Raw genomic sequence first — 72,089 nt, 5'->3', positions numbered from 1 at the left:
TAACACGTATGATTGTTTTGAAGGTGGAACGAATTCGGACATGGCCTCATCTTTTCATCTGCCGAGAAGCACCAGCACTAGAGACACGTTAGAAAACACGAGCAGCGAGTCTTCTGACAATGAAACTGCAGGTAAAGGACACATCACATTTCCATATTCATCCATACATTAAACCTAAACACGCTTCAAATATAAGCAAGCTTAAGCTTATTTGAATACAAATGTTTGCTTTTCGGGATCAACCGTTTTGTTTTTAATACACAGATGTAACGTACTGAAAAACTGATTTCTTGCGGCTTCATTTTACTAGAGAAATCTTGCCGTGCTTGTGACATATTCGCCCGCTCGCTGCTTTGCGTTGGTAAACCATTCTGACATCACGTTCAGTTACTACAATTGTTGACAATCGCCTTCTTATGTCTGTTGATATCTGTTTCCGGATAAATCTGTGTATTAAATTGTGCGTTGTCGCTTTGATCACAGAGACGTTACCTCAATGTCTTAATAACCGTTAAAAATATGAACTCCCATTCTGTAAATATTATTATTATTATTAAATGAGCAACTGCATGTTTTGTTAGCTTAGGAAAGTGTGCTGTAAAATATTTTTCTGACTATCTGTTGATCAATCTGACCACCTGAAGAGTCGGGCCTGCATGAGCGATTATTCTTTTCACTGGCTATAAAATGTGCAATATAACAGCCGTAAGTATGATGTGCAAAAACGGTCTCGTTTGAAAGAAACCACTTCAGTAAAATATATTTGCACAATAGTGGACTGCATGGGCTATCGTTCAGTCCGTGCGAACGAGCCATCAAACGATTCACTTTTGTCTTCCTACAACCGACTCCTGCTTTAAAAAAAAAAAAAAAAAAAAAAAGTAAATTAAATAAAAAATGGAACTGGAAAAAGAGCGCGACAGAGCACTGAGCCCACATATCAAGTCTGATCTCATCTCCGCAGAAAAGGAGCGATCTGTCGAGCAGAGAAGTGACGATGGAAACGCGGATGACTCCAAGAAGAAGAAACAGAGGCGGCAGAGGACTCACTTCACCAGCCAGCAGCTGCAGGAGCTGGAAGCCACTTTCCAGAGGAACCGATACCCGGACATGAGCACCAGAGAGGAGATCGCCGTGTGGACCCACCTCACAGAGGCCCGAGTCCGGGTAAGCGAACCTTCTCGAACTAATGTATCTGACAATGCAGGTTTTCGGACCATTTGCAAAGGCACTTTTTTCTGTTCAAGCAAGCACGACCTTCACAGGTTTCAAGCCAAGATTGAAATAAATAAGAAAGATAATCACCAATGAAGTAATTACATAATAATGATTTGCAAATTCAACATACATTAGGCTCTAATTCGAGGAATATTATTCAAACTGATAAATAAGTCGCTTTCACGTTTATCAATTTTACAATATAACATGTCATGTTTTGTGCATTATTCGCTTGTAAATTCTGCAATTTTACGCCTGTTATGAATTTGAAAATATTTCTACTACAAAATTTTGGAAACAATTTTACATAATTCTTAAATAATTAAAATAAATATATTAAAATAAATAAAGAATGAAATCAAAATAAATGTTTTTTTGTATCTTTTAAACAAGGTTCATCCCACAGTATTCTAGAACCATTCTGAACCATGATTATCGGAATGTAAATGAAAAACAGTTTATGACTCTTTCATATTCCATTCGTGCAACTTTTGAGCGTTTTGATGTGCATACTTCGAAATTCGAAGTAGGCTATCCACATACCAAATGAAAAATAAAATAAAAATAAGAAAGTTAAAGAACGCAGGCGCATGAATCTTGCTCTACAGTACCCAAATTACCAGGAAATAAATAAATATGCACGAAATTCCTGATTACGGTTCATTGATTTAATTTTAGATAGAGTTGAATATACTGTAATAGTATAGTAATAGTAATAATTAGTTTTGGCTCCTTGACTCGAACAAATTGTGAGTCAAATATAGAATACCCTACACTGAGCAAAAATGTTAACCTAAGATATGCGTAACTGGTCAAAAATATTATTATTTTTCTAAATCAACCGGACTACATTAGGCTACAACAACAAAACTAGCCCCTTAGCAATTGCAGGGTAGCACTCTTTTTTATGTGCATTTTATCGTGTTGTAGTGTTTATTACACTGCGCGTTTCTAGCATATGAAAATTTATACAATACAAAGTGGACGTCTACACCCTGTACAAAGCACTAACCTGCAGTTCTTTTCTTAAGGTTCTATTTCTGCTTCATCTTAAAATGCGTTTTATTGGGATACCCTAATGTATTCAGGTTGATTTAGTGATGTTTAATATCTAATAAATATTTTAATAAAATCAGTTCATTTACATGTTACCTAATGAACCAAATTTTTTTGTAAATTTATTTTTAAGTTATTTTTTCTTCTTCTTCTTCTTCTTCTTCTTGTTTTCTGTGTATCACTAGCGGAATGAAGTTCTTCGCAAAATTCTTCACAGAATTGAAAACATGAAACAATGCGCTTCATGTGATAACACGGAAATGAATCCGTTTTTATTTTTCAAAAATATGATTTAACATCACTGAATCAACCTAAATATATTAGGTTACACAAACACAACTAATGTCCTCTCTCTGTGTGTCGAATAGCGTCTTGTATGCTGAATAACGCGTTATTCGTCATCTTTTCAGGTCTGGTTCAAAAACCGAAGGGCGAAATGGAGAAAGAGGGAGCGTAATCAGCAGATGGATTTGTGTAAGAACAGTTATCTGCCCCAGTTCAGCGGCTTAATGCAGCCTTACGACGACGTCTATCCGGCGTACACCTACAACAACTGGACCAACAAAGGACTGACTCCAACCCCACTGTCCACCAAGAACTTTACCTTCTTCAATTCCATGAGTCCTCTCACGTCCCAGTCTATGTTCTCAGCCCCAAACTCCATCTCGTCTATGAGCATGGCGTCCGGGATGGGACACTCTGCCGTGCCCGGCATGCCCGCGACGGGCCTGAATAACATCGGCAATCTCAACGGCATCGGCAGCGCCACGATCAGTTCCGCCATGAGTTCGTCCACATGCCCCTACGGGCCTCCGGGCTCGCCGTACAGTGTGTACAGAGACACTTGTAACTCCAGCCTTGCGACGTTAAGACTGAAATCCAAGCAGCATCCGTCCTTTGGATATAGCGGCTTGCAGAGTCCCGGCTCTAGTCTGAACGCGTGCCAGTATAATAGCTGACGAATTAAACAACCGTACTGGATTAGGTGCAATCGGCATTTTCACACGAATTATGCGGATTGTCTGTGTTTACCTGAACTTGCACAACAATTTAAATGTCCATTTTTGAGGATTTCAGCGTTATGAAGACAGATACATTCACACATTGTACATATGTTATAAGGTGGAACGATGGAACAACATTTGAAAACGATTCAGTGCTCTAAATGAGAACAATTGGAACCTGACATTAGGCCTCGAGCGCATGCTATAGTCTTAAATCGTGTTTGTGAGTGATGTTCTCTTGTATTTCGTGTCATGCAGAGGTCGTGTTGTCCTCGTGGACTCTCATTCACAATCTGGATTCTTTCCTCGTAGTTGTTTCATTGTCTCGATAGATTTACCGCATGCTTATTCCGAGTGAAAAAGTGTTTTGTATGAAATTATATGAATGTGTAGAACTTTTTATTGTACTCATGTTGATTGAAATTGTGCTTATATGTTATGGTAATGTTTTGAATAAACTTTAAAAATAGAAGAATTTCTAAATGAGTCGTCAAGAGAATTATGTCATCTTATGCCAGCTTGATTATTTCAAACAAATTTGACATGAACGTTAAATCTGAAAAATCATTCAACTGCTTTCACTATGACATTAGCCGAACAATGTTATTAAACAGTTATAATAACAAGCCATGCGTAGGCTATATGTTCAAAACAGAGTCCGTATTCTGCGCATCTAACATTCCCCCATTCTCATGATTTAGTGGCGGGAGCAAAAGACTATTTTCTCCTGTGTTTTGGTTATATTGTTGTTCGTGGGCAGGACTCAAATGTCTTTACAGGCTCCAGTGGCATGCCGCAGTCTTCACGGAGTCAAACTTTTGCTTTTTCACCGCCCACATGTTGTAATGTCGTGTGTGACATTGTCATTGATATTTGATATGGCTTGTTTTAATGCTCAAGCACATAACTGTAGGCAGGAGAAAAAGGCAAACGTGAAAATCAATTCGGGGATTCCTTATCGTGCCGTTTTAATCGGCTCTGTGAACTCAAATGATGCTTCGTTGAAGGAGAAAGGCTGTCGTAACGGATTGTTTCTTTAATACGCCTAATCCTTTCCACTGATAATAAAGTCTTTCATTCCCCAAAAGGTCGACTTCGAGAGGACAATGATAATGGTCACTTCCTTTAGTTTGGGCTGTTATTCGAACAGAATCAATTCCAGCACACTCTTTTCAAGGTTAAAGCCGCATTCCCCAGTTCAAACAAGAGTCACACCGAACACAATCGGTCAAACGGTGTAGCCTAAATACAAAACACAAAATACAAACGGGTGTTGGCTTGTGTGTGTCGCCACTTATATTCTTCTTACAGCGACTCTAATCGAGCAGAATGAACATTTATGACTTCGAGAAGGATTGTAACTACGTTCTGACAGATCATGATTGAAGCATTTTTATTTCTGTTAATTTCTGAAATTGCCTGAAAATCAAGTTTTATTGAAATTGCACTTCCATAAAAAATGCCATTTATAAATGTCGAATACAGAATAGAAAAATAGAAAATTATTCTGAAACACCTAAAATGTCAATTGGTTATAGTAATAACTTTCAAATGTACCTAAATAGTAGCCTGTGTTATTTTATTTGTATTGCCCTATCCATGACATCCCGGTATTGTCCGCAAATTGAGAACGTCTTCTCAACGGGTTAATCAATCACTGATATGCGGTGAAACCACAGTGTGTACTATTCGAATAGCTTATGATAAGGAAACAATGCATGTCATTTCAACATGTTTAATTACTCCTTCAGGATCAATCTTCTTCAGTCTTAAACGTCTCTTTCAAATGAGCCAGTCCAATAATGATCATATGGTATCGATTAGGCCTATAATAGCGGGTTCTTATTGTTTTTCGTTTGCGTTTAGTGAGCTTTTAAAGAGTTCCTTTATGATCACACTCACACTGATAGACGTCGATATTTAATAATAATTAAAAAAAACAACAACACTTAACAATACATGGAACATTTCTGTTAGGACATTTAACATATTAGTATTACAAAACTTTTTTAAAAAATTTTTTTTAACATAAACCACTTATATATATATATATATATATATATATATATATATATATATATATATATATATATATATATATATATATATATTTTTTTAATGTGTGGAAATTTGTAAAAAATAAATAAATAAATAAATAAAAAATAATAATAATCCTTTCAGTTTTCTTATTGCTGTCTGTTCTTTTTCTGTGCCTAATCAGTCCGTCTGTCTTCTAATTCCTCTCTTAGTATTTGCATCATGTCTGTGCAATGCTGCAGCAACCTGTTGTGACGATAAAAGACAATATTGTGCCTCACAATTAACATTTAAATTATGTGTATTTTTAATCATAATTCACTGGTGTAAACATCAAAAGGGAATGTATATGTTATAAAGTACAATCATTGCTGTACTTTGTAATGTGATATATTATTGTGTAACAGTGTAATAATTCTGTCACAAAAAAAAAAAAACACACAAAGGTTGTTTGGCAAAAGAAGATAATGTGGGCCTGTGACTCTCCATATGAAGACAGTGGCATAGCCATAACACTGATTTAAAAGACAAATATAAACAAAAGAAATGTGGAAAACCTAATTTATAAGAAACCGTAATGATAAAAGCAAATAACAGATAACTAACAGATAATATCAAGTGTTCTGAAAACACATTTACCCCAAGCAAGGGACAATTTTCTGAAAAACAAAACGAACTAATTCACATGTAAAAGACAATGCTAAAAGGAATCAAAGCATTATTATTTTATCCAGTACAAATCATTAAAACGTAAAATGGGGCAGTAAATTCTAACATTACCATCATCTCTGATAGTAAGAAAAAATACATAATAAACCAATAGTACTTTTGATGACTGAAGAAATGTTTACGATCAGCCCAAAAACATAAAACAGGAAATGACAAAGATGCACAGTTTCAAATACTTGCATATGTCACTAATCCTGAAGCGAACCTGCACTGCCATCAAGGCTTTTTTATAGACTCACAAAATTGTCTGTTATCCTGTCTAAAGGGAATGATTAACCAGGTTTAACTAGCTCTGTTTAGTGATAGCAATGTTAAGAGTTACTCACTTCTTTGTGGTGTTATCCTGTTCTTCCACTTTCTGGAGATACTCCTTTATGAAGAATAATCTTCGGTCATCACAGGTCTGTAATGAAAATGTTACGCTAAATGAAAATATTGGTAAAGTTTTCGCTAAATATATATTACATGTATTTCTAAAACAATTGCATCTGAAAGTGATGAGGAAACACAGGGAATTTGAGATGTTTAGTGTAAAACCTGTAACAGAAATATGAGAGTGAACATGATGTCACAGTGTAAATACTGTGAGTAATGAGTAATACTAATGAATAACATTTAATATGTAATTGTTTTGTAATATTGTGTGTCATTACGCATTTAATTTGTATTGTTATTATAATGTATTATATGAACATGTCATGTGGACACTAAAACGTACACTTCATTATCCGGGTTATTGTAGTTCATTTCCGAGAAATGAAGAACATGGACTTAATTATTTAGCTGGTTTTAAATAATTGCTTCTCAACTAGTTTTGCTTCAGGACACAGAATTACACTGGACATCAAATGGCGACCCAACACGGTACCAAAATTGTTATGTCACACAAAAAAATAAAAAAATAAATAAAACATTTATCATTTTTTTATAACAAGAAGTTGCATAAACTAAACATACAAAATTATTAACACCGCACAGGCTGTGAACATGATTAAAAAAAATAAAAAATCTACCAAATGTTTTTTTTACCAAGTGATAACGAAGAGTTTGATTGGATGCACAGCTTTTAATGCCAAAAATCTAAAGATATGGGAAGCATTTTCTCCTCCTTTTAAAAACTTGATGTTGTCAGAGAGCGAGACAAAGAGACCCAAGAGCAGAGGAACAGTTCAAAAGGATTTATTAACAATAAATGATAACTTTAACTGTGCTGGCGAAGACTGGAGATCCCGGCACACGTTGAATTTGAGGGAATGAATTTTGGGGATGAGTGCGCGCCATAGCCGCACAATGGGCAGATCCCTGAAGAGTGTGTTCAGATGAGTGTGTGCGTTGTGGAAGTCAGGAGCAGATTCGTATGAATCCTCCGTAGAAGCGTAGTGAGGTGCAGAGAACGCCCAGCAGACTGGAAGGCAATCACTTTCCCCACAGGCAGGCAGATACGAGGAATCCGTCCTTGAAGATTCGTGAGCAGAGAACAAGCATACAGCAAGCTGGAAGGTAACCACACTCTGGACGTGGGCAGAGATGGGCAACCAAACAGATAAACGAGACAATACCAACTAGGCAGAGAGAGTGAGGTAAGTTACTTCACATCAAACAACAATCTAGCAAGGATACTGAGAACAGGAAGGGTTTAAGTAGGGAGTGAATTAAAGGAGAACCAAGTGTTGCTAGCATGCTAATTAGTGGCATGATCAGCAATGTTCCCATGGAAACACTGATCATGCATGCTAGCTTTGCCTGCGAGATATGAGGGAGAGAAAATAACAAAAACACAGAATAAACAGAGAAACTCACCGGAGCCATGACAGTACCTCGGGTTGGCCAATCGGAGACAGCTCTGACCTTAGCAGGGTCTATGCACACTCCCTCAGACGAAACGATGAACCCCAGGAACGGAACAGACTGTGCATGAAAAGCGCACTTCTCCGCCTTGATGAAAAGCTGATTCTCTAGTAGTCACTGAAGCACCTGTCTGATGTGCTGAATATAGTCCTGGATATTCTGGGAGAAGATTGTGTTATCATTAAGACAGACAAACACAAAACGATCAACCATGTCTCTAAACACATCATTTACAAGCCCCTGGAAGACAGCGGGGGCATTGACCAATCCGAAAGGCATTAACAAATATGGGTGTTAAAAGCCATCTTCCACTCAACCCCCTTCTTAATTCGGACAAGGTGATAAGCATTACATAGGTCCAACTTTGTAAAGACAGACGCTCCTTGCAAGAGTTCGAAAGCTTTGGACATCAATGGCAAAGGATAGCGATTCTTCACCATGATGTCATTCAGCCCCCGAGAATCTATACAGAGCCATCTTCTCCATGAAGAACCCCGCCCCCTGCCAGCGACGAGGAAGGGCGGATGACACCGGCTGCCAGAGAATCATTGATATACCTGTTCATGGCCTCCCTCTCGGGAGCTGAGAGCGAATGCAGCCATTCCTGAGAAGGCAAGGTGCCAGTAAGCAATTCAATCGCACAGTTGTATGAGCGATGAGGAGGAAGGGTCGCGGCGTTTGACCAGCTGAACACCGACCCCAAGTCATGGTCTGTCAACGGCACTCCGGATAAATCTGCCTGTTCATCCTGCATCAAAACACAAGATTGGGCAGGGGAGACAGCAGAATTAAGACAGTGTGACAAACAGTAAGGTCTCCAAGCAAGAGCAGTGTTGGCTGACCAGTCTGTGTGGGTTGTGTGTTACCAACCAAGGATGCCCCAATACTACCGGTGCCGATGGAGATTGGATCAGGTAAAAGGACAACTGCTCCATATGATTACCGGAGACGAAAGTGACTGGCTTGGTGGACTGGGTGATGATGGACAGGGGCGTGCCACTGAGGGTGTGGGCCATGATAGGTTCATCCAACTGGACCATGGGAAGCCGCCATTTGGAATCCAAGTCGATGTCCAAAAAGTTCCCTTCGACTCCGAATCCACTAGGGCTGAGACCATGTGACAAGTAGATCCATACTGCAGCCGGGCCGGGAGAAGTGTACGAAGTCCGGAGGCTTTGTCCAAAGGGGTTGCGCTCGCCAGTATCCCCCTTCCTACTGACGAGCGGTGTCTTTTACTGGACAGGAAGCAGAGAGGTGGCCAGACTGGGCACAATGAAAGCATAGACCATTAACGAGGCATCGCTGTTTCTCCTTATGTGAGTTCTCCCGACTTGCATGGGCTCAGTGTCAGGGCATGATTCTGGTGACCTGGCCAAAGTAGTGGAACGTAGGGAATGGCCAGCCGCCCGAGGAGGTGGAGAGTGGCGTCGCCAACAGAGACTCATCGATCTCCTTGAGACAGTCCAGATAAGACCCTCACCACCTCCCGACCTTGAGCCGAGTGATCAAAAACTTGGCAAAGTACCGTTGAGAAAGCGTGAAAAGAGGCGCAACAAGGATGTCTGTTGTCCCACATGGCAGTCCCCCATTCACCGGCCCTTCCACTGAGGAGTGTGATCACACACGCCACCTTCATAGTCTCCAACAGGAAAGCAGAGGGCTGTAATGGAAGAACAGGGAACATTGTCAAAGGAATGCGCTACAGGATCCCGCCTCACCTGAATACGGGTTTGGAGGAGGGATACGCGCCTCTTCCACACATTTCTGTGCGTTCATCGCCGGAGCCGGTGAGGGTGCTTCCTGAGAGGGACCAGCATCGGGAGGAAGCGGAGTTGTTGAATAACAGAGGTGAGCTCAGCGAGCTGCGAAGCCATCATCTCCAGAGCCCGGATAGATGCGGAGATTTAATCCTGCTGACATCCCAGTAAGGCTCCCTGCTGAAAGAGGCCAGAGCGAAGAGTAGATTCCTCTGCTGGGTCCATACTTGGCTAGATTGTTCTGTCAGAGAGTGAGAGCAAGACAAAGAGACCTAAGAGCAGAGGAACAGTTAAAAGTATTTATTAAAAATAAATGATAACTTTATCCCGGCACAGGCTGCAGTTGAGGGAAGGAGTTTTGGGGATGAGTGCGCGCCGTAACAGCACAATGGGCAGATAAGTGAAGAGTGTGTTCATAGACGTGTGTGTGCGTTGTGGAAGTGAGGAGCAGATTCGTAGGAATCCTCCATAGAAGCGTAGTAAGGTGCAGAGAACAACGCCCAGCAGATTGGAAGGCAATCACTTTCCCCACACACGGGCAGAGACGAGGAATCCGTCGGTGAAGATTTGTGAGTGCAGAGAACAAGTGTACAGCAAGCTGGAAGGTAACCACACTCCCGACACGTGGGTAGAGATGGGCAACCAAACAGATACATGAGACAGGACCAACTAGGCAGAGAGAGTGAGGTAAGTTTCTTCACATCAAACAACAATCTAGCAAGGATACTGAGAACACGAAGGGTTTAAGTAGGAAGTGAATTAGAGGAGAACCAGGTGTTGCTAGCACACTAATTAGTGGCATGATCAGTGTTCCCCTGGGAACAATCAATGTTCCCACGGAAACACTGATCATGCATGCTGGCTTCGCCTGCGAGACATGAGGGAGAGAATATAACAAAACACACAGAATAAACCGACAAACTCACAGGAGCCGTGACAGATGTATCGATTTAATTTACTATCATAACTATGATTATGTGGTTAGTTGCATTTTATTATTCACATTTAGCATTGTTGTTTTTTCCCAGCTGTCTCTATTAGAAAAGACTTGTGAGCCAATTCAGGGTCATGACCCACCAGTTGAGAAACATTGTTTTAGATCCATTAGTAACAAGTGATCAACTCAGATCATCAACAAAGATGTGAAGAAGACATTTTTTCTACATTGTTCCACTTTGTCCAAATTTTGGACTTTTCTTTGTGCTTTTAGAGGGTAATGGTAAAGATTTACAGCTGAATGTAAATCTCTCTTACTATGATCAAACATAATCATATCTTTGTGTGTATGGCAGAGTATGAGAACACTTTCTGGGCCAGACTGAGAATGTTTATCAATCGATGAATCCCAATCAGATGGGATCTTGTGGCACGGCATAATAACAACCCGGATTTTTAATTTGTATATACTGTATATTCAAGCAAAGTGAATGTTTATGCCAGTAGACAGTGTGAGAAATGTAAATAGCTGTTTGGTATAGCAGTTTTGAAGAGTGGTTGATAAAGGACTACAAACTGGTTTTATATTGATTCTTGAAAATGTATTTTGTGTGTTTTTTATTTTTTATTATTGCATTTCTTTTGTTATTTCCATAATTTCATTTAATAGAAACGACAATGTAGATGACAAAAAAAAAACATGCATTGGCAATGTTAGTGTAAATGTGTTACACATTTCCAGCAGTATATTGATAAAGAGTCAGTGAAATCTGCCTGAAAGCAAACCTGATTCCTTACATTCACTCTGAATGTCCTTCTGAATCCGCTTAGCTTCATTCTGTTTGACATCAGTAAAGAAATCATGAAAAAATTATTGACGCAAAAACAATTCCTTAAAACTTGTTTACATTTATAAACTACTTTCATTTCCAATATGACGGCTGTTCATGCATTTGTTTAAAGATTCACATTATTGCACATTAGTGCCAAGATTGGTGGAAAACAGATTCTAATTCAGAAGGACCTGATGTGGGAGTGCGGTGACCCTGTTATCTTCATTCACAGAATGGATTGCCCTGATAATCCCAAACACGCAGTTAGGAAAGAATATGTTACTTCAGGTGGCTCAGAAGAATGATCAGAGTATCTAGACCTTCATTTCAGACATTTTACAGCTCTATCCACCTTTTTTCTGAACACCAAAGTTTTCCATGATTCATAGTTTTTCGTTTTCCAGTCTCCAGTGTTTAGTGTATAAAATTTAGAAGTTTTTGCAAAATGACATTACGTGGTTCATTACACGTATTGTGTCAGTTCCGATGTGAAATGTCCACTGTGTTGCGCTAAAAGCCAGTGAAATGTTCTCTCAAACAGAGGTTTTTAAGGTTATTGCTCTACTGAGTTTTACATCAATAAAACCGATCTCCCTACCCTAAACCTTAAACCTAAACCTAACCATGAGTGTCCGAAAAAGTGAATGTCAGATGAAAAACACAACCACATCATTTTGTGGTGCTTCTATGACACTTTGGGCTCACTTGTGGACTTGCGTGCTCTTTAGGACTTGTACCCCACTCCTTTACATCACAAGTGCAACACTCTATCAGTTGAGCACAATTTGATCACACTTGAACAAGCTTGTTAATGTAGTTGATTATGTAATGCAAATGTTCTTTTTTTATATATTAACAATTTTTATTGATTCCATTCAACAAATTAAATAAACATCACAGAAAATGCAGAATCAAATTATGTACAATTAAACCCTTCCCCCTGAACACCCCCACCCGACACAAACACTCACCCCAGTGGTCATAAATATAAAAAAAAAAAAAAAAAAAAACAAAAACACAAAACACAAAACACGCACACACAAAAAATACATGAATAAATAAATAAATAAATAAATAAAAAGCATATTTTCAAAAAAACAATCAAATTGCACACACATATTTAAAACTAGAGATCCCTCTCCACTACCCCTCCCCGAAAGCCAGATATCTGCCCCATTTCCTATCAAATAACCCCAGATTTCCCAGCCTTCTATACATCCCTTCCTCAAAGGCCGCCACCCTCCCCATCTCCGAGCACCACTCATGAAATGAGGGCCCTCCAACCGACCTCCAACCCCTTAAAATAACCTGTCTGGTGATCATGATGCTCATTAGGACCCAACTCTTTATATGTCGATTCTTAACATCGATGACCACCCCATCGCCCAAAATACAGAGTCTGGGGCAGAGTGAAAGCCGAGTGCCCAATACATCACATATAAGACTCTGAACTTTCAACCAGAACTCCTGGATCTCAACACACCCCCAAAAGACATGAGTTATGTCTCTAACCTCTGATTGACATCGCCAGCAGATGGGTGTGCTGTAATGCAAATGTTAAAATGAGTCATGTGCTATAGTAAAAGTGTTTAGATGTCATAAGATAACATTGTGTGAGGAACAGGGTGAAAAGTAAGTGTTTATGAACTGATAATCTGCCATTTTACTCGTGATTTGTGTGAAAGTAAATAAAAGTCATAATATTGTTGTAGCGCATCTAGTGTTCATTTCACCAGGAAACTAACATGATACGTACAAGGAGCCACATAAAAATTATTTTACAAATGTAGGTATTTGTATTACAGCCATCTCCGTGATGACCACCCCAATGATCATGCTGAGGAATTCGAAGGAGCTAATAAGGATGAAGGTGATGGTGAAGATACAGCTGTAGTCCATGGCCAGGTCATCAAGTCTGTGCTGGAAGTCTGTCCAATCATCCAACTATTGGCAAAAACATGTCAATGTCAAGAGCTCTCACCCTGCAGACCTGTTGATCCTACTAATGAAAGGCTGGCCTAAAGTTTGAGAAGGTGACATGTATCTAATGAATTTCAGAAGATTTAAGAAGATCATATCTTACTGTTGTCATGCTGAAAAGAGTGAAAAGAGCTCTACTGATGTCTCCCCAGTTGTCAGGATCTCCCATGTCAGGGTCTCCGAAAAACAAATGTCCAACCACAGCATAAATCATCATCACCACAAACATCAGTCCAGTCAGATATACTGCAGTCTTCATTGCCCTCAAGAAGACTGCAATAAAAGCCTACAATAAACACACACACACACACACCTGAGCTGCTGCTGACTGCACTAAGTGAGTATATCAGACGGAGTTTGAATGAATGTATGCCAGCATGTGATGACCTGATAAGCTTGTGTGTAAGTGTCAGGCAGCATCTTCAGCAGTCGGATGATCATAAGGACACGCAGGACGATGACAGATCCAAGACCCACCACACACACGAGACGAACACAATGAGTGCAGACAGGACGGCAGAAGTGCGTGGATCATCACACACCTTCAGCACACACTCCAGCAGATACACGGACAGAAACAACCTGTCGGCAATCTGTAAAATCAGCATGTAACTCAGTACATATCTACTCAAGACATATTGAATGGGGTATCTGCTCTGACAATGTCTTACATAAAAGAACACAGGAAAATGCGTCCAAGTGGGGTCGATCACATGCACTATGAATATGTTGTCCAGTATCAGCGGCTTTGAATGATGGCCGATCTGTATGTGCAGAAATCACACTCTCTCCTGCAAGAAGACAACGTGTTATTTGTCGTTCATTGGAGTCGAGGGCATAGATTTGGCTTGAACATTGGGGAACAGTATTAAGAACTGACATGTTTCCATTGATCATGGTATAAATATTAGGGGGTTGCACTTGCTTGTTTTTATTATTGGGGGGTGGGGGGGTTAATCTATGCCCCTGATTGGAGTGTTATGAGAGCTTCTCACAGAAATATACCTTTACAAATCAATGTTTCTTCACTTCACTTGAGGTGTGTTGTGTTTGGAATCACATAGATTATTTTCTTCGTTTGGCTCCACCTTCCGAGATCTGTTCTAATGGACTCAATGGGCTGGTTGTTTAATGAAGCATGTATCTAGGGGACTGTCATGGTTACATCCCGGCCAATCAATCCCCAGAATATTCATGAGTGCAGTGGGACAATTCCAGCCAAGTAAATATCAATTAAATATATTGTAACTATTTTATAGCAGGGACTAAAAATTCTTCAGTGAACAAAGACGAACTGAATTTTTTTGCAGAAAGTAATTGAAAACGGGAACGAAATCCCTTTTAATTGTTCCGGAGTGAAAATGTTATTTTTAAATACTGGTAACCAGTTAATAACTGGTTAAATTTGTTCCAATAATGTTTTCATGAAATCAAAGATGAAAAAGTTTATCAAATTACGTTTTCAAAATTACACCACCTCTTTTTGCCTGAAAAAATTAGGCTTCTCTATTTTTAGTAGAAGATAAGCATCTGCTTTGAAAGGAAAGCGCTAGTTTTATATATATATATATATATATATATATATATATATATATATATATATATATATATATATATATATATATATATATATATATATATTTGGGCAGCAAAAGGTGATGTTTAGTCCAAATGTACCCACGCAATGTGTGCACATGCAGGTGAGAGAGATTTAGGCTATTAATTGATTTTAGATGGACAGATTTTCTTTTACACTACTGTTCAAAAGTTCTGAAACACTTGACTGAAATGTTTCTCATGATCTTAAAAATCGTTTGATCTGAAGGCGTATGCTTAAATGTTTGAAATTAGTTTTGTAGACAAAAATATAATTGTGCCACCATATTAATTTATTTCATTATAAATCTAAAATTTAATAAAAAAAAAAAAAAAAGTTTTTGAAATTGATGACTTGGACCAAATAATAAAGAAAAGCAGCCAATAAGTGCCCAACATAGATGGGAACTCCTTCAATACTGTTTAAAAAGCATCCCAGGGTAATACCTCAAGAAGTTGGTTGAGAAAATGTCAAGAGTACATGTCTGCAAATTCTAGGCAAAGGGTGACTACTTTGAAGATGCTAAAATATAACACAGTTTTGATTTATTTTGGATTTTTAGTCACAACATAATTCCCATAGTTCCATTTATGTTATTCCACAGTTTTAATGACTTTACTATTATTCTAAAATGTGGGTGGGGGGGGGGGGGGGAATATAATAAAGAATGAGTAAGTGTTTCAAAACTTTTGACCAGTAGTGTATATATTTGAAATATGTTTGGGGATATATTTAATATTAAGAATACATTTATTGAAAATACGTTACTTTATATAGACTGCTGTATACTATGCTTGTTATGATTTTTATCCTGAAAATTCCCCCACATGGGAAACAATTTAATCACTTATTTTTGATTATTTTGGGTGAGGCAAGTCCCTTATTTTGTATTTGTTTATCCAAAACAGGTGTCTTGTTTCTCTTGTGAGATCTGGAAACACTGCAACTGTTATATCACCCACCCTTATCACAGAGTACTGTCATTTTTAAAAGAACATTATTAACCATTCTTTGATTTCATTTTAACCGGTAACCAGTAACCAGTTGGAAAAGAAGATGTGGAATGCCAGAACGGGAACGAAAAATAACCATTTCTGCTCAGAAGAACCGGAATGAAAAACATTTCATTTTTAGTCCCTGTTTTAAAGTACCTCAAATCATTGATAAAAACAGCTTGATCTATTTAAAAAAGTAATCTAAATAATCTGTTAACCCATTATTTGTGTTACTCAGTTAGGTTAGCGCAACATGATCTCATAAAAATTTGTATGTATTGTTACGTAAAGTTTGGTTCAAGCAAATGTACATTGTCTTACACAGAAACATACAATATTGATGTATTGACAGCATCTAAACATCATAATTTTACATATTAACACCTATCGAAACATACAAATGTTTACGTGTACTGTTCGAATTGATTAATATCAAATAGTTCATTAGAATGAATCAGTTAATTACATTTAATTTATAATCAATGAGATTAGTTAAATGCCATCACATTTATTTAATGCAGTTGACATTTTAATATGAAACTGTAATGGTTTCATTCAGTTCTGCATGATTTCTGCTGCCCTATACAATGTTTTAAAGGATTAAATCACTTTAACCAAGACTAAACTTTAAAATGTTAAAATGAATAAAAACTCTGAAATCGTTTAATAATTTATTAAGTATTTAATTTAATTTTTGTTTGCCATGGGACACAAAAGGAGTTTTCAGAACATGCCAAAAAACAAATTAAACCACAAAAAGCACCATAAAACAATAATAAAATTAATACATAAATTTGTTATATTTTATTTGCTATAATCCAAATCTTCATACTGCTTTCTGTGAAGAACAGACCCAAATTCAAGCCTTTTCTTCAGCGATCTCCATCTCTATCTGCCGTCACGCAGGGTTCACACATCCTCCGTGAGCGGGGCGCGTTGGACATTCACATTGGCGCTAAGTGCGTAGCGGTGCGGAGATCTTTGAACATGTCTGGATCGTAGCCTTGCTCGTCCATTTGTTTGAGGAGCTTATCTTGGAAAACTTGGAGCACCGCCATCGCATGGAGTGCTGAACCTGCTTGGCCCACCGCTGAGTATGCTTTTCCAGCCAGTGCGGACGTCAGTCGACACGGCTTGGAATGATGAACGGGCATGATTTCCACGGCCTGCTACTAGCCGGAAATGTGCCGCTACCACCTCTTCCACAGGGGGTAGTTTGGCATAAACTTTGTCTTCCCCGTGGTCCACTTTAGTGAGGAGAATGGAATCGCTGTGCGAGCGAGCTAAATAGGGTGCACGGCAGGATTTTGTCAGTTCGTTATGACAAGGGAAGAGCAGGGCAGATCTGCGGAACACGGTTGCTTGGCAGTGTTTGGACTGCAAGAACCATTCATCAAGGTGAGATTTTTCAGGTTCCTCTGGAGGAGACCACTCAAGACTGAGCCCTTCGACCACCCTTGAAAGGACGCAAAGCATCTCCTTATCAGTGGTGCATGCACATTCCTCGCCCTTGCTGGGGGACAGGGCGGCAACGTCCTCCATTGACCACTCACCAGATGCAGCGAGAGACATAACATCATCATCTCCAGCATCTGAACCGCCGGACTTGATGAGTTTATGCGCTCTTGCAGAGGGCCAAAGCTCATCACGCACATACTGTATCGGCATATACGCAGTACATGGAGATTGAGGGCTCGCGGGGCATGTGCCGGCATGAGGTCCACCACAAATTCATCCTGCTCGAACTCGCGGCCCCGCCATCCCTCCTCGTGTGATCCCTCGGGAGTCACAGAAGTGGCTGGTGGGAGGGCGCGGGAGGCTGAATCGTCCCTCAGAACGAGGGCGATTCACGAGGGAAGCGTCTTGAGACTCATGCCCTCACAGTGAGGGCAGTCTGTCTCTATGAGAGCTGTCTCTGCATGAGTGCGGCCCAGGTAGTGAATGCAGCTCTCATGCTGATTTGATGGCGGGATGTGTCCCTCGCATAAGGAACACTTACTGAACAACATCTTTAAAAAGACGCAAACATGTTAGCAGCTCTTTTAGTTATATACTGTATATATATATATATATATATATATATATATATATATATATATATATATATATATATATATATAATCAGGATGCTGAAGTGGCCTGTTCACCAGTCAAGCATCAAGCGGCAAGGCGGAGTAAATGTTCGCCGAAGCACTGCAGGGGAGCGGAGAGTCTTCTCGTTGCCAAGAAGATCCCACCCGCTGACTCGTGTATGTCAATGGCGAAGTAGTAGAAGGCTTCTAGACGAGAGATGAATCATTTTCTTGAAAGAAGAAAATTAAAAGGGCGGGGCTTAAACACCATAGCCAATACTGCCGTTATTGTAGAAAGGTTTCAACTAGGTCGTATAGGACACTCCCCATAGCGTCAGCTTAGTGACTCAATGTCAAGAGTACTGAATCATAAGGGAATCAAAAATTGCTGCCTCAAAAAGCATTATGACCAGTGGTTTTATGGCAGTAATGTTGAATGCTCATTGGCTCTCAAGTGTCTCATGACCGTTTGCGACATGCCGTATTCTGCAATGTATATGTTTGAATGAGAAATGATTGGGCCGTTATGGAGTGCATCAGGAGAAGATTTACAGTGATTAATAACTTAAATTCCTCTCTCTGCCTTACACAATGCCATCAGGGAGCACATCGGATGTAGCGCATCGCCCTTTGGATTACTTTCATACTGAATTTTGCCATTTTTCGGAATAAATTATTTTGATTACATTTATCTGCCTGTTACGTGTTTTATAAGCCATTAATAAATGGTTATGGTTAGGTTTAGGAGTAGGTGTGGGATTAGCGGCTGTAAAATATATATAAATTAATATATTGTAACAAAAATTATTGCTACTGTACATGAATCAACTTGTTACATAAAATGTGGTTATGTTTAGAGGTTGGGGTAGGGTTAAGGGATCTAAAATATCAATAAAACAGTAAAAATTTACAAATATATTTATAATCATTTCCTGTATTCAAATATATTTGTAATGGATTTGTCAATATTTTACGTTTCTAAAGCTGTAAATACTTAAAAATGTTTACGTTTTAGATGCTTTCAAACGTCCATATTGTACGTTTTAGTGTCTATCCAAACATAGAAACATGTACGTTTAAATGTTACAAATATTAACGTACAATAAGCTACATATTTTAAAGGAATAGTTCACCCAAAAATGAAAATTCACATGCCATCCCAGATGTGTATGATTGTCTTTCTTCAGCAGAACACAAATGGAGATTTTTAGAAGAAGACAGAGCTCTTTCAGGTCCTTATCATGCAAGTACACAGGTGCCAGCACTTTGATGGTCCAAAAGTCACATTTAGGCAGCATAAAAGTAATCCACATGACTCCAGTCGATCAATGAATGTCATCTGAAGCGAATCGATAGGTTTATTAAGAAACAAGTTGATAATTAAAACATTTTTAACTTCAAATCTGCACTTCCATCCAGGGCTTTGATGCTGTCGCATGACGTTCCTCCTTCTGATGATTAGCACTGCTTCCGAATTCTCGCGTGAACTCGCCGATGTGCTTACGTCATGCGACAGCTACGTGATGTATCAACTGCTGGCAGGAAGCACTTTTTAAAAGTGAATAACTTTTAATTAACGATTCATTTTTTTACACAATCGATTCACTTCAGGAGACATTCACTGATCGACTGGAGTCGTGTGGATTACTTTTATGCTGCCTAAATATGACCTTTGGACCATCAAAGTGCTGGCACCCGTTCACTTGCATTATAAGGGCCTGAAAGAGCTCTGTCTTCTTCTATAAATCTTCATTTGTGTTCTGCTGAAGAAAGACAGTCAAACACATCTGGGATGGCATCAGGATAAGTGAATAATGAGAGAATTTATATTTGTGGGTGAACTATTGCTTTAATTAGATCAGGCTGATTAGCATAATGTCAAATCTATGGACTCACAGACTATAATGACAAGTTTCCACCTTATTTAGCAGCGTAAATCTAGCAAGCTTTTTTATATTTTAAATTTTTACATTGCTTTGTGTAAATGTAGAACATTGCACTTTGTGTTATATTACCCTGGAATTATTATTATAATTTTTTTAAAAACAGGTTTCTTCTTCGCCTACATCTGCTGAGGGAGTGACAGTGAATTTGCCATCTACTCTCTTTTGACTGATGTAATCCATGGCACTCTATAATTCGACCATTTCGTGGAAAGTTGTGGAAACGTAATAGGGCAGTTTCTCTTTTGTTGTTGGAGTAAATGAAAATGCAAAACAGTCTTGGCTTTTACCGCCAATTCACCACTATAGGAGTTTACTATTAAGTAGTTTACTTCCGTTTCCAAACCCAAACATGGTCCATTGTCATCAATTGTGAATTGAGTCTGTCTTGAGTTTCATGAGGAGCGCTGCGCTGTTTGTGTGGTGTTTCAAATCAGTCGCTTTACTCCATTTTGCTTTGGATGCTGCCTATGTAGACAGCAAGGCAGTTCACGAGGGTTTGAAACAGATCATCAGTGTTAATTCAAAACTGCTCTTGAATCTTCTCACACAGTATTGCAAGTGTCCTTGCTTCCAGAATTCACCCAAACACTCCTATGGTTTCAGCCAAGCCAATGACAATTATATATTGTGCATTTGTTTTAATACATTTTTTGTGTTTCGATTAAAACAATGTGCTTTAGAAAGACTTTATCCTTCAGTACATTATGTGTATTATAACAATCATGTATTTGATTGAAGTGTACACTTCATATGACAGAAACACAGACAGAATGACTGTAACCATGCATCTAAATAATAATTTACGAATCAGATATTTAATGAATATTGAATGAATCACACATGTCATTCCATCGCTTGCATGTCAGATTATGAAAAGTGATTAAAAAAAGCAACTCTAAGAATGAACAAGCTTACCTATTTTTATTAAGCAATATGATGCAAAAAATACAAAACTTTTTTTTTCATGCTGAAAATAAGCAAAACTTCCACCAAGATGGCATTTCACTCAAATGTCATTCTTAGTTTTTAATGTATTATGTTGTGGCCTTTAGACATTTTTTGTTAAGAAGCTGCTACAGGGACAGTACAACTTTACCAATGAATTTGGCCAGTCGAATGTCCTTCTTTGACAGTCCTCCACAGTAATGTGTAGTCAAAGTGATCTGGACCTGAAAGACATTTAGAGAGAAATGTAGTCACCATTAATCTCTGTTATACAAGAAATGGCGATGACTGCAGCGGAGTGGAGCTTGTCCTGTCCTGCCGCCACTTTCATAAAGACACAATTCACGTTCAAATTCCTTAAGAGCAGTCGCCTAACGCTCACTAACACACAGTCCCGTGTCATCTGCACTATGGCTTATTTCACCAAGAAAACGTTCACCAGCATTTCTTCCTGTGCTCCCCACTTTTCACATTGGACCTGACATGAAATGCAGGCTAGTGCACTACGCAGTGTGATTGTTTGCCGTGTAAATGCAACACTTTCAAAGGCACGTTGTGTGGGGCCTCTTGGGCACTTTCAACACAGCATATTCATTTTAAACATTTGCAAAGACATTATAAACTGCTGCTCAGGGTGAGGGGTAGGTGGCTCAGTGGAAGTTATTACCTTGTTATAAACATTGAACCACTCTGGATGATGGTTCATCTTCTCAGCTTGCAGAGCCACTCAAGACATGAAGCCAAAAGCCTAAGTAAAAGAAAACAGACTGAGAACTGGAAGGTCTCATTTTTTATTATTAATGCAGGCCAACTTCAAATAGTGCTTACAATGCTGACAAGTGTATTAACTCAGTTAGAAAGGAAAGTTGTAGTAAATGCACAAGGCTTATTTATGGTGAAAAATCACCAGTTAATTTTTGATAGGAATACAGGACAACTTCTTTATGTTCAAATGGAATAACAAGATAATGATAGCAATTGTTCCAGGCCACGAACCGACACGGGACTAAAACAATGAGCAGATTATAAGAGGTTTTATGTGAATTTCAAATAATGGCAAGGCTGACATGAGTGCATTGTGTGTGTTTACAAAGTTATTGAGTGAAGGGTCTGGATCATCATATTTCTTTGGCATTTGTGTCCTCCAATCAAAACCCATCCACAGTTATTCCAACCAACTACAAAGAGGGGCAAGTTAAACCCACAGCACTGGCTATTTCAGAGCAATTTCCCAACGCAATCTCAATTAAGCCTTTAAATACTTCCTTAGCTAATTAAGTCAACTGAAGCACCATTGTACACAAGCTATCTTTGCACACAAAACTGTGGGCTCGGCCAAAACTCTCATAATCAAACAGAGGTACTAAACAAAAAAATAAGAGGAAATTACGCCGAGTTTAGTGTATTGTAAGCAATTTGGGGAACTCATTCTCCAACACATGACGTAACACAATCGGCTATTTTATCAAATTAACGATCAAGGAAACCGTCCTGTTATCCATTTAAAGTGATTGACAGAATCCTGGAACTCGACTCCACCACCAATTTAAGCACCGAGTCTGTTTTTGCTCAACGTTCATTAAGAATATTGGCAGGGCATTTGTTTGAAACATTTCCTTTTTACAGAGCTGACCTGACAGGCAAAAAACAAGAAATAGGAATATGTGGAATCAAAACAAGCTTTGAATCTTCTTTAAACTCACTGTGAATTGTCACTTTTCAAGGAAGTTTTCTGAAAAAGACTGAATCAAAGACATACTGTATGGCAACGAGTTTTCTTTCATGAAGATAAAAGAGGGTGAAATCTTGTGTTATGTGCACATTATAGACACCTTTGCGACTCTTATGGAACAGTACGTCGGTCTGGGCTCGTTGCTCCTGACAGCCACTCACAAAAGGTCAAGGACCACCGTTCTCTGGCTCTTTTGTTTACTTTGTGTCGTGCTGAGCCAACGCCTCGGCACACAGCCAGTAATTTGACTTGACATGTAACAGGCCCTCATCTCAAATAATCAGAACCACCACCGCGCATGTTTCTCTACACGCCACTTTAGGGGCATTTTGTGCTATTACGCTGTGATTGTCATAAAAAGCTGATGAGACCGTTCTGACGTTGGAGTGGCATATTCGCTGAAATATGGCCGTAGTTTCAAACACATGTGCCTGCTATTTGCAGATCGGTTTTCTGTAGCGCAATATAGGGCTTACGGCCAACCGCTCCGCCAGCCGGGGCTAAATGCAGACAGATTGCAGTACGAGGAGACTTTCCAATCCCTCCACAGGTCTCCCACACAGCACGATCATCATGGAGCATCACTGAAAACTTGATGCAGTGTCAGATCAGCTTCATACCTTCAGAGTAAATGAGCAAGATTACTGGATGCATTATTGCAAGGGGAAGCAAACTGTCTTTGTATTATTTTCTCCAAATCTAATGGTGTTCTCTCCAGGCTGGATTTATTGCTGATGCAAACAGATGTATGTTGATGTGTGTACCGTTTAACTCTTTGATTTGAATCATTTCATTTCTCTTATCACAGAAAGGTTGGCTCCATTATTACTCTATTTTTACTTTTGAATTGACATTATCTAAACAGGCCCACATGGAATCGGCTCAGGTCAACAAATTTTCAACAAACCATCTTTAAACGCCTCAAAACAAGCACAGACAATGCACACACCATGTCTGCAGATTTCATCTGTACCAATGCCCTAAGAGCAAGAGAGAAAATTATTTATAACCTTTACTACCTAAAGACACACTGTTGAACTGAAGCTGCACAGAACATAATTAAAGAAACTCATCGCCTTCCATTCAAACAGCTTCAGAGCTTGATGTCTTCAGCAGCTTCTGCTTTAGTTGTACAGCAGGTCCAATAAAAGAGAGAGATCTGAGAATGTTTTGTTAAGAAGAGTCCCATGTGGAAATCAAGTAAATCTCTGAAAATGGAAGTTTGGGATCATGGCGCTGTGCACATTTACTCAAGGTTTTGAAATGGTAGATTCAGTCCTGAAGCACAAGAACAACTGTGCAGCTTGATTCATTGAAGCATCAAAGATAATTATGCATCAACAGTCATTCTGCTATATTTCTGTATTGTTTAAAATATCATAATCCATTTACCATAGAGTAATGTCAGCAGATTTATCTTGCTTGCATATTAAGAAAGAAAATTAAACGAGTTTGTGCTTTTTGTCTCAGATGAAACACTTATATAGTTCATCAGAAATTATCATTTTCTCATTATTTAATCATTCAACATTATGCTGTTTCAAACTCTTTCTGTGACTTTCTTCTGCGGAACACAAAGATATTTTAATGTAGATATGATGTCTGTTTGTCCATACAATGCAAGTGAATGGTGACCAAAATGTATATGCTCCAAAAATGACATTAAGGCAACATTAAGGTAATCCATAAGACTCCAGCTGATTAATCCATGTCTTCTGAAGTGATCCAATCGATTTTAGGTGAGTACAGACCAAAGTATCATTCATTTGTTATCACTCATCTGCAGACTCCTTGGTGTGTTCATGATTTGAAGCGCGATTACATTTCCTAGTGCTTGACGAATACACAGAACACTGAACATGCTTCTGAAGACATGGATTTAACCACTGGAGTATTATGGGTTACCTTTTTGCTGCTTCCTTTCTTGAGCTTGAAAGTGTTGGACCCCATCGACTTACACTTAATTTTTTCACAGTAAATCTACACTTTCTCTTTCTTCTTCTTTTGTTTTTGATGATTCACATTCTTCATAGTTCATTCAAATCACCCCTTACTGGGAAGGGAGGAGAATATATAGTAAAAAAAAAAGGGACTTAAATATTGTTCTGTTTCTCACCCACGCCTATCATATCACATCTGAAGACATAGATTAAACCACTGGAGTCATATTAATTACTTTTATGCTGCCTTTATATGCTTTTTGGACCTTCAGAGTTCTGGTCACCATTCACTTTCATTGTATGGACCTACAGAGCTGAAATATTTTTCTAGAAATCTTCATTTGTGCTCAGCAGAAGAAAGAAAGTCATACACATCTGGGATGGCATGAGGGTGAGTAAACGATACGAGAATTTTCATTTTTGGGTGAACTATGCCTTTAACTATACTGTCAGATCTTTTTAGAGATTAATGTTATTAATACATATGATTAATCATTGAATCTATTATTATATTGCTGTTGTTGGCATTTTATAAAAGCAATCAGCCACAAGAGGGCAGTACTGTAACTGCTGCCGAGGGACTGTGGTTGAAATTTAGCTTCTGGCTAATACTGTTACAATATATTTATTGTGAATTGTCCCTAAACAAACAAACAAACTCTGTTCTGCATCATGCCTTAAAGATTATGGTCCCACTTTATATCAGGTATATAAATATATAAGTATATAAATATTTATAACTACTTTGCACTTACAATAAAAAAGAGGCATTTGATACAATGCACTTAGTGTGTACATACTAGGGCTGTCATCAGAGCAATTCAAAACTTGATGTTGTTGCAAATCTGGGGAAGTCAGTGCAGCATCAGCTTCGGGCTGTACAGGCAATGCTCCTCGTCAAACCAATGAGAGCAACAGCAGTACAGCCTCCCACAGATGACAAGACGACAGCTGGACCGACCACAACTGAACCAGGCAGGGATCTCAAGGAGCGTTTGGCAAAGTGTGAAACTACATTTAACTTGACACAGCGTCCTAAACGTAGCATTTAGAGTGCAAGATGCTGTAAACCAGCGAGACATGATTTAGTCAAAGTAAGATGCTCCAAATGCGTTCATCTGACACAGACAGAACACGTCCTGTGAGCGACTGATGAACTCAACTGCAAACCTGAGAGCTATCTAGAATAGGCCAATAATACCCTTATGTTCAATGATATGAAAATAAAACAAACAATAAATTTACTTCTAAAGCCACTTTGTGTATTGTCTAATAAATGTTGTACTTGTGTGCTTCCGTAATAATGTAATGTATTTGAATTATTATATTTATGATATGTCTGTAATTTTTACAATTATTATATACTAAATTATGTTTATTTGGGGGCTTTTTCTGTAATTATTGATACATATTGATGCGATTAATTTATTAATATTGTACTGTTATTTTGGAGAGAAAACTCAGCATTTAAGTTGACATTGTATTTTGTTAAAAATCTAATGTCTCTAGATAATTAGCATCCATGGAAATCATTGTACATGTCAGTCTCCATCTATATGTGCTATCTAAAGTGCATAAAAAGGCAGCACATCAGGAACTACATGCAGGAGAAACAATGAAAATGGCTGATATATGTGCAAATGGAAAAATGTGAGGTCACTATTACAAGGAGAGGCAAACAAAGTGAAGAACAGAGCAACATACAGACGGACGGGACAGTTAGTGGATTGAAAGAAGCAGATGAAACATTTTAACCAATTTGATTGTTTGTAAAAGAAATCACTTTGACCAAAACTTCAATTGCTGCCAAGAGCAGCTCTGCTCTCACTCACAGTAATACAGACTGACATGAGAGAGCAAGTTTAAGGGGGATGGGAGTTTCAAAAGAGAAAATGGGCCGGTGAAGTGAGGCCGAGCACGTTAAACAAAAATAATAGAGGACACTGCTAACTAAACCAACTAATATCAAGATCATGCACTCAGGGATTCTGGTGAAATTCATGTACAAACGAGTAATCTCAACAACACACAAATAATTGGATCGGTTTGTATATTCTGAAGTCTGTTCTGGATACGCAGTGCAGAGAAAAGCACGCTTCTTAACAAGAGTTTGAAAAATGGAGTTTCACCTGCAACTAATAAAGTCAGGAAAACGTGAATTTGGGCATTTCTGATGGCAACAGATCCAGCTGTGTCACGCTGTAAAAGACATTTTGAACACATTGACCCTAAAAACTGAATAAACTCAAGGCCTATGTGAAAAACCTTGAACAAGTTGAAAGCAGAAAGAGTTCTGCTGATTACATACAAGAGTTTAGAAGAAAGGGAGGGTGACAGATCTAGTCACACATTGAAGGTTTTGAAGTGCAGCTCCTTGTAGAGAGCGTCCAGGTGTTGTATCGAATTGTGTTCCCCATCGGAATCTGTTTCCCCCTAACCCCGATAGGGTATGGGGTTATGGTTATGGTTAGGGTAGGTAGGGTACTGCAGGTTAGGGTTAAGGTCGGTAGGGTACTGTAGGATAGGATTAGTGTAGGTAGGGTACTGTAGGTTAGGGTTAGGATCGGTAGGGTACTGCAGGTTAGGGTTAGGGTCGGTAGGGTACTGTAGGTTAGGGTTAGGGTTGGAAGGGTACTGTAGGTTAGAGTTAGGGTCGGTAGGATAGTGTAGGGAAGGGTTAGGCTTAGGTTTGTGCATGGGGGAACGCATTCTGACAGCGGAGAATGTTACCGTCAGATACTGTTCCCCCCATACAGATCTGCTGCAGGGAAACAGAGTTCGACACAACACCGGTCGTCCACTTCCACCCATCCCGTGGCCTTGAGCTCCATGAGGATCCTGCTCTCTCTTGACCGGAGCGAGCCATTCTGCAGCCTGAACACATCCACAACTCCTGGACGTTACTTTCACATGCATGACACCACTCCAATCTTTCATCTAAAACTATCATTGAAGTCACTGTCAAACTTAAACCTAATAAAGTGAGAGAAATGTACTGAACTGAGTCAAAGTAAATAGTCTCTTGTGTCTTATAAGCAATATTGTGTAAAAGGTACTCTCATAAAAGGCAGAATTTGAGACTCACACTCAGCAGAGATGTTCTCTGAAAGATATCTATATGGACGTCAGAATATTACCTAAAAAATGATTGTCAACCTCAGGAGGTATATATTATATGTAGTATTTTTAAATTCATTTGATATGAGATTCGCCATTTTTTGCAACCCTGTTACCAGAAATTTTGTAAATGTCTACAGTTCAAACCCTGATTTGTGCGATTTTTGTATTTACTAGCAGCAGCAATAATAATAATAAAAATTACATTTACCCATTCTGGCATTGTGTTTTTTATTCATTTATATATATATATATATATATATATATATATATATATATATATATATATATATCTTTTTAGTCACACAAATGTTACCCTAAAATGAACTGACCTGAAGCGATCACTCAGTAAAGGATAATTTAGGACACAAACACACAAATCTAACTGACTGCACTTTTAAAGTAAATCTAACTGGCAGAGCACCATTTTAACACTGCAGCATGTTTTTAAATCTATTTTTTAACTTATCACAGACTAGACTACAGTCTCTTTGCGCCATCTGTTGGATTTCACTGCAAAATAACCAGTGGTCCATTACTTCCTCTAGCTGCTAGCAGAAGGATGGCGATTAAAGAATTTGCTTGATAAAATAACATTTTAAAGACAATTTGTGTCCTTGAAACACCCTGAAATCAAAATGAGTTATGTTTAGCCCATATCTACTAGCTTTATGGTCATCTATATGCTAGTGTGCTTCTAAACGTTGACAACATTCACTTGTAAGAATGCCTGTATGTATACATGTAGATGTATGAATTTCTCTCTGCGGGAATAGTCAGCCAGAAAAATTACTTTCAAATGCTCTGTAGAACAAGAATGTATGTCTGTTTTTCAAATGGCATAAATAATGCCTTTGCAGGTCACTTTGAAGGGAGGACTTTCATGGTAGCCATACAATTGGCTTCTATATTGTTACTGCACTAAAGACAGAAGAAATTATAACATATTATCTAGAAAATATTTCTTCAGTATTAAGTAGACAGATATAATATTAGATATATGAACCTGAAGCTAAACATTTTCAATTAAAATGTATTTGTACAATGCATTACACTCTACAATCACAAAACAAGTACAATGTATTCTTGAAAGTATGTACACTGCAAGGAGGGTGAGATAAACACTTAAATAAGAAACAGTTTTTGCACAAAACAAATAAAAAAAAGTGGATTTGTTTTCATTTGTTACTGTTAAAATCTATGGCTGTCAATAATCAACCACATGATTTTCGAGCAGTGTTTAGAAAGCAGAATGAAACAGTAATAATGTCAAATGTTTTTTTCGCAGACCCCCTAGCACCAGACATTGCTTTAAAATGGAACTGAGAAAGTTTCATGTAAAGATGTGGTTTCAAAACAACATGTATTTTAGCTCTGGGTGTTGACTGCTCAGAAAAACATTACTTTCTATACTTCTTTATTCCATTCAAATCACATGACACAACCGGCAGATATTGACAACAGTCAGGTGTAAAAATGCAGCAGCACACTTTATTCCTGATGTTCATGGTCTTGTCCTGGTATGAGCCAGCGAATGCTGTCCGTACACAGGATGGCATAGAGCGTAAAGCCCGAGATAAAAAGAACAGAAAACACAAAGAGCCAATCAATGCTTTTCATGGGAACTGCCAGCAGAGGGCCCAAACGGTCTTCATCCTGCACAGCCTGATCTGGACTTGCTTCGAAACCTGGAGAATGGTGGGAAAACGGTGACTAAACAGTGACTGGAGAGTACATACAGTATACTCACTCTCACTCACACACTCACTCACACACACACACACACACACACACACACACACACACACACACACACACACACACACATACACATACACATACACATACACATACACATACACACACTCTCTCTCGCTATATATATATATATTTAAGAATAAGAAAAATTTAATTTGTGGATTTGTTCATCCAGGAATCATTCATTATACAGATGAAGAGTACAGTCCTTATACATGAGTAAATGAACAACAGAGCAAGAGTACAAAAGTGCCCCACCTGTCTGGTTTGTAATGAAAGACGTGAGGGTTTCTAATGTTCGCTCTGTTTGGTTGAATCTAGCCATTGGCTTGGCACCCTGAAACAGGAGTATATTGGGCACGGCCACTGTGCCAAAGCGTGTTGACAGACTGTGAAAAGAGCCAGAAACACAGACACACGTTCAGCAGTTTACATGACTGGTGTGACGGATCATCAGAGAGTAAACATCAGTACAGTACTGTTGACCTGCTGTGTTGGGACGCGTCGAGCGCCAGGAAGAACATGGAGGGAAAGACTCGCGGCAGAGCGTTGAAGTGTGGTGCGAGGTTGGCTGAAAACTGACACCATGTGGTGTAAAAGAGGACTAGTGAACACTCTGTGCTGTTCACATGCAACAGCTCCATCAGATCCTGTCAGAGAAATCACATTTCAACACTTACTGCCATAGAACACATGTAATGATCAACAATACAGAGAAATACAGAGAAATACAGTCTGTCTTTAACAGATTATTAACAGCTCTCCTCAAACAAGACCTTAGATGACGGTTACTGAGATGAAGCGAGTAGTATTCAGCTGGTCATGTGATTCTAACATGGCCGCCCCATGAGGAGACCCTCTCCATGTAGAATAAAACAGCTTTTATAAGGTTACTGATATGACTGAAGTCTTCATCTCATGATTTTATACAGATGTTTCAAAATTACAATTCATTTCATTAGGAGTAAAAAAAAAAATGACTGACTGCACCTTTAAAATATGCTGTTTCTACTCTTATAATGCATGACTTTAATTCAGTTACTGACTACAGTTTTAGTCATGTTATTTGTAATGAGTACCAGATTACAGTTCAAAAGTAATCGGACAATGGAACACCACAGTATTCTGGTGTATATTACCATGTTACCATATCACCTGCGATTACCTGAGATGCATTGAGCACCTGCACTGTGAAGCGCTCGATTCCTGTTATGTTCCTTTTATCACAGTTGACTTTGTACGTCTTGGCCGTATCAGTGAGGTTCTGGTTCTTCATGTCCACGGCTTCTGTGTGAATCACTCCTGACAGGATGAGCTCAGGTGCTTCTGAATCGCTGCTCTCCTCCACCTCACACTGTCCATCAACACATACTTCTCCCAGGAAGGACTCGTGCACGTCTTTAGGAATGAGATGCTCAATCCCTGGAGAATGAGCTGGAGGTTCGGTTCCCATCAGCGCATCTGCGATCTCTGCTGTCTTGAACTGTCTCTGCGGCTGTTTTTCTACATCTGAGACTCTGAATTCAGGGATCTCATCGACATCTGCATTAGAAAACACACACAAAACACATGCATTACCTACTTTACACATTTTTGAGCAATGAATTTCCATGACTTCTCCATGCCCTTTATAGTGCCTTGTAACTAGTAAAAAAAAATTTTAAAAAAAAACTTTAAAGCCAACGTGTGTAATTTCTGTGGCATTAGTGCCACCAAACACAGTTTCAAAAATAATCACTGTTTACAAACAGACTCCAGAAAACTCCCCGTCTTCTACTGGTTGTAGAAACAGACAGTCCCGCCCTAAACTCATGCCACTGGTCGAGACAGTGCTGTTGTGTCGGGTTGGACAGGCCGCTCAAATAAACAGAGGAAACTTTACTTACACACGACAGACCACTTCGCTAAAATGAATCATTCAGATTAATTTGTGAACCGGTTTAATGGATTCATTGAAAAGAAATGGACAAATTGGACTTTGTGAACATGTTTTACTCTGAAAAATTTTAGAACAGAGCATAAATAGAAACAAGTACATCAGTCATTGACAAATAAGGTTGGCCAAGTTTGTATAAATGCATTCTTAAAAATAAATAAGAATATTTAAACACTTTCCCTGCACACTGAATACACCACATAATACACAACATACAGTCATAGTCAGTTTTAAGTTTTCAAACATATTTTTCGAGGTAAAATATCATGTATATTTAAGTAACGAATATCAAGAAGTTTTCAACAAAAATTTAAATTGCCTTTATATAAAAACTTATTTTTAAAACATATTTAAATGTTTTTTTGTTTTTTTGTTTTTTTTTTTGGAAAAAAATATGTCCATCATAGAGGATAAGAGGCTGTTCAAGTTATTGTTCTGTATTTTGACATAAAAACATAACACTTACAAAACAGAGCACTTACTACTGCACTTAATGTACAAAAAAATCCTTGTCTGTCTCTTCTGTGCTAGTATCTTTACAACTCCAGCCATTGTGAGATTTTGGCAGTCCTATACTGCAGATGTTAAACACTGTATGACATATTACTTGCTATGTGTCTCATTTGTAAGTCGCTTTGGATAAAAGCGTCTGCTAAATGACTAAATGTATATGTAAATAATAGATCCGGACAAAAAACGAGCGTGTCATTGACCCATATTCCGTACAGAAACGTCCATGATTAAAAACCATTTTAAAACTCCCTGATTTCCCGAGTTTTCTCGTTTATCTCTTCTGTCAATGCTGATGATGTTTGAGTTATCAGTGTGTGTTGATGTGTGTCAGTGTGTTTGTACCTGAAGCAGCTCCTCGTGGAAGCAGCTCCGCGATAATTAACAGAGCCAACATCACACAGCTGCTGTATCTGCTGGATGTCGAGTTCATTTTAGCCTCAATAATGAATATTTTGAAGTGAATTTAACTCATGGCTCGTGATGACTCTGATGGTGATATTTTTATTCATCGCTCGTGACTAATAAACTTCCGGTTCACGCACATCCTCTACCAGAGCCCTTCTAAGGAGGGTCTTCATGCTTAGTCTAAAATAGCATAACGCGGCGATCCCATAGAAATTCTTATGGAGATAAAACAGTATCAAAACATCTCACAAATGCACACGACAATCCACAAATACACGCAACAGATCCACATACCCACAAGGCAAATGCACTCAACTTATCCATGAACACACAACAATCCATAACTACAAGCAACAGATCCAGCCATCTGCTCAATCCACAAATGCATGCAACAGATCCACACACGCACAAGGCAATCAAGTCCGCGGAACAAGAGTCTCAAAACAATCCACAAATACAAAAGCACATACATGGACATCCTTGAGGCAGAATAACAATGGTGAAGGTCTCAGTATTTGTGTGCACATTTGAAGACTGTAAGTCTGCAGAGACAGCATTGTATAACTTATATTTGTGCATTCTGATGTGTGCATTTGTGAATTGAGCTGATGTGTGGATCTCTTGCGTGCACTTGTGGATTGCCTTGTGCGTGTGTTGATCTGTTGTGTGTGGATTGCTGTGTGTGTGGATAAGTTGAGTGCATTTGTTGATTGCCTTGTGTGTATGTGGATCTGTTGCATGCATTTCTGGATTTTCTGGGCGTGTGTGGATCTGTTGTGTGCATTTCTGGATTGTTTGGGCGTGTGTGGATCTGTTGCATGCATTTCTGGATTGTCTGGGCATGCATGGATCTGTTGCGTGCATTTTGGATTGTCGTGCACTTGTAAGTTGATTTGATACGGTTTTATCTCCATACACTCTATGGCAGTACACTGGCGAGGAGACAAGAGGCTGTACTTTTTGAATGGATATCTATTGACGAGATGCTTCAGTATGCTGAATAAACTGCTTTTGTGAGGAAACAGCTCATCACTTAATGAACTGACCACCTGTACGTTAATCTTCAACATGTTTAACACTAAAAAATTCCCTTTTGAATGAACTGTGTGTGTAGTTTACTACGATAAATTTGCTGATTTTTAAAAAGAAGACACGGACCATTTTGCGACAGGTATGTGTCAGTTTACGACTTCCCCATTCATTTATATTGTGTCCACAAATGGTGACTTACTGTCGTAACACGCTAGTTGACCGTTACGCTCGTTCCTGTGATAGAACCGCGGAGCTTCTCCAACATGTTTTAAGCGCTCTACCGCAGAGCGCGAGCTGCAGGGGGCGCGCGACGACTCACACACGAACTGTGGCTTATGGCAAGCCAAAAGGCTCATAATACGCTATAGACTAATCGCGTTTTCATCCAAAACGGCATATTTAACGGCGTTTTAAACGAATTTGGCGCCGTAAAATACGCCGTAGTGATGGCAAACGGCGTAAAAAAACGCCGTATTTCACGCCGTTTTCCTGTGTGTGAAAAGCACCGCTTTAAACGCCGTTTGGATTGCCACACGACGCCGCTTAAAACACCGTTTTGGTTGCACAATTACGCGCGTTATTTGCGGCGTTTTCCTTATAGTATAACGACTCCCGCCCGCTGATTTCCACAGCCAGTAAGTTTGAACTGTTCTCACCCAATCAACAATGAACTGAGTCAGACCAGACAAGTTCATCGCTGCCAAACAAATGTGCCTGTGTGAAGTAACTTTGATATAGCCTATTCACCTCTACTAACATGAAAAATATTAGTCTGCTTTCCAAATGAAATGCTCGCACCTCTTTGTCAGGGACGATTCTAGGATTTCAGTCTTAGGAAGTTCAGCCTCCAATGAGGGTATATGATGAAAATATTTAATATCTTTTGCAGTATTCCACAAATGCATAGATTCACTTGTGAGCAGAGGTGATTTAATGAGATCACCTTAGATGGGATAAGACTTTATAAACATGCATACTAACAGTAAAATGACTGTGGCTTAGAGATTAAGTCCAGTTCCTTTAGTGTGAGACTATGAAAGAGCATAGGTTTGAATCTTGCTTGACTTATTTTTTTTAAATTTTATTATTATTAATAAATTACAGTGTTTGTCAGTTGATGTATATCGGTAAGCATTCCGTATTTCACACTGTGTGTTTATATTACATTGAATATTAAAAGTGAGTATCTTACTTTTAAAATTTAATGTAATATAAACACAGTTCACCATTTTCAAATAGCAAAACATATATGTATATTTGTTCATTGGAGACTTAAGGGCAGAATAATTAACTTAGATTTGAGGAAACAATATATACTATAATATAATATAATATATAGAGTTATAGTTGTACCCTTGCCCCCTCAAAATGGGGTAAAAGACTCCCGGGGGTATCTTGACCCAAAATATTAGGTAAACATACTATGGGGAGGGAGTAGAAGTGTGTGTGTGTGTGTGTGTGTGTCTGTGTGTGTATAATTTTGTGGCTGAATTATAATTAATTATATGAATTAGAATTAAGGCTATACCATTACACGCTGGCACCTGCTAATCAGGTATACTTCTCTTTGTGTGGGATTGCAAATTTGATCATAATTAAGCACAGACATCCCAGCCTTTTGCGGTATAGTCACAGTCCATACCGCGATTTAAGTTAGATTCATTTTGCAGCCTATTTTGTTTCGTTAATTTTGATTCGCACATTCCACGAAAAGATGCGCTTTATAGCTAATCCATTTTTATTTTTATCCACTACAGAAATGAAATCATATGGCCCCACCCAGGGGCGAGATTGGGGGAGGTAACCCCCCAATGTATAGTTGAACAAACCACAACATCTACATTTACTAAATTGGATCCTTTTAGAAGTAGTAATTTGATTTTAAGCAAGTGATTCTCATTTACTTTGGAAATGAACTCACCTGTGGTGAGCTGACTGTGCCTGCAGTTTAAAAATGATGTTTTCAGTCAGTTTGAATAGATAAAGTGACTCATTCTCCTGTTTTGTATCACATGTGTGTACTGCAGTGAACATAAACAAAAGAAAAGAAAACCATTTCAGATTATTTTCTGATTTAAATGGATATATTGAGTTCTGAATAAAATACAAAGGTTCTATAATATTAACAGTGAAATAAAGATTTGTGGAGACCAAATACTAAATTGTGGATTATTTAAAAAAAAAAGTGTGCCAATACTTTTGGCCACATCTGTAGTTTAGCAGCATAAGTTTTGTTCTTGTTGAAATTCCATTCCATTTACGGACCAGTCATTTACCACACATATCCAGTAAAAATGACACAATTTTCCATTTTCCAAATGTAGGCTATTGGCTACTTTAAATAAATGCATGGTTAGTTATTGTTTTGATTATTTATTTAATAAATTCATGTTTTTTTCTAACTTCTAATCAAAACATGAGGTTTTGAAATTTCTATTTCTTCCTATGGCCTACTCATGTTAAATTAAGAAAAGTTTGTGATAGTTGAGAAAAACGAGTGCCCATTATGCATTTGGTCTAAATACGAAAAAAAGATCGACAATTATCGACAGTTGTTATATTCAGTACATTTTTGTAATATGAATTACAATGAAAGTTTGAAAACAATAAGTAGCCTATCTGTAATAATACATTTTATACAGTGAAAACGTTAAATTACAATAACGAGCATTTGGCGCCCTTTATTGGCATTGAGCCACATTCATTCTTCTTTTAATCTGCATGTTTATAAAGTCTTATCCCATCTAAGGTGATCTCATTAAATCACCTCTGCTCACAAGTGAATCTATGCATTTGTGGAATACTGCAAAAGATATTAAATATTTTCATCATATACCCTCATTGGAGGCTGAACTTCCTAAGACTGAAATCCTAGAATCGTCCCTGACAAAGAGGTGCGAGCATTTCATTTGGAAAGCAGACTAATATTTTTCATGTTAGTAGAGGTGAATAGGCTATATCAAAGTTACTTCACACAGGCACATTTGTTTGGCAGCGATGAACTTGTCTGGTCTGACTCAGTTCATTGTTGATTGGGTGAGAACAGTTCAAACTTACTGGCTGTGGAAATCAGCGGGCGGGAGTCGTTATACTATAAGGAAAACGCCGCAAATAACGCGCGTAATTGTGCAACTAAAACGGTGTTTTAAGCGGCGTCGTGTGGCAATCCAAACGGCGTTTAAAGCGGTGCTTTTCACACACAGCGTGAAATACGCCGTTTGCACTCACTATGGCGTATTTTACGGCGCCAAGGTCCGTTTTGGATGAAAACGCGATTAATCTATAGCGTATTGTGAGCCTTTTGGCTTGCCATAGTGACTGGCTTATCCAGAGGTGCGTTGTGAAAAGTATCACGCGTCAGCGCTGTCACTGTCTGAACAATAATTCACCTTCATCTGAATAAAGACACTAAGAAACTCTTGTTTTTTGTCCTCTCTTTCATTTAAGAAGTTCTTGTTCCAGAGAAGAGACCCAGCATGATTTATTGTAAGTTGACAAAAGGATTATACTATTATTATTGTACAAACATATAACACAAGCCTTTATTAATATTTTTTCAGTCAGTTTATTACTTAACAGTTTGAAAATCCTACACACATGCAACAAGCGAAAAGTCATTGCAAATCCTAAAATCACTCATGTAGAGGCTGATAAAGACAGATAAACTTTCTTGTTATATTTGTAATTGTACAAACAAGAGTTAGTGAAAGGACAAGTGCTTTTAAATAATTATCATTTACATCCACTTGTAAATCACTGATTATATCAATATTTCTATACAACACTCATTGAATAGCCATTAAAACTTCTTATGCCCATGTCAATAATGGAATAGATCAATTAACCAGAAAGAAGGAAAGACACAATGTTGATAAGAAGAATATTTTCAAAGTGAATGAAAGAAAGAAAACGTAACAAAAGCCCATCAATATCACTGATTCTACGAACATAACATCTGTTGTGAATGCTGTACACCGCTACATACAAGTGCACGTCTGAATATCACTGTCAGACAGACAATAAGAACATTTACACATCACTAGTTAACAAGAGGCTGAAAGCATTCCCACATACTGATAATAATCATCAGAATCAAAAGAGTCAATACAATACAAAAGTCACAAATGAAATTAAAGCTAACTGGAGTGCATGTTTCTTGTTTTTCAAGCTCACTAAGACTTATACAGCAGAATCTCATCTGAGTGAATATGTGGAAATCTGTGATCCGATCTGAAAACCCCACTGTGCATGCACACATTATAATAAGTCATTGTGAAGAAAAGTTCTTTGGTGGAGTGCCAGAATTGGAAAAAGATTTAAAGGACATCAGTATTGCACTCAATGTATGTCCGCAGCACCAGCATTAGTGTAGAACAACACCATTTTTACACAGGACATGCCATGGACAGTCACTGAGGTGCTCGAGTATATTTACACTGTAATGATGTCACGGTGTCAGTGTTCAATGATCGAGTGTGTTGTTTGACAAATTAAGCGCACACTCGTAACAGACAATCATGAGTATGATGGCAGAGCACTATGGAGCGGTAACGGCAGGGCGTTTCTTGACTGACTGTCATCTGGACACAGCGTGGGTTGGGAAAAGGCCTCCGATGACACCATGGCGATGGGTGGCTGTGTTTTGTGGTTTCGTATGGGGAAGCCGCTGAGGAGGAACGGCGGCGCTTGTAATAACATTTTTGATGTTCTAGACAAAATCAAAAGCACACATTATTCAATGAAAAACTGCACAGACAGTTGAAATATTCAAGTGTTTTCATTGAAGCAGACAAACTTATTTCCATGTACCTTAAAGCTGAAGTGTGTATTTTCTGTTAATATGCACAGATAGTTATAAGTAGTAGTAAGTAGTAATAAGTAGTTTGTCTCAAAAACTATAAACACTGTGTCTCTGTTCACTATAAAATAATCATCTGAGTGACCCGTCCAGCTTAACCAGTGGCGTGAGTTGGGGGCGGGACTATCTGTTTGTGTATTCAGCGGCAGACGAACGAACAAAGAAAACTGTTTGCAAATAATGTTTGTTTTTGTAGTTCCATTCGGTGGTGCAGAAATCACACACTTCAGCTTTAATAAAAAGTGAGCATTTTAGGTATGCACAGAACATAATAAAAGTGTTAATTCACCCCAAAATTTAAATGCATCATTTAGTCACCAATATGTAGAACTCTGAAACTGTGAAACACACAGGGAGATTGTCCACGCTAGAGCTGTCAACTGGGCAGAGAAACTAAGTTCGAATTTTTACCTTAAATATTTTCAAAATTCTAATAATATTCGAATTTTAAAGTCAGATGATTGTTTTAAATTGATGTTGTTTCCTTAGTCCACAAGAGGGTGTATTAAATACATAAAACATTCAGCACCGTTATATTATTGCATAGAACATTCTTATCCTGGCTGTTAAAAAAAGAGCATTTCATTTTCAACTAATGTACATAAAATAAATAAATATATATATTTTTTTATTTCAAATGTTTAGTCAAAAGTAAAATGCTTCAGTAGACAGTTCACATGGTGTTACACTTGCATTGATTCCTATTACTCCAGACTCAAGCTTCATAATAACAGGGAAATACCACATTGTTTTTTGTTCAGTACAGTTGTATATAGAGTAGCAATATTCTCAGATAGCAGTGATATTTGGCTGAACTCGGTGGTGAAGCGGCTCAGACTATGAGCACAGGCCAGGGGCTGTTCAGATGGAATACAACAGACTGGAACCGAACGCGAGGATCTCGAGACACATATTTCCAAGATGAACATTTTTCCTGAAAAAGCATTTAAACAACTCATTGCTTAATCTGAGAAGCACTTATAAGAGAGCAAGACACAATGGCCAAGTACCTCCATCAGCTTTACACCGAATGCTTTTGCAACAATCCTTTGTTTTTCTATGTAAATGTGCGCTAGACGAACGTCTTTGTTTTTCTTTGTTTTTGTTTATTCAGCGTCTCGTGCAGGAGCACTGTTTTTAGATGCTGTGTCTAATTAAAAAGAACTTTAAAAGCATCTTGAGACACCTGCTTTCTGTTAAACTGTATTTGTTGCGGCGGTGTCTAGCCTTTTTTTGCGCAAGAATGCGATCAATCTGAAGTCATCATCAGTGCTTGGCACAAATCCAAAATTCAAATACACAGTTTTAGCATTCGAATGTGCATTTTTCTCTTAAATTCGACAAATATTCAAAATTCAAATTTTAATTTGACAGCCCTAGTTCACACTGCTCTTTTCTATACAATCAAAGTGAATGGTGACTGACATTGCATTAAATAACAAAAGAGCACTGTAAAAGTATCTTAACAGTAGTCCGTATGACTGGTGTGTTATATTTCAAGTCTTCTGAAGTCACACGCTAGCTTTGTATGAGGAGCGTACATGAAAATCTTTCCCTCTGCTGCAAATCTCAAATCTTATCGCGTTTACGTAAATTAAAATCTATCGCCTCAGTCTCAGTTGCCACAGTCAATCCGCGCATTTTATCACGTGGCTTGTTGAGCGCGTTACCGCGGAGACTCCGCATGTGGAGGCTCATGCTATTCTCCATGATCCACGCACAACTTACCATGTGCCCCACTGAGAGCGAGAACCACTAATCGCGACCACGAGGAGGTTACCCCATGTGACTACCCTCCCTAGCAACCGGGCCAATTTGGTTGCTTAGAAGACCTGGCTGGAGTCACTCAGCACACCCTGGATTAGAACTCGCGACTCCGGGGGTGGTAGTCAGCATCAATACTCGCTGAGCTACCCAGTCCCCCTATTTATGTATACATTTAAAATATGAGTTCATCTATTTGCATTTCTGTGACAGCTGAAGGGTCTACAACATTGAACAAGGAGGAAATCTAGACAATATTATTATTATTATTATTATTATTATTATTATTATCTCCCCAATTTGGAATTCCCAATGCGCTCCAAGTCCTCGTGGTGGCGTAGTGGCTCGCCACAATCTGGGTGGCAGAGGATGAATCTCAGTTGCCTCCGTGTCTGAGACCGTCAATCCTCACATCCTATCATTTGGCTTGTTGAGCGCATTACTGCGGAGACCTAGTGTGTGTGGAGGCTCCCCACTATTCAACGCGGCATCCATGCACAACTCACCATGTGCCCCACCGAGAGCGAGAACCACACATTTTAGAAACCACGAGGAGGTTAACCCAATGTGACTCTACCCACCCTAGCAACCGGGCCAATCGGTTGCTTAGGAAGCCTGACTGGAGTCACTCAGCACGCCCTGGATTCGAACTTGTAACTCCAGATGTGGTAGTTAGTGTCTTTACTTGCTGAGCTACCCAGGCCCCCCAATAGACATTATTTTGAATTTGTTAAGTGGAAAAGCAAAAATGTTTCAGTTAAAAGTGTTTTAGAAAGAAACTCAAAAGTAAAGTAATTCGTAATGTGTACTTTTTCGATGAAGTAATCAGTAAAGTAATCTGATTTTCATTTTAGAGAAGTAATCAGTCATTTTTGGTGGATTACTTGTTTTGAGTAGGGATGTACATGGACAGTCAACATTTGGTTAACCGCTCGATGCGGCACTATTCGAATACCAGAATCACTATTCTGTTATTCTACACGTGCAATAGAGGTGTTCAACCCAACCCGAACTCGACGAGTTCCAAGAAACCGTCGGTTTGGGTCAGTTTTTCAAGTATAGGGCAAGTTATGGGCTGTTGGAACATGCTTTTCTGTGCATCTGGGCTGTTTTTCTGTGTACTGTTAACACGCGCTGGACGGGCGTTTCCTCTTTCAGCGTCTCACTCAAGATCGACACATTTTTAGACACCAAGTAAAGTTAAAAAGAACTTAAGTAAACCAAGTAATGTTTCTCGAAACACATGCGTTGTCCTGCGTTCTGAAGATGTTGAGAACACGATTCAATTTTGTTTTTCACCGAGTAAAGTTTCAGTGCTAGATAAACAGTAAGAGTGTTTTTTGCCCTTTTGCTCTAATGTGCATATTTACATGCAATAATAGTTAGACAAGTTCAATGCCATTTGATTTCAAACTGTTCAAATATCAAAGCACCCTGAAGAGGCTATTTATCCACAGCAGTGTGACTCCACGCATATGACAATACTTGCGTTCGCTGCCTCACGGAAATGTGAACCTGCCCGGGCAGCGCGTCTATACAGCCACAAAACAGTTTGATTCTTTTTTATTTAATGTGAGATTTTATCATTTGAAGATCTATGTATTGTACTATTTAGACTCATAGCTCACTGTGCACTTTATATGCTGCCATTTTGAGGAAATTCCATTGCAATACACGCTCTTTATTCCCACATCTCAACGGCTCACGGTTAACCAGATGTTAAAAATGGTAACCGTACACATCCCTAGTTTTGAGTCACTCATCACCAATTGCATTTAAATGTTTTGAATTGATCGCATGGACTTCTTTTTTCCCATTTGACTGCCCCTGTCCCCATTCACTTTTTTACTTCAGGCGAAATAGCAGCATGTACATTCTGCTAGACATCTACTTTTGTGTTTTACACAAGCAATATGGGCCTTGAATGTCATGAGGGTGAGTAAATAATGATGGAGATTTCATGTTTTGGGGTGAACTATCTGTGTAACGTGAACGAACAGAAGAGAGTGACTTTACTCTTTCTCGTTGTCTTTCAGCGGCGCTTCACACTCGGTGGATTTGTGCATGACGCTGTACGGGAACGCCGCTCCGCTGCAGCTGCTGTAGCTCAGCTTACTGAGGCGGGACTGTCTCTTGATACTGCCAGGTGGGCGACCGGGACTCACTTTGTACCCCGCGGCCTTGGTTGTGCCTAACGGCCGCCCCGGGCTGGTTTTAAAACCAGCGGCTTTGGTGGTGCCCAGCGGCCGGCCGGTGCTGGTTCTGTAGCCAGCTGATTTGGTCGTCCCTGCTGGCCGCCCGCGTTTACCAGATCTGCCCGGCACTGACTTTTTCTTAGAGTCGCCTCTTTTTTCGCGTCCCTGAAGAGCGGCGGACCCCTGCGGCTCCTTGCAGCAGTCTGGCCTCTGGCAGGATGTGGATTTGGGAGGTTCAGTTGATGGGTTCAGGTAAGCGAGGCACAGCTGTCGTGAGCGTGGAGGAGCTGCTGCAGATGAGTAGAACTTGGTGGAGCACAAGTCAATGTGTCCCACTGAGAGTCTTTCATCCTGGACTAAACACGCCGGCCTGCCGCTGAGACAGAACTCAGTACTGCTGCTGCTGGACACCTGACGCATCATATTCTGACAACACACACACACACACACACACACACACACACACTTACTCTGTTCATCTATAATCACACACTGTTTATATTACTGATCCAGAATATTTCATAAAGACGACCATGCATCAGTCAAGGATGTTATGTATTTTGTGATGTAAGCATGTAGATCTTTATATGAAATGTAACATAATAAAGGCACAAAGCCCCTTTTGTTTTCCTCATGTATCTCACACATAACACTGTGACAGAGTCAAACGGTACATTTATTGCAGTCAATACACATTTTTGTCCATGCAAACTGACACAAATATTATTTTTAAAATCATAATCAATAACTGTACCTCGTTTTAATGCAGATGGCGGAACACAAAGGGTTAAATCAGGTTTTTTTGTCCCATTTTGGTGCTATGGATGAATTTTGGCTGTTTATAATCGAAGCTCATCGATTGAATTAAAACAAAATGACGTTCACCTTGATATTGATCAAATGTGTCAAAGTTTCCTTCAAAATGTAAGAGATGCTTTAGCAATGAACGGCAGCCATTGATATTAAATATTAAGAAAGAAAGAACAGCGCGCGTGCGCACTGAGTGCTGGCGCATCAGGAATAGAATAAGCGGCCCGGACGCTGATCAGGAACGATATGTCTAAATAACGAGTGTCCTATTTTAACTCTTCACGGTGTATTTTTAATTCAATGTCTATACAATTTGGTCAGTGTCATTATTCAGGTGTAAATTACTGTTCCAACAGCTGCTGAAGAAGTGCGCAAACGCGCAGTCACATGATTCCTGTTACTTTTCACAGCACTGCTGAGGAAGAAGCAATCACAGTCGCTCGCGATTACTGGATTAAGGATTTTGACAATCAAGTAACATAGATTGCTGGGAACAGAATCCTAATTGTATTTCGGGTACCAATCTTTTTAAGTAATATATTTAAACGATTACACATTCAAGTGTACAAATTACTCAAACAAGTCAAAACACTGAGATTTGAATGCGCTTCACTGAAGAACACGGGATTACTGAGGCGCCGAGCGCCCCCTGCAGGAAGAACCCGTCTGTGCCTCATTGGACAGCCTACACGTTTAAATAAGTGTGGTGAGATACAGGTGCTGGTCATATAATTAGAATATCATCAAAAAGTTGATTTATTTCACTAATTCCATTCAAAAAGTGAAACTTGTATATTATATTCATTCATTACACACAGACTGATATATTTCAAATGTTTATTTCTTTTAATTTTGATGATTACAACTGACAACTAAGGAAAATCCCAAATTCAGTATCTCAGAAAATTAGAATATTACTTAAGACCAATACAAAGAAAGGATTTTTAGAAATCTTGGCCAACTGAAAAGTTGGAACATGAAAAGTATGAGCATGTACAGTACTCAATACTTAGTTGGGGCTCCTTTTGCCTGAATTACTACAGCAATGCGGCGTGGCATGGAGTCGATCAGTCTGTGGCACTGCTCAGGTGTTATGAGAGCCCAGGTTGCTCTGATAGTGGCCTTCAGCTCTTCTGCATTGTTGGGTCTGGCATATCGCATCTTCCTCTTCACAATACCCCATAGATTTTCTATGGGGTTAAGGTCAGGCGAGTTTGCTGGCCAATTAAGAACAGGGATACCATGGTCCTTAAACCAGATACTGGTTGCTTTGGCACTGTGTGCAGGTGCCAAGTCCTGTTGGAAAATGAAATCCGCATCTCCATAAAGTTGGTCAGCAGCAGGAAGCATGAAGTGCTCTAAAACTTCCTGGTATACGGCTGCGTTGACCTTGGACCTCAGAAAACACAGTGGACCAACACCAGCAGATGACATGGCACCCCAAACCATCACTGACTGTGGAAACTTTACACTGGACCTCAAGCAACGTGGATTGTGTGCCTCTCCTCTCTTCCTCCAGACTCTGGGACCCTGATTTCCAAAGGAAATGCAAAATTTACTTTCATCAGAGAACATAACTTTGGACCACTCAGCAGCAGTCCAGTCCTTTTTGTCTTTAGCCCAGGCGAGACGCTTCAGACGCTGTCTGTTGTTCAAGAGTGGCTTGACACAAGGAATGCGACAGCTGAAACCCATGTCTTGCATACGTCTGTGCGTAGTGGTTCTTGAAGCACTGACTCCAGCTGCAGTCCACTCTTTGTGAATCTCCCCCACATTTTTGAATGGGTTTTGTTTCACAATCCTCTCCAGGGTGCGGTTATCCCTATTGCTTGTACACTTTTTTTCTACCACATCTTTTCCTTCCCTTCGCCTCTCTAATAATGTGCTTGGACACAGAGCTCTGTGAACAGCCAGCCTCTTTTGCAATGACCTTTTGTGTCTTGCCCTCCTTGTGCAACATGTCAATGGTCGTCTTTTGGACAGCTGTCAAGTCAGCAGTCTTCCCCATGATTGTGTAGCGTACAGAACTAGACTGAGAGACCATTTAAAGGCCTTTGCAGGTGTTTTGAGTTAATTAGCTGATTAGAGTGTGGCACCAGGTGTCTTCAATATTGAACCTTTTCACAATATTCTAATTTTCTGAGATACTGAATTTGGGATTTTCCTTAGTTGTCAGTTATAATCATCAAAATTAAAAGAAATAAACATTTGAAATATATCAGTCTGTGTGTAATGAATGAATATAATATACAAGTTTCACTTTTTGAATGGAATTAGTGAAATAAATCAACTTTTTGATGATATTCTAATCATATGACCAGCACCTATATGACAAGATCAGCACAAAATCTGCCCGCGGCCCGTGTTTAACAGCCAATCATAACACTTGAGAGGCGGTTCAGGTTCACCTTGTTTTTTAACAAACAAAACATGTCATTACTTTAGCCACAAATAGTACGGTATTTACATTTATCTGAAAGTTTGCGAACATGTCGGTTATCATACTACTGTCATTTTGAGGAAAAATCTTTTTTAAAAAGCCACTAATAGTGTTAAAATCACTTACAGCAGTTTGCTGGTTCATTTAATATTTGTGAAATGTGAGATGATCCATGAGATCTCAGTGAGGTGCAATTCAGTCCTTTAGTGTAGATGTACTTTAATCAACCGTAGTTGTAGAAGTTATTTTATTTGTTTTGTTGCCATAACATTTCATGTGATCATTTATTTAAAAAAATAATTCAGAAACAGGCATTGAAAAAGGTTTGGGACCTGTGTCCACATCAGCTCAGACTTATTTACCATACAAATAATAATAATAAACAAATTCTTAAATACATCTCTCAAATACATTTACTTACTGCAAATGACTAAAATGACAGTAAAAGCTTTGCAAGAGTAAATGGTGCAGTGATTCAAATTACAGATGATACATACACAAGGAAAAACTTTCTTTCCAAAAGAATTTCACTATCCAATGGAATTTTCTAAAATATTCAGCATGAACAAAGCGTAATAAAAGTAAACTGGGGTCAGAACTTCCAGATAAGCAAAACATGATCGATCAAATAAAAAGCATTGTGGGTTTGAGGGGGAGGGGGACACATGATCATCTCATCTTCCGTCTGCTCTACAGAACCTTGTACCGTCCTTTGCTGGTCGGTTGGTATGAATTTTGCTGAAAGGTATGAAAAAGACAACATGGTCAGACAAATTTCCAGTCGAAGAATATTCTATTTCACATTGAATCAGATGTGCCAAATGACCTGCTGTCGGCCTTAAAACAGACCTTGAAAATTTGATTAGAGAGCACATATTTCAAACAACACCTCCGCTTACACAAGCAGTCAACCAAACTGTAAAGTGTGTTTCAGAGAGCAAACATAAGCTGAAACCTGAAATATATTTACATGTTCTCCAACTAAAGCACATAAGGGGCTCACGTGACACATCATATGATAATCTTGAGTCATCAACATGAATAAATGCTGTAAAAGCATCGTTCATCGTTAGTTCATGTTAAATAATGTTGATGAACACAACCGTATTGCTAAGTGTTATCAAAACATCTATTAGCAAAATAGAAAGGGAGAAAATAAATCTTACTAAGCGGATGAGTTCTTCTTTAATGAGGCGAGTGATTTCTGCTTTTGCCTTCTGGACGGCCAGCTCATTAGCACCTGTTAAAAACAGCAATCATGAATGATCCGGAACGACTGCACATTGACTGTAATAATGATGTGAAGACTCATACTCTCAATGGCCAGGTAGATCTTGCGCTCGCCCTCTTTGGGTTCTTTGCCTGGAGGGAAGTATGTTCCTCGTATCGTGATGGCCGCCTCAGAATACTCGCCGATCCGCTGAAGCGCCTCTTTAGACGTCACCTTCCATCTCGCCGTCTGCAGAACAAATGATCAACTGTTCATGAGCGATCTGGAGGAAAATTACTTTAAAATGGTCTCTTGTCGAACTACTCCATTCAAAGTAACTCAACTACAGACAAGTTACACTTGAATAAACATTAAGAAAGTAATCTGGCACAAAAACAATGAGGATCTCAATGAGTTTGATATCAAATGTACACAAAATACAACTAATGAAACTTCAAAAAACGGTCTAATTTATAAGAAAAAGAGCAAAACAGCAGGATACAACTAAATATGTAATTTGCAACTAAAGATGATGAATGGATGAATCACTGGGAGGGAGGGTTCCCCCACCTCAAAAAGCCCAATGTAACCCCTGATTGCAACAGAGTTTGTCATTAGCATGTTGTTAAGCTAAAACACAGTCACTAGTACGTATAGTGGGTAAATTAGTGCATTAGAATGAGATTTAACAGTTTTTTCACTGTATAATTATCTATATTTTTAGTATTGGAATGCATTCTGGGATTGCCTTATCCATGAATGATACATGTGCTGCTGCCTTAGATGTTGGCCAAAACGAGGTATCTTAGAGAGCAGCACGATAATGCTGGCTACTGTTTGCACATGTACAATTCCGAGAACTCTGTTAAAGAGTGTTTCATCTGGAAAGCATCACATTCTGATTAAAACTGTGAAGTGCTTCTTTGTTCTACGCTCAGAGTCGAAAAGAAGTTTGAAACAGTTGATCAACGACATACTGTTTGTACAGATGTAGGTAAGTTTGCACCAGCTTGCTAATAACTCTAAACACTGGTGTGTTCATGTCCACTGATCTTAACTGACTGAGCTGGAGCTCCAGGTCACGGCCACCGATTTATGTGGACATTTAACCACTAGAGGTGTTACAGTAAGAAGGTGTTTAGCAGCCGGTATGAAGTTTTCCTAAAAAAAAAAAGTTCACGAACCACCGAAACAAACTCAAATACATCTTGGTTTTGGCCAGATTTTGTTTGGATTTTTGTAAATCATGAGTGTCTCAAAGACATCTGGTGAAAATCTGACTGACATCGAGAGGAAACGACAAACACACACATCAAATAGACGTCTGGGTCATGTATTTATGCTGTGAGGAATGTGTGTTTGTGACGTGTTTGCACCTGAGGGAAGTCGTTGATCTCCAACTCCTCCTCATATCTCTTAACAGTCTCAGAAGCTTCAGCATTCTGTCGGTCCTCCTCCAGCTTCTCCACAGGCGTGTAGTTCAGTTTGGCGTTGATTTTCTCTGCCTGCTGCTCTGCAATGGTCTTAGCTGAGACAGATGGGGCGATCATCGTACCGCCACGCAAGATGGCATTTGTCGCTTGCTGCATCACATCCTATCGTTAATAAATACAAAGCGTGTGAGAAAATTTGTGCGCTATATCCAGTGGTCCACACTTTAGACACATACATTGGTCATTACATTGTAAAATATCAATCTATTTTCAAGAAACAATGCACAAAAAGAACTTATGGTTAAAAATGAAGACACTTTGTGTTTGTCAGTGTTTCAGTTTCATTCGATATGCTCCACATGTGGTTACTAGAGGTAGACGATATATCGGTTTTACTGATTAATCGGTTATCTGCAAAAATCTGACGATATTTGGTGATGGTTTTTTCTTCATTTTGTCATTTCAAATGAGTCCCAGGTGTGTTTTTATACTTCAAAGTCCCACGTTATGCACCAAATAAATTAATAAATAAATATTTTTACTGGTCATTATTGGGATTTTGGTTGAACAGAAAACTGCATCTGGGACTTTATTCATTTTGGACTCTTTGTATTTGCCCCCATAGTAAAAATATGTTTTTTTTTTTGACATTCTACAAATTGATTTTAAAAACTATTGGCTCATTAATCTGCTTTTCTCACCACCTTAGTTATCATATCGGCAAAATCCACTATCGTTCGTAGTGGTTACTTTGTTTGGACACCTGTGTGAACTTCATACATCTGCATCTGTTGCAATCATGGCTCAAAGTGAAGTTCTGAGATATTTAATCCTTTTATGCAACAACTGTCATACATTTTAAAGTGTCCAGACACTCTTCGGGGCCGCTGTACGTGAAGACAAACAGTGTTTTATGATGCGAGTAGATGTCCTCACCTGAGCTTCAGCACCAAGATTCTTCTGCGCTTGTATTCTGAGAGCCAGTTTCTTGGCGATCTCGAGTTTCTGGATGTTTCCAGCAGATGGAGCGGCTACACTGCTCAGTCCAGAGATGGCGGTCGCAGCTCCAGTCACCCCAACCACCGGTGCCCCTGCGGCGCCCCCTGGAGCCGAGAAATCCTTCACACGCTTCTTGGAGTTAAACATACTCTCAATCTGCTCATCTATCTGTGGAGACACACAACATTATCACACTCTTGAGAAGGCTTTCTGACCGGGGCATGGAGAACACAGGTCAACTTCGGTATATACTTAAATATGGTAACACTTCTCTTTCAAATCGATCCTTATTTGCTCTAAAAACTAAAGCACTTTGTCTTGCTGTTTACAGACGCTGCTCATGAACATTTCTGATTGAGAATAGTGAGTGCTGTGAACGGTGTTTGTGACTCACGTCCAGTGCGGTGTCTTCATCATCAGAGTCGTGCAGTCCTAACGCCGCTTTCTGCAGCTTCTTCCTCTCATTGGCCAGTGCGTGTTCAGTCTCGTCAAACTTAAAGCCTTTCCCTGAGAAACCGCTGCTGCTCCTGATGCTTTTCCCCTCCTGCACCAGCAATCACACAACAACAGATGTATTGTGTTCAGATCAAGCAAGAAGTCCTGTTTATTAGCTCAGTTTCAAAACATTGTCAGCTGCCTCATAGGAATGCTTGGTTTGTGCCAAAATCTACGGCAGTGTCACATGTTCAAGATGTAAGATACAGGTGCATCTCAATAAATTAGAATGTCGTGGAAAAGTTCATTTATTTCAGTAATTCAACTCAAATTGTGAAACTCGTCTATTAAATAAATTCAATGCACACAGACTGAAGTAGTTTAAGTCTTTGGTTCTTTTAATTGTGATGATTTTGGCTCACATTTAACAAAAACCCACCAATTCACTATCTCAAAAAATTAGAATATGGTGACATGCCAATCAGCTAATCAACTCAAAACACCTGCAAAGGTTTCCTGAGCCTTCAAAATGGTCTCTCAGTTTGGTTCACTAGGCTACACAATCATGGGGAAGACTGCTGATCTGACAGTTGTCCAGAAGACAATCATTGACACCCTTCACAAGGAGGGTTAGCCACAAACATTCATTGCCAAAGAAGCTGGCTGTGCACAGAGTGCTGTATCCAAGCATGTAAACAGAAAGTTGAGTGGAAGGAAAAAGTATGGAAGAAAAAGATGCACAACCAACCGAGAGAACCGCAGCCTTATGAGGATTGTCAAGCAAAATCAATTCAAGATTTTGGGTGAACTTCACAAGGAATGGACTGAGGCTGGGGTCAAGGCATCAAGAGCCACCACACACAGACGTGTCAAGGAATTTGGCTACAGTTGTCGTATTCCTCTTGTTAAGCCACTCCTGAACCACAGACAACATCAGAGGCGTCTTACCTGGGCTAAGGAGAAGAAGAACTGGACTGTTGCCCAGTGGTCCAAAGTCCTCTTTTCAGATGAGAGCAAATTTTGTATTTCATTTGGAAACCAAGGTCCTAGAGTCTGGAGGAAGGGTGGAGAAGCTCATAGCCCAAGTTGCTTGAAGTCCAGTGTTAAATTTCCACAGTCTGTGATGATTTGGGGTGCAATGTCATCTGCTGGTGTTGGTCCATTGTGTTTTTTGAAAACCAAAGTCACTGCACCCGTTTACCATGAAATTTTGGAGCACTTCATGCGTCCTTCTACTGACCAGCTTTTTAAAGATGCTGATTTCATTTTCCAGCAGGATTTGGCACCTGCCCACACTGCCAAAAGCACCAAAAGTTGGTTAAATGACCATGGTGTTGGTGTGCTTGACTGGCCAGCAAACTCACCAGACCTGAACCCCATAGAGAATCTATGGGGTATTGTCAAGAGGAAAATGAGAAACAAGAGACCAAAAAATGCAGATGAGCTGAAGGCCACTGTCAAAGAAACCTGGGCTTCCATACCACCTCAGCAGTGCCACAAACTGATCACCTCCATGCCACGCCGAATTGAGGCAGTAATTAAAGCAAAAGGAGCCCCTACCAAGTATTGAGTACATATACAGTAAATGAACATACTTTCCAGAAGGCCAACAATTCACTAAAAATGTTTTTTTTATTGGTCTTATGATGTATTCTAATTTTCTGAGATAGTGAATTGGTGGGTTTTTGTTAAATGTGAGCAAAATCATCACAATTAAAAGAACCAAAGACTTAAACTACTTCAGTCTGTGTGCACTGAATTTATTTAATACATGAGTTTCACAATTTGTGTTGAATTACTGAAATAAATGAACTTTTCCATGACATTCTAATTTATTGAGATGCACCTGTATAAAGGGAGAGAGACTCAGTTAGTGTTGGGGGATTGTGGCAGGCATCTCTCACCGCTTTCTGCTGCTCTTTAAAGACGGTCCACAGCTGCTCGAGTTCAGGAGGAACCGCAGATCCAGACAGCTCCAGAGCTTTGATGATGTCACCAGCGTAACGGGCTTGGTCATCAGTGATAAATGTGTATGCAAAACCCTACAACACACCAGCTGCCTGTTACACAATTCCTGTTCAAGAACCAACTTTAAGACTGCATTAAAAAAGAAAATCGATGTAGAAACGAATACAATAATGGGATTAAACTTTGAATGCAACATTAAAACAATGTGCTGGGAATTTTCTCTTACAAAGACAACATGGAATGACAAATCTGTTTAATATTCACCCAGTAAAATAAAGACACAACTAGGAAGTGGCTGAAGGAAGACCCTCCAGCTAAAGGTAAATGGCGAGAAATGGTAGACTATATTTACGACAAGGAAGCTCTAACTGTTTCATTAAGGCTGATAAAATGCCAGCATACTGGGGGAAATGCTCATTAAGAGATGAAACACAACTGCTTGAGTTAAAACAGTTGGGAGGAGGATGGAAACGTGATAAATGCAGAATGTTTTGAGTTGACTGAGATACCCCATGCACTCTAGGTTGAAGGTCTATATGGTGTGACCCGTTTTTTTTTTTTTTTTTTTTTGTTTTTTTTCTTTGTGCGTTTTCTAAACCACCGGAAACTATAAAGTATAAAAATAAATATATACAAATATATATTTTATATATACATTTCAAAAAGAAAATTATTTCGGCATATTTCAAAATATTTATATTTTATTTTTAAATGTTGAAAAAAAAAATATATATATATATATTTTTTAACAACTTAAGACAAAGCTATACATTTATACAATCTATTAATTACATTATTTATTGTCCAAAACAAATATATATTTGTATATATTTTTTCACATTACTGTTTTCATTTTTGTTGTTTCATGACTTTTGTTTCATAAATGTTTTAGCATTTACATTCTGCTCAAAATCCTACAAGACGCTGTTTAGCGGCACGCTCCATTGTGACAACTTACCCCAATGGTGGAAATGTTCATTAGCTTTTTTTTGGACTCAAGACTTTGAGGTATATTGCTTTACAGAAATTGACTGTCATTAACCTATGACCTAATTGACCTATGGAGTCTCCCGGTCGGTCGGTCTCTCTCTCTATCAACCTCTCTCTCTCTCTCTCTCTCTCTCTCTCTCTCTCTCTCTATTTTATATATATATATATATATATATATATATATATATATATATATATATATATATATATATATATATACACACACACACACACTGTATATGACGGGGTTAGCTCAAGTCTGCCATAACCCACTAACAATTATTTGAGATAACCATGATTACTGAGAACTTCAAATTCCAATCACATTTGAATGTCCAAGTAAGGGAATTTTAAGCAAATGTATAAATGTCATGAACGGCACATTTGTGTGCCGGGGGGTGCAGTATTGTGTGCGGAGGTGTTCCGTTTGATGGGGGTGTTGGTGGAGGGGTGCGGGCGGATTGGCAGAACATTGTTATGGACCATGCGCGACACGGACGGGTTAAGCCGTTGCGCACCGTCTATAGGATGCGAGCGGGGTCAGACTTGGAGTGGCAAGAGGGGCGACAAAGCTCATTTTTAGGGTGGCAGCTGCCACCACGTGCCACCCTTCTGGTGCTGCCCCTGAAAAAAATACTATTAAAATAATGATTAAAAATCATTTTAAATTATAACACAAAATATTGTATAATAAACAGTCTTTCAGTGTTTTCTCTTGGTACGGGAGCACGTAACGGAATGCATACACTAATTTTAACACACAATCAGAAATTGCAATCAATTGTATGGCCGTGAATAATTTCGTAAAAACTCAAATGGCCCTAAATGGGAAAACGGTTCCCCACCCCTGCTTTAAATGACTGTGTAATATTAAATGTTCCTGGTCATAGGTCATATTTCTGTGGACTGATAAAGTGATGAAACAAAATCATAAAGGTTTTGCCAAGGGCTCGTGGGTTTAATCAAAGAGCATTAAAATAATGTGTAAAAGTGAAGAAATTAGGACAGAAATATTTTACTATTATTTATATATATATATATATTTTTTTTAATACAATATATTTTATATGAGTTCCAAAAACAACATATAAAATGTAAATGTAAAATTGACCAAAACTAAAGTTGACCAAAAAGAGACATATTTTTAGTATTTAGAAATATTTTATATTTAAAACATTATTTTTCATGTCATTCATAAGTTTTTAAAGTCTTAAAAGGAAATCAAATATCCCTATTTTGTTATTATAGTTATATATTATTTGTTATATAGTTTTGATTTATATGTGTAAAAATTACTTCTCAAGGTGTATGTAGCATATATGCACCTTAAATAATATGACAATTTATGACAATTAATTGTGAAAGCCCTAAAACAGACAATTAATCGTCATAATTGCAATTATTTGTTTGACAAATAATCGTCAGGCAAATTTCCTAATAGTGACAGCCGTACCACTTAGTTTATTATCTTGTCTCTTTCCATTGTAAATATTGTAAAAATACAGAACTGTGTTTCATAGTAAAGAGAAACAACATTGTTGACGGAAAAAGAACAATAGAAACGCTTCGCCGTTAATAAGTGACACGTGTGCTTGTGCACATCAGTCGGCATCATCTGTCACTCACTTTGTTGCCAGCTCGTCCCGTGCGTCCAGCGCGGTGGACATAGTCCTCGTAGTGATTGGGACAGTTGTAATTTACCACTAGAATGAGGTGCTTGACGTCGAGTCCTCGTGCAGCCACTGACGTGGCCACCATCAGTCTGCACGCACCATTTTTGAAGTCATTGATGATGCTGTCTCTGTCATACTGATCAATGCCTGACACACAAAACACAGCATCACATGAGCTCACCTTTAAAACTTATGTTCAGTTCAAATTCAGAACATATCTGGTGGAAAACATGTCTATAAACCTGATTTGATCAAAAAGTGCATTCATTTTCTGCATGACTCTGAATTGCGCTGTTGTCCTGACAGGATGATCTGACAATGACTTTGTATGACTTTGTAAAGCTGATAAAGGGAATTAATTATTCTGGTTAAGACTTTGTACCACAATGAAGTTTACACGCTCCATCTATTGAGAATATTCACAGATAAACTAAAACATGCTCTTTCTTTTAGTGCTTTTCTCTTCTAAAAATACTGGAGAGGTTCACTCTTGCCATTTATTCCATTGCATTTAGCTAAATCTGCACATGTAAATTAACTAAATAATTATCGCTGATGTACTCCACATTATAGTAAAGTGTGCACACAATCAGCCACGAGTGTATTATAAAATTGTCTGATAGACTTACGGTTTATATTGATTGTGCAAATTTCTTTTCAAATATGAAATGTCTCCTCGCTGCAAAAGCATGCTTGACATTTCACAGTTGCTTGATATCATGTGTTTCACTACACTGTGGTTCCGAACATTTATGAGGTTCTATAGTCCATGGAACACACAAGGAAAAGTTAGGATGAATGTTTGCCTCAGTCACCATTCACTTTCACTGCATTTTTTTCATCTCCTGTGATGTTCCACAGACTGTAGAAAGTCATACATCTTGGAATGACATGAGGATGAGTCAATGACAGAAGTTTCATTTTGGGAAGAACTCGTCCTTTAAATCACACTTAATGTCTGGATGTCCTCGTATTAGATAACAAAATATTAAAGCGGTCATGAAATGGAAAATCACATTTTCCTTGATATTTAGACATACACCGATCAGCCACAACATTAAAACCACCTGCCTAATATTGTGTAGGGTCTCCTTGTGCCAGCAAAACAGTGCCATATAGCATTCTGAGATGCTATTCTTCTCACCACAATTACACAGAGCAGTTATTGGAGTTACCGTAGACTTTGTCAATTTGAATCAGTCTGGCCATTCTCTGTTGGATTTTCACACACAACAGTCTCTAGAATTTACTCAGAACGGTGCCAAAAACATCCAGTGAGCGGCAGTTCTGTGGACTGAAACGCCTTGTTGATGAGAGAGGTCAACAGAGAATGACCAGACTGGTTCAAACTGACAAAGTCTACAGCAGGGGTCGGCAACCTATGGCGTGCCAGCACTGGAACATGGAGGGGTAATCACTGGCACGCCAGCAACGGCGAGAGAAGAATAGACTATTTTATTTATATAAATTCCACACCTGCATTCCAATCTACATCTTGATGTAATCCTTCCTCATGATCACGCAGCGTGTTTTTATGAGCTGAATGGGAGACTAAACTAAAAGTAAAAATGTGACGAGACTGCAGTATACCCAACAGACTCGTGCAGCGCGTGCAAACCATTCACGCATCACGAGCCGGCAGCGCTTCACTTCGGTTAATCACGCGAGTAAACGTGTCCGCTTTGCTTCGGTCAGACTGCGCAGATGACAGCCTACATTCCGTGTTTCATTTGTTTCTTTTTGCTTTCAGAACAACACGTAATGCAATAAGAAAAACACCACTATTAATCCTTGAGATTTCCAACCCAGCATACAGGTACACCCTCCTTAAACCATAGTCACACTCAAAATTACATTAAACGGTTAAAAGAGAAAACATAAACCCACATCGTGAGGTTCAAAAATCTGAGTCTATTCAAAATATAAATGAAACCTGGAAATAAAGTTTTAGGATTTTACAGGTGTGATTCACCGAAGAGAGCTAAATAGTTGATCGGCTTGTGATGCACGAATGGCTTGCACGCGCAGCGCGAGTCTCGTCACACTTTAATACTGTTTGTCCTCCCAATCATCTGATGAAAACACACTGCGTGATCATGAGGAAGGAATAGGCTACATCAAGATGTAGATTGGAATGCAGGTGTGAAAAACGTCAAATAAATAAAATAGCCTGTTCCTCTCTCGCTGTTGCTTGTGTGCTAGTGATTAAATGATTACAGTGACATAATATAAGACATATTTAAGATTCCACACAATTTCATGATCAGTCATCAAATAAGCAAATTTGTGACATTAACTTTGTTAACTCATAACACAAAAGGACAGGTTTTCTTTCATTAAAGCAATTTAGATGTTCTGAAAATTCACATGCAGGATCATGATTATATCATAATCATCATACTTCACTTACTGTTATGCTGATAATATAATTTGTAATTAAAAATAAACGATTAAATTAGAAAAAAGCAAAACAGAAACATTTTCACAAGTGGACTCAAATTTTGAGTTGTTTTTCAGCCACTGACCAAAAAAAAAAAAAAAAAAAAAAAAATGGCACTCCGTGTCAAAAAGGTTGCTGACCCCTGGTCTTCACTGACTCAGATAACCGCTCAGTACAATTGTGGTGAGAAGAATATCATATCAGAATGCTATTCTGAGATGCGGGTTGGCACTGTTTTGCTGGCACGAGGGGGACCTACACAATATTAGGCAGATGGTTTTAATGTTGTGGCTGATCGGTGTATAAGAGGTAACTGTACTATTAAAACATACTGTAAATTTCAGAACTCAAACTTCCTTCCCAGTCTAAAAAGATCATTTATAGTTAGTTCCCACCTTTCTGAAATGTCTCGTTTTGAAAACTGTGCTCATGATGTCACGAAACATTGCTCAGTCGTATTTACAAGCCCCACATCATGCATCATTGCACCCTTGGCGTTCAGTTCGTATTGTAAACAGAGAGGGAGAGAGACAGGCCTAGTGTGACCAACTAATCCTGAACACCAAAAGGGATCCAGCTGGACTATTCTTAAGTTTTTTTGTGCATATAACATGCATTACACAGACACCTTTGACTACTGTCATGTTTATCTTGCCGCTTTTAAAAGACGTGGTGTCAGTTATAACTCAGAAAAGGAGACTCCGTTCGGCTTCATTCAGCTGCTCTGAGTCTAGCTGTTCTTGCGCAATTTTTAATTGTTGGTGTTTGTAAATGAACACTAGCTGGACATCTTTAACCATTTGGATCCGTTTCTGGCAATCTGCGCCTCAGTGCACCTACTGTATTTGTGTGCGTCTTGTTCATCGTGCTATGGACTGTGTATGTGCGGCTAATTTCAGCGTGGACTGATTGTGAACCAGTCATAATACGATTCAAGCTTTGCAAAGGAACTGTTATTGAAGAATGGGGCAGTTAAAAACACTTGGACTTGACTGCAAAATCGTGAGTAAACAGTTTTTCATGAATATTTCAAATGTCACGACTGTTTGATAGTTTATGAGTGAACAGTTTAAAATATTTGGATGCAATGTGTTGGATGTGCGTTATGTGTAAACCCTGAAATTTAGTTTTATAATGTGGTGGAGAGATTGTTTATTCCCTTCCGATTGAGTTTCAAATACTGTATGACTGTATCTGAGGGGCTGCACGATGTTAGCCAATCAGAACAGTGGGTGTTTACACTGAAGTTTAAATGAGGAGCTGATGCCAAAACCAAGCGTTTCAGACAGAGGGCCTGAGATAGGGTGGGAAATGATCATTTCTTACTAAACTAAGATAGTTTTGGTGCAAAAAACTTTACTGACATTATCAGTGGACCTCAGGGAAGATAATTAAATTATTTAAAAATTGCATTTCATGACCCCTTTAAAGCAGATGTCACTTGTCATTTGAAAGAAAGATAGCACAAGCACATTGACAGAAAGATGTTTGCGGGGTTTGAAATGATAAAACAATAGATCTAACGTTGGTGTATCCACTGAAAAAAAAAGAAAAGTCATTCAGCAAAAAAGTGCTTGCTTTGATATTTTGTGTATGTAATGCAAATGATACTCAGACATTTTTAAATGGACTTAACGTGACTTTTTGGGGCCACTGTATAATTCTATTGAAATCATCCTAAGTTAATGCCCTGGATATTCAAGACAAGCAGCGTTCACTGAAAGTTCACAATCTGAATTGAGTGTGAGTGTAAACTGAAGCTGTACCTCCGTGTAATGACATGCAGGGGTATGAAGCTTTCATCAGGTCTTTGAGGAGACCGTCTGCGTGCTCCTGTTTGTCCACGAAGATGATGACAGAGCCCTTCTCCTGATAGTGACCCAGAATCTCCAGCAGCTTCAGGAACTTCTTGTCCTCCTCAATCACAATCTGTACAAGCAGAAGATCAGCCTAAGCTTTACACCTGTGTTTTCACATCTACACCCCACTGCGGAGCCCAAAACTAGGTCTTTAACCACAACAAGCAGCTCAAATAAGTGAGAATGTACACTACATGGCCAAATGTTTGTGGACACCTGAACACCAACATTCATTTGTGCTTGGTGAACATTTCATTTTAAAACTAAATTCTTTGCTGCGATAACATCATCCATTCTACAGGAAAGTCTTTCCACATGATGTTGGAATATACACTATATTGCCAAAAGTATTCGCTCATCTGCCTTTAGACGCATATGAATTTAAGTGACATCCCATTCTTAATCCATAGGGATTAATATGACGTCGGCCCACACTTTGCAGCTATAACAGCTTCAACTCTTCTGGGAATGCTTTCCACAAGGTTTAGGAGTGTGTTTATGGGAAATTTTGACCATTCTTCCAGAAGCGCATTTGTGAGGTCAGACACTGATGTTGGACGAGAAGGCCTGGCTCGCAGTCTTCGCTCTAATTCATCCCAAAGGTGCTCTATCGGGTTGAGGTCAGGACTCTGTGCAGGCCAGTCAAGTTCTTCCACACCAAACTCGCTCATCCATGTCTTTATGGACCTTGCTTTGTGCACTGGTGCTCAGTCATGTTGGAACAGGAAGGGGCCATCCCCAAACTGTTCCCACAAAGTTGGGAGCATGGAATTGTCCAAAATCTCTTGGTATGCTGAAGCATTCAGAGTTCCTTTCACTGGAACTAAGGGGCCAAGCCCAGCTCCTGAAAAACAACCCCACACCATAATCCCCCTCCACCAAACTTCACAGTTGGCACAATGCAGTCAGACAAGTACCGTTCTCCTGGCAACCGCCAAACCCAGACTCGTCCATCAGATTGCCAGACGGAGAAGAGTGATTCGTCACTCCAGAGAACGCGTCTCCACTGCTCTAGAGTCCAGTGGCGGCGTGCTTTACACCACTGCATCCGACGCTTTGCATTGCACTTGGTGATGTATGGCTTGGATGCAGCTGCTCGGCCATGGAAACCCATTCCATGAAGCTCTCTACGCACTGTTCTTGAGCTAATCTGAAGGCCACATGAACTTTGGAGGTCTGTAGCGATTGACTCTGCAGAAAGTTGGCGACCTCTGCGCAATATGCGCCTCAGCATCCGCTGACCCTGCTCTGTCATTTTACGTGGCCTACCACTTCGTGGCTGAGTTGCTGTCATTCCCAATCGATGTTATAATACCACTGACTGCTGACTGTGGAATATTTAGTAGCGAGGAAATTTCACGACTGGACTTGTTGCACAGGTGGCATCCTATCACAGTACCACGCTGGAATTCACTGAGCTCCTGAGAGCAGCCCATTCTTTCACAAATGTTTGTAGAAGTAGTCTGCATGCCTAGGTGCTTCATTTTATACACCTGTGGCCATGGAAGTGATTGGAACACCTGAATTCAATTATCTGGATGGGTGAGCGAATACTTTTGGCAATATAGTGTAGCTGCATGGATTTGCTCCCATCAGCATCAGTGAGGTCGGACACAATGTTGGGTGATGGACCCTGACTTATAGGTCAAGTGTTCCAGTTTTGGGGGGCATTCTTATAGTTGACTCTGTATATTAAACTGAGTTATGAGAACGTGCTATAACAACCTCAGAGCTCATGGTAGATGTGTGATGAATAACTCATATGTCATCATTAAAAATCACTCATCAGGTGTTATGTTGAACAGCAGTGAAATGTTTGGACTTACCACATGCTGTTCCACATCGGAGCACACCACACTCCTGCCGCCCACCTGCACCTCAATGGGTTTGGACAGGATCCTGCGCGCCAGTGCCTCCATGGTCCGCGGGAATGTAGCAGAGAACATGACGATCTGACGGTCAGGTCTGATGTTATCAACGATACGCATCACCTACAGCATTACGGATGTGATACTTACAGTCAAAACTCTTGGGGGGGGGGTGTTGGGAGACCACAAAATTTGTAAAAACTCCAGAAATAATGATAGCCAAAATATGTAGAAGGGTTGGAACTCCAAAGAACATGTAATATGTCATTTTTATTCATTGTTATTTTCACATTAATGATGAAAAACCACTTCAGTTAGAGTAAAGGAGCACCCAATATTAGATGATAAATGTTTATATGGAGGTTTGTAGTTCTCCAATAGATATAAATATGTTTTTTATGAAGCGACTGTAACGCATTATTAAGTGTTTTTTAAAGTGAAGAAGGAAGACCAATTGTTGTTCATACTTCACATCGACATAAGTCAGCTTTGGACAGAAAGTTTTAGTAGTATGAATACTGTATGAGTGATACAAATTTAACCTCTGAAACATTACATATGTGACAGTGCTGAAATGCAACAACCACATAAATGAAACCATTATATACAAATCCATTATAGCACCATAATACAGTAAAATATCCCGCTAAATGAACAACTTAAAAAGGGCTTTTGTTCCTTTGCAAACAACTCAGGAGAACATTTAATGACGGCCTGAGCCGGTTTCTCAATTATTTATATAAATTCAGACAAAGCAATACGAGTGACACCGACCTGTGGTTCAAAGCCCATATCAAACATGCGATCCGCTTCATCCACCACCACATACGTCACTCGACGGAGATTGGTGACTCGACCTAAGTAGACAATTCAAAACAATGGATTTATTTAGAACAATCACTGAGTCTTTCAAACAATACAGCCAATTACTCTTGATTAGCCGATCACATCGAGTCAATCTGTCAGGTTTTTCTTGCGTACCATCTCAGGGCACGTCCAACCTGTAAAACTCACAAGAGCCACATCACATCATACATTAAAAGAGACGGAGCCGTTTCAAGACTTCACCTGAGAGAGAAACATATTAGAGGTTACCTGGCATGTGTGGAAACCAAACCAATCCTGTCACACACACACACACACACACACACACACACACACACTGTTCTGAGTTCAGTTCAGCTTCAGCATGTGTGGCATACTGTTCATCAGCACAGAAAATCATCACACGGCTACAGTCATGCACTCACAGGGGAGGTACAAACACTCATGCACTTGGTTCAAAGCAGAAATGTGCAGCTCATATTAGTCTATTCTGTACAAAAACAATAGTGTATTTATCTGAGCTGTAAAGTGTCCAAATGTCCTTTTAGCGGTAGGACCTTCATTATTGCGGGCAGATCTTTATGTACACAGTACTGTACCGGAATGTCAGGAGTTCAAATATTACACATACATTTACACAGAAAAGGTAAGTAAATTAATCAATCACACTCGTCTGATGTTCACGTCTCGCAGCTATACTTTTAAACCGAAGAGTTCTTTATTGCCTTGGCCTGAAAAAAGTGTCGGGTCGGAACGGACTGCATGTAATATGGATTACACAAATCAAGTGCTTGTAATTAGATTACATTTTAAAATGTGTGTAATCTGATTACAGTTACTCTTTGATGGATTTCATGATTACATTACATTCCTACATTTTAAAGAGCACCAGAGCCTGAAATACATGCCATAGTCCAGACAGCATTACATAGATTAAAGACCATATGTTGGTTTCTGTTCTAAATTAAGTTTCTAAATGAATGCACATACTGTATACTGTAAATGCAGAGCTGTTTGTATCTGCACCGTGCCCTTGAATAGTTTGGCATTTGTAATAGTTAGCGTTGATAGTTCTGATGATTTAATGAAAGTACACGCGTCCACCTGTCAATAATTATTATTCTGTTGCAGACAAACATGTCAGAGGTGTTGGTCACATGCAACATTGTTCTTTTGCACCATGCAAACACATTTCAGCCCATGCTTCAGGATGGCATAAAAAGGTAGAGGGCGACTGATAGTGGATTTTGACAATACCAATAACTAAGCTGATGGAGAACGCTGATAACCGATGAATTGCCCCAATAGCTTTTAAAATCAATTTATAAAATGTTAAGAAACGTTCTTTGCCTTTCCTTACTCTGATGGCCACAGAGACTACAAGAGTCCTAAATGAATACAATACCAGATGCAGTTTACAGTGCAAGCAAAATCCCAATAATAACCAGAAGAAGAAGAAACGATCTGGAGCATACTGTGGGACTTTTAACTATAAACATGTCCAAAACACACAAGGGACACTTATTTTGAAATGATAGAGACATGTATTTCACCAGATTAGTTTTTTTTACTATTCACAAGCAGGGGTTGCGTTAAATAATTTGACGGATAACTTCAAATGCTTTCTGTCATTTTAAAAAGATAAAAAAATAAGAAAAACATTTTAACTTAGTGCATCAGCATTGACTTCAATGTCTCTCTCACACACACTCCTGCTGTGTGTGCCGTTTATTGCCTGGTATTAAGATGTGTATTAACAGTTGCCGTCACTCTTAACACCTGGCAAAATGTGCCTCTTTTGACCAATTGTGTTCGGATTTCGAGGAGAGGGTCTCTGAATTAATGACTGCATACATTACATCATTACATTAGTGTGTTACTGCATGATTAGTGTCTTACTTTATTATATTAAAGTGCAAAAAATTCTAAGCGCAAACGTTAAGAGCAGAATTGTCAGTTATTTTAGAGGAGTACATGCATTGGAGCTTCAGAGATATTCGTGCTTCTCATCTGTGACATTTTACTGTGATTTCAGGCACACTAAAAAAGTTTACTGAACACATTTAAAGACCCCCTCCAGTGAAAATCAAGTTTTTAACCTTGTTTACATGTCCATATGGTGTTTTTTATATGCTAGAAGACATACCATGAGTGAAATCAGCAGTCAACGCCATGGCTGAGCATTTTCACCTTGGAACTGCAGTGTACCAAAACAATCTCAAAAACACAGATTCAGACAGCCAGGTTTCATACGTCACAAACCTAAGGAACCAATCTTGTCAACTTGCGGGGTGGGGCTTTCCCATATCAATAGTCTACACTACGGCGAAGCAAGAGGTATCGGGAGAAGCCAGGTGTAGCTACGTATTGGTATTTTACAAGACATGTTCTGTTTTCCGATGCAAAGTCGCGAAAGGACAAATGGTGAGCCTTCACATGTATTACCAAAGGATCTGAAAATCCGAGATAAATGGGTGCAGTTTATTTGGAAAATCGTAATGTCCCAACAAAACTTCCATAGAAAACTCAGGTTTGCATTAGTCATTTTCCAGAGAACAGTTTTGAAAATTTTACCCAAAAACAGATGGATTTTGCCACTAAACTTATACTGAAGCCCAACAACGGTTCCATCAATTTATCCTGGGGACACAGCGAGCCCGAGCTCCAGGCAAGTGGTGCAGGGGTGAGAGGAGATGGCGGTGAGGACTAATTTGCATATTCATAGATCCACACATACTAAATGAGCCAAAGGTGTAGAGTTATATCTAAGCCATTTTAAGATTATTTGCATGAAAAAAAAAATAATTTAAATGTCATTTTGATTAACAAAGAATTTTTTTAGGGCTTAAACCAGTGACTGGAGCGGGACTTTACATTTTTCCGATTGGATGTTTATTTCCTCTTTTTAAAGTTTAAAAATCTTGTTTTAGCGTAGCGGTTGATTGACAGGTAGAACTTTCACCCTAGAACTTCTTGGCTCCATCAGGCTTGCATTTATATATATAATTTAAGAATATCCACTGTCATGTATATGCTATTATAATGGATGCTACTCCCCTGAACGTAGTACTTCTAAAATTAAAGCAAGTATGACGGATAAAAATAGACCATGACGGATATTTTACAACTCAGTCTGTCAGAGTGACAGATAAAGATTTTTTCTGGTGCAACAGCTGTTCACAAGATGTGAAGCTGTGTTTTTATGGCACTTTAAGCACCTTTGTTTCACTCAGAAACTGACAAATAAGTTTCTTTTTGATTTTATGTTTATTAATGTTTAATGAAAGCAGTGTTAAGTGGTATTTGATACATTTAAAATGAATGATTAGATTTAACATATGCAATAAGTCATCCAAAAGTAAGATTATCTTAAATTGTGATTGTGAAATGTATATACCGGATTACATTTCAGAAGCAATCTTCCCAACCGGCCTGTGAGTGCCTTACTCAAACTGCACATTCACGAGTTGAAATGCTGCTGACGAGCTGATGTATTGAACCCAAGATATTCCTTTAAAAACTCTTCACAATCCCACACTAGATGTCTAGATTCTCTGCATCTGATTGTGGGTGGTGTTTGGAACCTCAACCTGTGGCTGATTTTAGATCTGTGCATTTCTAAAACAGGCTTATAATCAGATATACATTATAGCTCTTGTATATAGGCATAAATCTTTATACTGTATAATCTAAAACAGGATTAAATGATTTAACTGTCAGGAAAAACTAAACTAAAACTTCCCTAAGAGAAGGGTGTTCTATCTAGCACAAACAGAAAGAGCTGATGTTCTTACCGCTGTTGGCACCTAACATGTCAATCATTCGTCCTGGTGTGCACACGATGATTTCCGCACCGCGTTTCAACTCGGCAATCTGTGTGAAAGGAAAAGAATCAGAACATGTGAGCTACTCCAAACGGCAGAATACACTAGTGAATTAAAGCTCACTCACATACCTGCTCGCTGATGCCCGTGCCACCGTACACACAGACCACCCTCAGCCCCAGAGACTTGGAGAACTTCTTACACTCTTTAGTGATCTGCAGAGCCAGTTCTCGTGTGGGGGTCATGATCACCGCTGGGACACAGAAAACACAGGTCAGATCCGGTGTGAACATGAACTTCAGCACACGGATGAAGATGAAAGGATGACACTCACAGATGGGCCCTTCACCCTCTCCTAACTGCCGCTGGTCTAAAATGTGGCGAAACATGGGCAGCAGGAAGGCGATGGTCTTACCGCTTCCCGTCTTAGCGATGCCAATGATGTCGCGTCCGGACATGATGGCAGGTATGGCCTGAGCTTGGATTGGAGTCGGCTTCTCATAGTTGTGTCTTGTTGGAAAAGGGCAGAGAGGGATTGCAGTTACAGGAACATCAGTTGTATCGGTGAATGACTGCAACCCCACTGACAGCCAAACCCACCGCAACCACATACACCGATATCATAAAACAAGTGTCAGCATTTTGGGTGTGTTTGATTCATGTATTGATAGATGGTTCGTCTTGTTAACAATATGATACAATGAGCACTGCTGCAGGATATATAAAAACACTCTTCCCTGCAGAATGTGTGTTTGTAGCAAATGGCTTCCTTGTCAAATTAGAAGGATATCTCAGTTTTACCAGTAATGCATGTCATCTGTGATCAGATTATTAAAGTTCTGGCCAGTTGTACAACCCATCAATAACGCTGGAGTGTCTACTAGTGAGTGACACACAGCAGCCTGTGTGAACGTATGAGAAACAGTCCTTACTTCTTCAGCGCGTTTAACACCTTCATGGATGTGCCACACTGCACCCATGTCTTGATGGGCTTCGGGCATCCTTTACCCTTCACTGCGATTCCCTCCAACTCCAGACGATATTCACTCACCTCTGCAGAACCACACACACACACAGAAAGACAGTGCACAGGCATTTTTACTACAAACAATCAGATCAGGAACTAGAAAAGAAAAGCTCACAAAGACAAATTTTGACTGTTGGCTAGACATACTGATGCAGTTATGGATATAGTTCAACAGGAATTCAATCATTGTTTTCATGTAATTGAAGTGATAGTTCACCCAAAAATGAAAATTCTCTCATCATTTACTCACCCTCATGCCATCCCAGATGTGTATGACTTTCTTTCATCTGCTGAACACAAATTAAGATTTTAAGGAGAATATCTCAGCTCTGTAGGTCCATACAATACAAGTGAATGGTGATCAGAACTTTGAAGCTCCAAAGAGCACATAAAGGCAGCATAAAACTAATCCATACGACTTCAGTGTTTTAATCTATGTCTTCTGAAGCAATATAATAGGTATGGGTGAGAAACAGATCAATATTTAAGTCCTTTTTTACTCTAAATCTCCACTTTCACTTTTGAAAGTGAAAGTTAAAGTGGAGAATTAAGAGTTAAAATATGACCTTTTTTTCACCCACACCTATCATATCACTTCTGATATGGAATAGACCACTGCAGTCATATGAATTACTTTTATGCTGCCTTTGTGTGATTTTTGGAGATTCAAAGTTCTGGCCACCATTGACTTGCATTGTATGGATCTACAGAGCTGAAATATTCTTCTAAAAATCTTCATTTGTGTTCTGCAGAAGAAAGTCATACATATCAGGGATGGCATGAGGGTGAGTAAATGATTAGAGAATTTTCATTTTTGGGAGAACTACCCCTTTAACTAGGACGTAGCACTTCTGAAAAATCTGTCTCTGTGTAATCATACCCTCAGGCGTCATCTTGCCCAGCTCCGGTACTTCAACATAGAAGTTCTTGCGGAAGGATTCATATTCAATCTTCTTATGATCGACAGGCTCCAGAACTTTCCTCTGTTTGGTCTGAAAGCCTGTGAGAGCCGTCTGCAGATCCACCTCCTCCTCCTCTGAGGAGTACTACACACACACACACGTAAAGAACAATTCTAAGAATACTATATTATGTAAGAAAACAACATTTTCAATAAAGTCTATTTTAAGGACCAGAAATCCCTGAACTGATTTTTCAACACGTGTTCTGTGTTGATGCATGTTGGCACGAGCAGTGTGCTTTCACCTCCATGGCGTCCTGATCGTTCTCCATCAGCTCTCCTTTCTTCTTGCTGCTCTGAGGCATCTTCCTGGTCTTCACCACAGTTACCACTTTAGTCACCATCATCCCTCCCCTCTGATGAGAAATCATTCACGGTTTACTACATCTGAAGCAGCTGACATTACATTATCATCTTTCTTGGAATACAAAAGGAGTTGTTTAGCAGAATGTTCACGCTGCTCTTTTCCATACTATGAAAGTGAAGAGCGACCAGGAGCTGCCGAGCTCCAAAAATGACCTAAAGCCCCATGAAATAAGTGTCATCACTGGGACTCATTATTCACTGAACATCTTCCCTCGCAGCACTGCTCCCCGTTTACTTTCATTGCACGGAAAAACTCGGGAAGATATTTGAGGGTGAGGGAACAATGGAGAGCAGTGAAACTCACCTTGTCGTTTTCTCCTCTCATGGTGCCCATGTTGAACTTCTTGACCTCCTCTTTGACCTCCTCCATGTAGGCATCCAGCGGGTCGAGCTCCTCTCCGATGTCCTCCTCTGCCATGCATGTGGCTTCCTCCATGTCAGCGGCTTTCTCTTTCTCGTCCTCTTCTTCTTCCTGCTCCACCAGAGCTTGATTCTCCTCCTCGTCATCTGAAAAAATTGTTTAATCGTGGTCATGTTATTACAGCTTTGAATTTGTCTGCATCTCGGAGCATTTCTCGTGTTCCCATCACATCACGTTTACTCCTGTACTTAACGATGAGCACTTTTGATGGGATCACCTGAAACGCATCGAGGTCAAAGAGTGATTGAGCGCGTGTTTGCTCATGTCTCACCATCATCATCCTCTAGACTCCATTTCTTGCCCTGCTTCATCTCTTCCAGCTCCTTCTTGATCTCTCCGATGTTCTCCATGGCTTTCTTCCTCTGCTCCTCCCTCCATTTCTCCACACGCTCCTTCCTCTTCCTCATCTCCTCCTCCAGCGTGTTCTGATCAAAGTCTTGCTGCACAGGTCACAGTTTATTAGCTTATTTACTCACTCATCAGAGTTACCATATTTCACACAGGTTTTATCATCATGTAATGTAGGAAGTTTGTGTGCTGCCATGTTTGCATAATGTCACACATCTGTATACACCATAATTACGACTTCTGAGCTCGTAACTTAAGAGGAGGAAGCTCAGGATGACAGGAATAAAACTTACATCTTCAGTCTTCTCCTCCTCCTTCTCCTCCTTAATTTTCTTCTTGTCAGTAGATTGCTCTCCATTGTCGGACTTCTCCTTACTGCAATGTTCAGCATCCCATTAGACACTCAGGGAACAGAAGGACATAAAACGTGTGTGTGTGTGTGTGTGTGTGTGTGTGTGGTGTTGACCTCCGGCCTCTACTCCTGCTCCTCTTGCGCTCTCGACTCCTGGAGCGTCTCCTGTCACGACTCCTAGAGTGCCTGCACACAGAAACACAGCTTCGTTAGACACATGAATACACACGAGTCGATCTAACTGCTAGCAGTCATGTGACTGTTGAGTGAGCGTCACCTCTGTCTCTTCTTGTCTCGGGAGCGTGATCTCCGGCGGTCTCGACTGCGTGATTTCTCTCTCCTGCTCCGCTCGCGGTTGCGTGATCCGGCCGGTTCGTCTTTCTTGGACCGTTTTGAGTCCGGGGACCGACTCTTGGACCTGCTGCCGGACCGACCCCTCGAACCCGAGCGCTTCCTGTAATGCCTGCAAGCAAGAAAACTGTTCACATTCAACACGTGTAGTGTGCGCTGGTCAGCACTGCTGTTGTTTAATGTTAACCAAACTGTTTAGTATTAGTTTACAGTGTTTTACTGATTCTGGCTCATTCCAACTCTGTGTGTGTTTTCGTGGAAATGCCCCTGAAACTACTAAACATTTATTTTGGCCTTGTCTTCAAGTGCAAGCCAACTTTGTGTTATGTGCTGTAATTCTTCTACTCGTTCAATATTATATTCAAAATGTTAAACTGACTGGAAAAAAACAGAACAGTGTAAAGTTACGAGCACTACCGTGTTTATAGTACAGTAGTATCCCTCAGTAGTGCTCACGCCTACTCAGTGCCATTCTGCGGATATTGTTGTATGACAAATTGCTTTGGATTAAAGTTTCTTCTAAATGACTAAATACACATACATTATGTGCAAGCCTTTTTTTAATGTAATCAATTTGTTTGCTTGTTATTTATTGTAAATATTCTTTACACTGTTACATGTGCTCTACTTTCAAAAACACCTCACATTCAATACATATGACAGAGTTCCCACAATTTATGGTGAATACAGAATACGGATTTTTTTTTAAAACAATTTAGAATTCAGACAAATTTACTACTGAATCATTCAGACTGATTTGTGAACCGGTGTGACTTAATCACTGATTCAATCATAACGATTCGCTCATAAATCAAACATCCCTACGGCCTCGAGCCGTGAAATATTATAGAATATGTGCACAATTCCAAAATGTTTATGATAGAAAATTACGCGACTTTTCCGTGGCATTTCATATTGTTGTGATTTTTCTGAATTTTCAGTGACAATGATCCGATGCTTCTCTGACCGTGGAAACCCTGTAGAAGATATATTCCAAGAGAGCTCTTAAATGACTCAAATGATTTGGACAGTGAGTTTGTTGTGGTCAGATGAGTTTAGCTCGCTGTGAATCAGCCGTTACACGAGCATTCACATCACAAACACACTTAATATTTCACTCAAGACATAAACACAGGATTTAAACGTGGAAATGAAAGTAAAGTGAAGTATTTACCGCGACTCTCGACCCATCATGTCGCTAGTCACTCACACACCGGATGCTGCACGATGACTACTTCCGCTCCTTCATTTAATTAATGCGTTTATTTAATAATTTTGTTTTGTATTTGTTTAAATAAAATAATTTAAACTGTAAAATAATCAATAAATTAAATAAGAATTAAAAGCTGTGTTACATAAATGAATGAATATACATTTTCTATTTTACGTCACAATAAAAGTCACTAAAGTAGTTACATCTCTGACAATGAATAGAAATACTACGGAGCCCCTTATTTACAATGGGAATTTCTAACATGGTGTAAAATGGTCAAACGGTGTAAGAAGATTTCAGAATCGTTGTCATTTTGAAGGATAATACCAGAGAATTGCCATTTGTTTCACTGGTAAATTGTTTTTATGTGAAGGTTTTGCAATAACTGCAACGTCGTTTGCTTCTATATTTAATGTCATCTCTTCTAGTGTTGTTGCCGAATGTACTTGTCAGATGTGTCTTACGCATTACTCGGATCTTTAGTGATCAGGGCCAAGAGAAATTAGTACTATATTCATACAAATAAATACTATATCATGTTGATTTTCTGTGCAACAATGGTGAATTAGCAGTATTCCAAGTGTAAAACATGAACAGTATGATATGACTATTGTCATTTGGGTTTACTACTGAAATTTTGCATGTTGTGCATCTATTTAGACTCAATAAGTGCCTGAGAAAATACAGTACATATGTGTAATTTACGTGTAGTTATGTGTATCTTATGTGTTATGTGTAGTTTATAAGTGTAGTTTATGTGTTGTGTATCTTATGTGTTATGTGCAGATTATTCTGTGTAGTTTATGTGTTATGTGTAGATTGTGTGTAATGTGTAGATTGTTCTGTGTAGTTTATGTGTTATGTGTAGATTGTGTTATTTGTAGATTATATGTTATGTGTGGTTTATGTGTTCTGGGTAGTTTATGTGTTATGTGTAGTTTATGTGTTATGTGTATCTTATGTGTTATGTGTAGATTGTTTTGTGTAGTTTATGTGTTATGTGAAGATTATGTGTAATGTGTAGTTTATGTGTTATCTATAGTTTGTGTTGTGTGTAGTTTATGTGTTATCTGTAGTTTATGTGTAATGTGTAGTTCATGTGTTATGTGTAGATTGTTCTGTGTAGTTTATGTGTTATGTGTAGATTATATGTTGACTATGTGTTATGTGTAGTTTATGTGTTATTTGTAGATTATGTGTTATGTGTAGTTCATGTGTTGATTGTGTTCTGTGTAGATTATGTGTTATGTGTAGATTGTGTTATGTGTAGATTATGTGTTATGTGTAGATTGTGTTATGTGTAGTTTATGTGTTATTTGTAGATTATGTGTTATGTGTAGTTTGTGTTCTCTGTAATTGTTATGTGTAGTTTATTTGTTATGTGTTATGTGTAGTTTATGTGTTGTGTGTAGTTTATGTGTTATGTGTAGTTTGTGTTATGTGTAGATTGTTCTGTGTAGTTTATGTGTTATGTGAGGATTATGTGTTACGTGTAGTTTATGTGTTATTTGTAGATTATGTGTTATGTGTAGTTTATGTGTTCTCTGTAATTGTGTTATGTGCAGATTGTGTTATGTGTGGTTTATTTGTTATGTGTTATGTGTAGTTTATGTGTTGTGTGTAGTTTGTGTTCTGTGTAGATTATGTGTTATGTGTAGTTTATGTGTTATGTGTAGATTGTTCTGTGTAGATTATTTGTTCTGTGTAGATTATGCGTTATGTGTAGTTTATGTGTTATGTGTAGATTGTTCTGTGTAGTTTGTGTTATGTCTAGATTGTGATATGTGTAGTTTATGTGTTGTGTGTAGTTGATATGTTTTGTGTAGATTATGTATTATGTGTAGTTTATGTGTAATGTGTAGATTGTTCTGTGTAGTTTGTGTTATGTGTAGTTTATTTGTTGTGTTGTGTGTAGTTTGTGTTATGTGTAGTTTATATGTTGTGTGTAGATTGTGTAATGTGTAGTTTATGTGTTGATTATGTGTTATGTGTAGATTATGTGTTATGTGTAGATTATGTTATGTGTAGTTTGTGTTATCTGTAGATTATGTGTTATGTGTAGTTTATGTGTTA

The 72,089-nt window shown here is 39.0% G+C and overlaps 4 protein-coding genes and 1 pseudogene across 6 annotated transcripts in view; 1 reads left to right on the top strand and 4 right to left on the bottom strand.

Moving 5' to 3' along the window:
• The window catches only part of pitx1 (paired-like homeodomain 1), a 10,386-nt gene extending 5,257 nt beyond the window's left edge, over nt 1-5,129 (top strand). Inside the window, exons 2-4 of one of the 2 annotated variants that reach the window (XM_051680655.1) lie at nt 24-131; nt 965-1,167; nt 2,685-5,129. In XM_051680655.1, the coding sequence (XP_051536615.1) occupies nt 41-131; nt 965-1,167; nt 2,685-3,233 (843 nt within the window). In that variant the 5' untranslated portion in view covers nt 24-40 and the 3' untranslated portion in view covers nt 3,234-5,129. Of the gene's footprint in view, nt 132-964; nt 1,168-2,684 lie in introns of both variants that reach the window. The other variant, XM_051680653.1, reaches the window with a different exon arrangement.
• Nucleotides 5,130-21,081: 15,952 nt separating this feature from the next.
• On the bottom strand, nt 21,082-27,541 carry LOC127430495 (pterin-4-alpha-carbinolamine dehydratase 2-like; annotated as a pseudogene).
• Nucleotides 27,542-28,759: 1,218 nt separating this feature from the next.
• txndc15 (thioredoxin domain containing 15) lies at nt 28,760-32,487 on the bottom strand. Its single transcript, XM_051680645.1, has 5 exons — nt 32,292-32,487; nt 30,666-31,042; nt 29,987-30,150; nt 29,759-29,889; nt 28,760-29,430 (listed from the first exon to the last, which is right to left on the bottom strand). Exons 1-5 carry the CDS (start codon nt 32,377-32,379, stop codon nt 29,234-29,236), a joined length of 957 nt encoding a protein of 318 aa, XP_051536605.1. The 5' UTR covers nt 32,380-32,487; the 3' UTR covers nt 28,760-29,233.
• A 4,554-nt stretch (nt 32,488-37,041) lies between these two features.
• Nucleotides 37,042-43,354, bottom strand: c40h5orf24 (chromosome 40 C5orf24 homolog). Of its 2 annotated transcripts, none has more exons than XM_051680658.1 (3): nt 42,958-43,354; nt 42,025-42,629; nt 37,042-38,094 (listed from the first exon to the last, which is right to left on the bottom strand). In XM_051680658.1, exons 2-3 carry the CDS (start codon nt 42,624-42,626, stop codon nt 37,902-37,904), a joined length of 795 nt encoding a protein of 264 aa, XP_051536618.1. In that variant the 5' UTR covers nt 42,627-42,629; nt 42,958-43,354; the 3' UTR covers nt 37,042-37,901. The 2 variants fall into 2 exon arrangements, with proteins under 2 accessions (XP_051536618.1, XP_051536619.1); XM_051680659.1 differs by having other exon boundaries at nt 43,089-43,354.
• A 2,328-nt stretch (nt 43,355-45,682) lies between these two features.
• ddx46 (DEAD (Asp-Glu-Ala-Asp) box polypeptide 46) lies at nt 45,683-70,030 on the bottom strand. Its single transcript, XM_051680560.1, has 23 exons — nt 69,978-70,030; nt 68,730-68,915; nt 68,567-68,638; nt 68,394-68,475; nt 68,024-68,192; nt 67,636-67,838; nt 67,211-67,321; nt 66,885-67,050; nt 65,910-66,030; nt 65,312-65,487; nt 65,109-65,230; nt 64,948-65,026; nt 61,103-61,185; nt 60,287-60,451; nt 58,368-58,530; nt 54,115-54,308; nt 51,435-51,572; nt 49,490-49,639; nt 49,033-49,263; nt 48,040-48,258; nt 46,768-46,912; nt 46,620-46,693; nt 45,683-46,191 (listed from the first exon to the last, which is right to left on the bottom strand). Exons 1-23 carry the CDS (start codon nt 69,995-69,997, stop codon nt 46,144-46,146), a joined length of 3,117 nt encoding a protein of 1,038 aa, XP_051536520.1. The 5' UTR covers nt 69,998-70,030; the 3' UTR covers nt 45,683-46,143.
• Between the last annotated feature and the right edge of the window lie 2,059 nt (nt 70,031-72,089).

This window comes from Myxocyprinus asiaticus, chromosome 40 (genome assembly GCF_019703515.2).
Source record: "Myxocyprinus asiaticus isolate MX2 ecotype Aquarium Trade chromosome 40, UBuf_Myxa_2, whole genome shotgun sequence".
NCBI lineage: Eukaryota > Metazoa > Chordata > Actinopteri > Cypriniformes > Catostomidae > Myxocyprinus > Myxocyprinus asiaticus.
This window is presented reverse-complemented; position numbering and strand designations above follow the sequence as displayed.

Coding starts and splice junctions, on each gene's coding strand:
- txndc15 (XM_051680645.1), bottom strand. CDS start 32,379: ATGAACTCGACATCCAGCAGATACAGCAGCTGTGTGATGTTGGCTCTG. Junction 31,043..32,291: donor TCCACGAGGAGCTGCTTCAG/GTACAAACACAC, acceptor TTTCTAATGCAG/ATGTCGATGAGATCCCTGAA. Junction 30,151..30,665: donor AGGTGCTCAATGCATCTCAG/GTAATCGCAGGT, acceptor TTTCTCTGACAG/GATCTGATGGAGCTGTTGCA.
- c40h5orf24 (XM_051680658.1), bottom strand. CDS start 42,626: ATGATGCGTCAGGTGTCCAGCAGCAGCAGTACTGAGTTCTGTCTCAGC. Junction 38,095..42,024: donor CTGAAAGACAACGAGAAAGA/GTAAAGTCACTC, acceptor GATTTTGTCTAG/AACATCAAAAATGTTATTAC.
- ddx46 (XM_051680560.1), bottom strand. CDS start 69,997: ATGATGGGTCGAGAGTCGCG. Junction 67,839..68,023: donor GAGTCTAGAGGATGATGATG/GTGAGACATGAG, acceptor CAATTTTTTCAG/ATGACGAGGAGGAGAATCAA. Junction 67,322..67,635: donor TGAGAGGAGAAAACGACAAG/GTGAGTTTCACT, acceptor ATTTCTCATCAG/AGGGGAGGGATGATGGTGAC.